Below are 72,089 nucleotides of genomic sequence, written 5' to 3'. Positions count from 1 at the left end.
GGGATTTTCAGTGATCTGAATAGATCAACAAATTCTTGCTTCAAAAGAGGTGGAGGAACTTTCACTGATATAAAGACAATCTCCAAATGGATAGCGGATAAGGATGAATTCAATATTTATTTGATATGATTACAATCAGTAGTCGCTGTATCATGTATAAAATGACTAAAAACATTGCAAAAATAAAAATGATAAAAATTGAACCATAACACAACGAGTTTCTGCCAAATAGGCCTTCATCAGCTATATAAACAAGTGTATCACTGAAAGTATTATTTGAATAATAAATCTTATTGTCTAAAGTTATTCAAAACTACCAGACCAAGTGTCATAGTAGATGAGTTTTAATAACTCTTCTCATCAAATCCCCTTCACAAACAGAAGCGCCATTGATTTTTCACCTTTCATTTTACTCATATGGAGCAACTTCTGGGCTAGGAAAGTTTGTTGCCATGGCCATCAGATGAGCTGTATGCCGCATGAGGGATCCCATGAGTTTGCCTAAACTACTACTAGTGTTTTGCCTAATCTGCACAACCTGCTCGGGTGAGCAAATGTATCTTTTACAGTGTCGATTACAATAGTTATTGCCAGTGGCGTAACTACATTTATAGGCCCCGATGCGAACTTTCAAATGAGGCCTCCCCCCATGCCAAATATTTTCCACCTAAATTTTCAAATTTCCCTATTCATTTTACACACTATAGCTTTGTTCTTTGTTGTAATGTTGTATAGCCTGACCTAATACTGCCCTATAATCACTGAGAAAAAATTCCCCCGTTTGCCCTCTATATTGTCGACACCCATCCCCACTCACCATACTGTGTCTGCACCCATTCCCCCATGCTGTTTCCTCATACATGCCCCCATACTGTTTCCTCGCACATGCCCCCATTCCCAAGTAGTTTCCTCATTAATTCCCACCATTCTCCTGTACTGTTTCCTCATACATGCGCCCCATTCTCCTGTACTGTTTCCTCATACATGCCCCCCATTCCCCTGTACTGTTCCCTCATACATGTCCTGCATCTCCCCCTTTGCTCCTCATTTTATGTCATCAAATCTCACCCCACACACATTAAATCCCCCATCCCCACTCCAAATCTCCCTAGACAACAAAGGGCAGGGTGCACCACAGTATATATTTCAAATGCAATTATAATAATCACAGGGTGCTACTAACACATAGAAAGGAGGAGCAATAACTGGAAGAAAGACTCCAAATCTCCCCACCCACATTAAATCCCCCATCTCCACTCCAAATCTCCACACACAACATCCCCATCCTCCTCCAAATCTCCCCACCCACATTAAGTCGAGCATCCCCCTCCAAATCTCCACACACACACACACACAAGGCAGGCCCCTAAGCACTCCAGGCCCCTTCACAGCTGTGACCCCCGCGACCTCGGTAGTTACACTCCTGCTGGCAGAATATACTGTGACTACAGCCATCTGGTGTTATATAGCAATGTGTATTTTTTAACACATCTGATGTCTATATCACAGATCATACACTAATCTGTATAGTGGACGTGATATATTATGTACACAGATATACACTGGACTGAACACACTTGGATTTGCCCACAGGACCTCACATATTATAAATGGAGCCATATGCTGAAGGTAGAAGTGTGATCAGTCAGTGTAGGATCCTGATCCTGTATAGTTATGTTGGAACGCCCGCCAGGGCCGTGGGGTACTCGGTACCAGGTCTGGTACTTAAAGGGACGTGTCACGGCGGCGACCCGGTTCGTGGCCCTGGGCGCCCAAGTAAAAGGGACAGTCTTTAAAGGGGTTTGTGAAATAATAAAAGTTTGTGACGCCACCTGTGGTACTTGGTCAGTGGTGGTTACCGATACTGCTTAAATGGGTCCCCTGGGGTGATGTTATGGCAGCTGGGATGGTATGGCTTCCCACAGGTGAAGTTGGGTCCCCAGCGCCATCGGTGTAGTAGGGACAGGTGGTAGCTGGTGTAGACAGAAACATAGGACACAAGTTGCAGTCTCTTTGCCTCTTTACTGTAGAGTTCAGGCAACCGCAGTCCAGGGTTCCGGATCACAGGTGCTGTTATGGTCCAGCCGACTTAGAAGTGGATCTGGAATCCCTCTAACCAGGTGGGGTTGGAAGCCTTCCTTCTAGCGCGGTGTTGTAGTCCCTTCCTGCCTTATGTCTCACACAAGGTCCTCACATTCTCTCTGTCCCCCTTTAAGTAGGACACTACCCGCATGACAGGTAACTCGAACCAGGACAGCATAGAGGGGGGCAGGACCTTTTGTCCCTCTGTTATTTGCACTTAATCCCCTTACACAAGCGAGTCCCCTGATGACTTGAGCTTGGAAGAAACGCGTCGGGACAACATAGGGAGAGTGCAGGGCATATGTTTACAGGGGTAGATGTGGACTGCCCTTGTAAGGGCGGGAGCCCGGGGGATAGTTTATTGTAGCCCCATAGGGATTGACATAGGGACTGTCATCTCTTCATGGTCCGGATGTCTGCTTGATTAAAAGAATATCCGGTGCTCCCTTGCCTGCCCACGGAATTGGTGAGACCATTCCTGTTTATTTATTAGTACAGTAAGCATATTTTACAGTACATGCTAATTACTGTCTATTGTGTCTATATGCGTCTGGTGGTATAGAGTCAGTTGCTGTCTTATAGATTGTTGAACAGCTTCTTTTGGATACTTTATCCCGGATTGATTCCACATATATTGCTGGAAACTTTTAATCCTGTATAGGACCTGTCATCTCTCTGTGTCCATTGTATATGGTGGTGACATGGTCCCGTATTATATGTTCACTTGGGTGACTGTTTTTAGCTACTTTTGAGTATTAAAAGTTATGTTTTATTTTCCACTTTGTGCTTTTTCTCTAACTCGGACCTTTTTACAGGATCTCTATCACGACCCGGGCTCTATCTGCTACTGTGTCTTCGGGTGTTAATGGTGGACAGGTGACATGCAATCTGTTGTCCGCTGGTTTCTGCCGTGGGGCATGAAGTTACCCCCACAACCTCGGTCTTCCGGCTCCCGGTATCTGTGCTTCAGCATGGAGGAAGCTCAGGCGCAGCTTCTCTCTCCAGCTGTTCACTCTCCTTTGTTCCTTCCTCCTTCACGCTCTCTACAAACTGTTCCATCCTTTCTTTCCTTTCCAGGAGCTGCAGCACCTCACGTGACTGCACGGCCCCTCTGTCTTCCTTCTCTTCTCTGTGACAGACTGACAGACTAACTCTCCCTCCAGCCAGAATATATATAGGGGAGCCACCCACAAGCTAGATCAGAGATCCCCCTTCTAGCCTGGGTGTAATGACCAGAGGTCCGAATAAGATCCAGTGAGTCACAAACCAAGACCAAGGCAGAAATCTCCAACGGTATTTACTCAAAAGCAAAATAATAAAGGTAATATGGAGAATATTAAGGCAGATGCACCCCAAAGATACACTAGCTCAGCAGCAGCTGAAATCACTGTGCCACTCCAAGGTCTCCTGAGAACTGTATACTACAACAGACTAGTAAGAAATTTACCTAACAGGGCAACTAAAAACAGGAAACAAGTGTAAATTGAATGTAGTGTTATCAAGGGAGCCCCTGGAACGGCACACTGAGTATAACTTACACAACTCTAATATAAGATACACCTCTAAAGTAACAATTAAACACTCAGAGCAGAGATACCCGGGTATCTATAACTATGGTACCGTATCCTGAGATGGATTTCCTCTCAGGCAGGAATCCGCACAGGCTGCAGCCAGTCCATATCTTCAGCGCCAATAAATTACAGCAAGCTCCTCTTGTCTTGTCGGCCGATGCCGAGCCCAAACGCTGGGGACTTAGTTAGTGGTCTCACGATGTTGTCTCTTCTTCTGTAGCTCCTAGGAATGCTTCCACGACAACCCGTCCGTCTCTGTATCAGCAGTCTGCCCAGACTTGTTTCTCCACTCAATGCACAGGGAATCCACAGACTTCCAAATACGTACTGGGTTTTTAGTAAAGTCTCAGTCTTTTCTTAGATAAAGGGTTAGCTCTTCTCCAGGAAACGGTAGCAACAAAAGTCTCTCAAAACCTTATTTTCCTCCAAACACACTCGCAGTAAATCCACACACAGTCTCTTTTTAAGATATCACAGCAGCTTCTGCCTTTTATTCCCACCTTTTTCTCTCAGCTTCCTTGTTTCACTTTACACACAAAACACCAGACCCCACCCCCCAGCACACATTGTCTCCGGGAGTTTTGCAGGGTCTGTCCTCTGCTGCAGCAGGCAAAAACCACAGGGTCCTAGTGCCCTCTCAGTGGGACTACAGTTCACTCTCTTACATGGGGTAAGAACATGTTGCATGTTTGTGAATACCTGCTAAAGGGATCCTTCTTCGCTTCCAAGCATGACCACACTCTTTCCCCAAGAAGAAAGCAATGCCACTGTAACAGCACTGGGGTGTTACAATGTCTGTGGGTCTCTCTGCTGGTACTCAGTGTGAATTATTGAACAAGACTGCACTTTCTGCACGGACAGGACGACCCTAATCTGCATCAAAGTTCAGACTGCAATAACTCACACTGAGCACAAGCCAACCAGACAATATACAATTCTGTGTGAGATGAGCAGCGTCCTGCTGCCTCCTTTCACTGCAGACCTCCTGAGTCGTGACCTTACACTTTTCTGCTGAGGTCTCTGATCATCAGGCTCCTCTCCGGCAGAATGAAGCCCACACAGAGTGCAGGGAGCATGTCTGCATCTCTGTCATGTGGCTGGGTAAGCAGCTGAACATATTGAAAGGTAACAGCGCGGTCCCCCGGCAGACCTGAGCAACTCCTTGTGAACTGGTCCGGGGGGCATTTGTCTCCCTGCCCCCCAGCTCAGCCCACCCCTGGCCTGGGCACACACGCCACCCACCGTGCGTCACTTGGGTGCGCTGTTGGCAGGAGGGAGTGCCAGTAGAACACCGGGCGAGAGGCAAGAATGCGTGCACCCATGATGAGTGGGGAATCGCCATGTTGTCAAAGGGCAATTTAGTGAAACTGAAAGCAGCTCACTCTTGTCTAACATTCACAGACAAGAGCCGGCTGCTTCTTTTCTGGACTGGGCGGGCCCCTAAGCACTCCGGGCCCCGTCGCAGCTGCGACCCCTGCGACCTCAATAGTTACACCTCTGGTTATTGGGCTTAGGTAGCTCTTTTCTTTGTTTTTCTTTGTTACAATTTTCCTTCCCAGGATATTTTATCAACATGTATGGAAGCTGTGATGGACATCATACTACAGTTGAAACCAGAAGTTTACATAAGCTACCGTATTTCCCGACGTATAAGATGACTTTTTGACCCCTAAAAATTGTCCCAAAAGTCGGGAGTCGTCTTATACGCCGGGTATGGCGTGTGCAGGGAGCGATCCTGCATTTCGGCATGTGGTTCCCAGGGTCTGGAGGAGAGGAGACTCTCCTTCAGGCCCTGGGATCCATATTCATGTAAAAAATAAAGAATAAAAATAAAAAAACATGGATATACTCACCCTCGGACGGGCCCTGGATCACAGCGCTGCAAGCGTCTCCCTCTGTTCCTTAGAATGCGGTGAGTGAAGGACCTTCAGTGATGTCGCGGTCACACTAAAAAAGCCGGATTACTCACCGGTAATACTCTTTTAGTGAGTCCACGACAGCACCCTACAGGAGAGAGAGGGATCCGCCCCACAGGAACAGGAAACCTACAGAAAGATAAAAGGGGGCGGTCCGCCTTTCCTCCTCAGTTTTGATTTCAGAGTACCCGGAGGACCGCCAGTATTAGGCAAATATAATTTATTTAATCTTCAAACTTATTTGCTCATGTATGATTAAGAGAATTTTACTCAATAGTAAGTACTATATTAACTTAGGGAGGGATGTAATAGGGTGCTGTCGTGGACTCACTAAAAGAGTATTACCGGTGAGTAATCCGGCTTTTTACCCCTCGCCACGACAGCACCCTACAGGAGATCTTTCAGAGACCATCACCTAGGGGGGGACCACCGTGCTGAGGACAGTCCTGCCAAAGTCTAGGTCAGAAGTTGACGATAGGTCAAGCCTATAGTGGTTATAGAAAGTAGAAGGATCTGACCAAGTTGCCGCCTTACATATGGTTTCTATTGGGACGTCTCCTCTTTCGGCCCAGGAGGATGCCATAGCTCTGGTAGAGTGTGCCGTTATGCCTTCCGGAGGGTTTTCTTTCCTCGCGGAGTAAGCCAATGTGATAGACTCCCTGATCCACCGGGATAAGGTGCTTTTTGTGACTGCATGACCCTTCTTGTGACCCTGAAAGGATATAAACAGAGCCCTACACTGTCGCCAGCTACTGGTCCTTTCAATGTATTTTAAAACTACTCTTTTAACATCTAGAGTGTGATATTTACATTCCTCAGGAGTGGAAGGGTTACTGAAAAAGGTGGGTAGGACTACTTCTTGTGACCTATGGAATTTCTTCGCTACCTTGGGAAGATAGGAAGGGTCTAATTTAAGAATCAACTTATCCTGAAAAGTTAGCAGGAAAGGTGGATCTATAGAAAGAGCTTGGATGTCACTGATTCTCCTAGCTGAAGTCAGTGCTACCAAGAGGACAGTTTTAAGTGATAAATATTTAATGGATACTGAATCTATTGGTTCAAATGGAGAGTCTGTTAGGGCTTGTAGAACTAAATTTAGATCCCAGGGTGGAATTCTAGGTATATTAACAGGATTTATCCTTTCACAAGCCGTGATAAATCGGGATACCCATCTATTTCCTGCAATATTATGGCCATAGAGGGCTCCCAGTGCTGATACGTGAACTTTTAACGTATTTACAGCTAAACCTAGTTCCCTCCCTTTTTGAAGGAATTCCAATATAGATTGTACCGGAATTTCTGATGTGTTGGGAGATTTATGGAACTGTAGGAATTTTTTCCAGGTTTTTGTATAAATTTTTGTAGTAGAGCGTTTTCTACTTTGGGGAGTGTGTCAATTAGTCCCTCGGAAAATCCCCTTAATTTTAGCATCTGCCTCTCAAATTCCAGGCCGTCAGATGGAGATTGTCCACCTGGGGGTGGAGAAACGGACCCTGGAAGAGAAGGTTGGGTGTCGAGGGGAGGACCCAAGGGTCCGAAACCGACATGGCTTGTAGGCATGAGAACCATGGCCTTTTGGGCCAGAATGGTGCTATTAGTACAACTCTCGCTCCATCCTCCCTGATCTTCCGAATGACCTGTGGTAACAATATTATCGGAGGGAAGGCGTACGCTAGACTGTATTGCCAAGGGGTTTGGAAAGCGTCTAGAATGTCCGGATGATCTGCTAACGATAGGGATGCAAATTTCTGGACTTGCCTGTTTTGTCTCGTGGCGAAGAGATCTATTTGCGGACAACCCCATAGGGATACTATCCGTTGGAAGATATTATGGTTTAGGCACCACTCTCCCTGCCTTAGGGTATGTCGACTTAAGAAGTCTGCCTGCTGGTTGTTTTTCCCCCTTATGTGAACTGCAGTGAGGGATAATAGATGTTTTTCTGCCAAGTCCAGAATTTTCCCAGTGGAAGACATCAGAGTGTCTGATTGAGTACCTCCTTGTCTGTTTATATAAGCCACTGTGGTGGTGTTGTCGGAAAGGATTCGAACGTCTTTTCCCCGGAGCTGTGGGAGAAAATGACATAAAGCGTATCTTACTGCATTTAGTTCTTTCAGATTAGATGAGTTGTGGCATTCTTCAGTGTCCCATAACCCCTGGCAAAAATCATTTCCCATATGAGCGCCCCATCCATGAGGACTGGCGTCAGTGGTTATAATATGAGATGGTGTTATTACCCATGGAACACCACTCATCAAATGGTTAGAATCCAGCCACCACGTTAAGGAACATAAAACTTCCTGGGACAACGTTATCTTTGCATTTAAGCTAAGTAGCCGTCTTTCCTCTTGGAGGATTTGGTGCTGCAGTGTCCGGGTATGGTATTGTGCCCACTGGGCTGCAGGTATACAGGAAATAAGAGATCCCAGTAATGACATGGCTTTTCTTAGGGTCATGTGAGGATTATTTATTGCTGTTGTGACTTTATGTCTGATGAGTGAGATTTTTACCTGAGGGAGCAGACATTTTTGAGTTATGGAGTCTAGATGGAACCCCAGAAACGCTTGAAGTGATAGCGGAGTCAGTCTGGATTTGTCGATATTGATTATCCAACCTAGATCCTGTAGAGATGAAACTGCATGAGCTAAACGGTCAGCACACTGAGAAGCTGAATTTCCGATGACTAAAAAGTCATCTAAGTAGGGCACAATTAATGTCTCTTTTTGGCGAAGATTAGCCATCACCTCTAGAATCACTTTGGTGAAAATCCTTGGCGCTGTAGAAAGGCCGAAGGGCATGGCTGCATACTGGAAATGACAAATCTTGCCTTTGATTGCCACCGCTACCCTGAAGAACTTCTGGTATCTGTCATGAATAGGAAGATGGTAATAAGCATCTTTTAGATCAATGCCCCCCATCATACAGTTTGGAAAAAGTAACTTTATGGTGGATTTTATAGGCTCCATTTTAAATGGATCATTTTTAATAAATGAATTAAGCTTTTTGAGGTTTAGGATTGTTCTGAATGAACCATCGGGTTTGGAAATTAAGAATAGAGGAGAATAGAATCCTCTAGTCTCCTGTCCTTCCGGAACTTGGACTAAAACCCCTTTTGATAATAGGGTTTGGATTTCACTCTCCAGGGCCTCCTGTTGTATAGGCGAGCTGAGAGATGTTATAATGTATGATTCGTGGGGAAAGCGAGAGAATTGTAATTTTATTCCATCTCTGATTATATTTAAAATCCACGAACTAGATGTAATATTTTCCCACTGGGGAGTAAAAATTTTAATCTGCCCCCTACTGGAATGGTTATATCCTCAGAATTTGCTGTCTTTTGGGGGGTTGGGTCTTCTGAACATGGTACCTCTTTGTTTATCTTCCTTAGGGAACCATGTTGACGACCTGTCCGCCTGCCTTCTCTTCCCGAATGGCCTTCTCTTAAAGGCTCTCCTATAAAAGGGAATAGAGGTATCAGGAAAAGCCTTTTTCCTGTCTTTTGCCTTCTTGAGTATGTCATCTAAGGTTTTTCCAAAGAGGAACTCACCCTCACATGGGATTGCGCATATCTTAGATTTGGATTGTGCGTCCCCTTTCCAGCTTTTCATCCATAATGCCCGTCTTGCATTGTTTACCAAACCTGCGGATCTAGCTGCTAGGCGGAGAGAATCTGCAGACGCGTCTGCCATAAAGGCTGCTGCCCCTCGTATTAAGGGAATAGCAGCTCGTAATTTTTCTCGTGACATCTTATTCTCAATGCTTTGGTCTAGCTGGTCAATCCAGATGAGCATTGACCTGGCGGTACAAGTGCTTGCTATTGCTGGCTTAAATATGACTGTAGTTGCCTCCCAGGATCTTTTAAGGGACGACTCGGCTTTGCGATCTAGAGGGTCTGAGAGTAACCCCGCGTCTTCAACAGGCAATGTGGACGGTTTAGAGGTAGAGGCAACAGCTGCGTCAACCTTAGGGATCTTGGTCCACGTAAGTAACTCATCATCACTAAACGGGTATTTCCGTTTTGATGCTGAGGGCAAAAAACTTCTCTGATCTTGTCTCTCCCATTCTCTTTTTATTAATGCCTTCACTGTTGGAATAACTGGAAAGCATTTCCTTTTCCTCTCCGCCAAACCCGCAAACATTATATCTTGCGTGGTTTGTGCGCCCTTTGTTTCCTCACACCCCATAGTGTCTCTTATTGATTTCACTAGATTATCCACACTATCTAAGGGGAAACATGAACGTCCCTCAATTTCTGAAGATGATGATGATGATGATGATGATGATGCAGAGGCTATAGAGATATCTGAGAGTACGGCTTGCTCACTATCAGAATCTGATAAAGGTGTTGGCTTTTTGGATTTACTTTTTTGTGGTTTATCCTGTGACATAGCCTTTAACTCCTCTCTTATAATAGCGCGTAAGTCCGTAATAGACACCGCTGCTCCTTGTGTGGTTTCTGCTATACAATCCTTGCAGAGTTTTTTGGGGTATTAGTCTGGTAGGGGCTGGCTACATAAGGCGCATTCTTTATGTTTGGTTTTCTGTCGTTTTTTAGCCTGGTCCAAATAAGACATAGCGAGAGGAGGAGAAAGAGAGAGAAATGAGGGGAGACGGCGTCAGCTTAATAGGCAGAGTTATAAACTCACCCAGTGAAGCTTTCTATTACCGGATCAGACGGCCGAGATCCTTTGGATTTATCCACTGTGTCGCTCTTCCGACCGGCATCTGATGATCCTCTGCTGGAGCGGTCCTTGGAGGGAACGGAGTCTCCTGCTGCAGGATCCATGGCACCTGGAGATGACATCTTACATCGCAGGTAACAGTGGTTAGCCGGTTTAAATAGAGCGCCATTTTTTTTTTTTAAGCGGTACTGCGCATGCGCGAACTCGCGCTACCCCCACCGCTGATCTCGGCCTGCTTACCCCGGAAGTTTAGCATCTACTTCCGGGGTGAACTTACTAATGGCGGTCAGCGTGCGCGGAGCGGCCTCTAGTCCCTGGATCGCCATGCAGGAAGCTCCTCCCACTCACCCCTTCTGCCGGGCGAGGAACTCCCACGCTGAAGCCGCCGCATAACGCAGATGCCGGGCGGCTTTCTCCGGACCCGGCCATCTGTATGCCTCCCAGACGAGGAGGGAGCCGTCTAGCGGAACTCCCCCGACGCTGCTTCCAGGCTGCAGCCCCTGCCGTTCCGAAGAGACTGCACAGGCGGCGTGCATGCCCAGGTACTTCCGTAGCTTCTTAGAGTCCTGTCGTTCCCGCAGGAACAGGAAACCTAAACTGAGGAGGAAAGGCGGACCGCCCCCTTTTATCTTTCTGTAGGTTTCCTGTTCCTGTGGGGCGGATCCCTCTCTCTCCTGTAGGGTGCTGGCGTGGCGAGGGGTAAAAGTTAAATTTTAGCTTCATCAGACCACAGGACATTTCCAAAAATTAAGATGTTTGTTCCTGTGCGCATTTGCAAACATTAATCTGGCTTTTTTTTTTTCTTTAGGAGTAATGGCTTCGTCCTGGCAGAGTGGTCTTTTAGCCCATGTTAATACAGTACTCGTTTCTCTGTGGATATTGACACAATCTTACCAGCTTCTATCATCATCTTCACAAGACCTTTTGTTTTTGTCCTTGGGTTGATATGCACTTGTCAGGCTAAAGAACGTTCATCTCTGGGACACAGAACCCATCTTCTTTCTGAGCGATATGATGGCTAGACATTACCATCTTTTTTGTACCTGCATATAATTGTTTGTACCTGTGTATAATTGTTTGTACAGATGAACGAGGCACCTTCAGGATCTTCAAATTGTACCCAATGATGTGCCAGACTTGTGTAAGTTCACAATTCTCTTTTTGATATCTTGACAAATTTCTTTAGACTTTCCCATGATGCTACACAGAAAAGCAGTGTTTAAGGTGTGCATTAAAATGCATCCACAGGTATGTCTCTAAATAACTCAGATGTTGCCAAAAAAAAACTTAGCAGAAGCTTCCAAACACATGACATCATCATATGGGCAGTCCAGAATTGTTTAAAGGCATAGTAATCTTAGTATATGTAAACTTTTGACTTTGCAGTAAGTTATTAAAAGTGACTTAAAACATTCTCTCTCTCATTATTCTGGCATTTGGCAGATATTACTAATTATGGAAATCCTAATTGACCTAAAATGGGAAAAGTTTATTCTGATTTCATGTCAGATATTAAGAAAAACATGCATGTATCTTTTTATATAGTGTATGTAAACTTCTTGTTTCAACTGTATGTGGGGGACTATAATGATCATCACACTGAATGGGAAACTATGGGGTACATCATACTATATGGGTGGATGTGGTGGCCATCATACTATGTGGGGTGTTGTGGACATCATGCTGTATGGGAGGCTGTGGGATATCATACTGTGTGGGGGATATAATACTGTTTGGGGGGCTGTGGTGATCATCATACTTTATGGAGGTCTGTGGAGAACATCATATTGTGTGGAGGGCTGTGGTGACAATCGTATTGTGTGGGGAATCTGATAGACATCATACTGTATGGGGGGCTGTGGGAGATATCATACTATATGGGAGGCAGTGGTGAATATCATACTGTTTGGGGAGGCTGAGGTAGACATCATATTGTCTGGGGGCTGTGGTGACCATGCTGTATGGGACGCTATAGTGGATATCATACTGTGTGCGGTGGCTGTGGTGAACATTATACATGTGGGGTCTGTGGTTATCATCATACTTACTGATTGATTAGGAAGAATATCATCCTATTTGGATGGATGTGGTGACCATTATATAGTATGGGGGGCTATGGGAGACATCAAACTATGTGGGGGGCTGTGGTGGACATCATATTGTCTGGGGGCTGTGGTGACCATGCTGTATGGGACGCTATAGTGGATATCATACTGTGTGCGGTGGCTGTGGTGAACATTATACATGTGGGGTCTGTGGTTATTATCATACTTACTGATTGATTAGGAAGAATATCATCCGATTTGGATGGATGTGGTGACCATTATATAGTATGGGGGGCTATGGGAGACATCAAACTATGTGGGGGGCTGTGGTGGACATCATATTGTGTTGGAGCTGTGGTGACCATATAGTATAGAATGTTATGGTAATCACCAAACTGTATTGGGGTCCATGGTAAACATTATACATGTATGGCTGTGAAGAAGGACATCATACTATATGGGTGGATGTGATGCCCATAATACTGTGACATCATGATGTGTAGGGGGTTAAGGTGACCATACTGTATGAGGACTGTGATGAACAAAATGCTGTGTGGGGACTTCCGGGAGGCGGAGCCTGATGATGGCCGCTTCTTAATAGAGCTCCTGGACCGAGGGCGCATAATAAGCATATTAACGCCATTTAATACCACGCAAAGGCCAGGATAAGGGCCGGACAAGGGTCAACAAGTATAGACCCAGCTCTCCAGACCCCCTTGGAGTCACAGGGCGCAGACAGCACCGCAAGCAGCGCCGCTCACAATCAACAGCCAGAGACCTGAAGCAGAGAAGGAGCCAGTGGGGGAAGGGCAAGCAGCGCGCCCCATCAGCAACCAGAGCGGACTCACAGGACAACTCCAGGAGGAGGGTCAGAAGCATCGGTGGAAGCCCGCGGTGTCCCTGGTCAGTGAGCGACAACAGCGGTGAAAAGGGGAGACAGCGCGGGAGGAGGAGGTGAACCGGCGTCATCTTGCCGTAAAGAGCGCCAGGCCCCACATTGCTGACTGTGCCACACCGGAGGCCGGGAGAGGGAGAGAGAGCCGAGCCACTGCTGCTGCCGCTGAATTAAGGTGAGCGGTGACAGGGAAAACCGCAGCACCCCTGGCCCCAGGAGTAATTAGAAACGGCTGACAAAAGAAGGTGTGGGAGCAGGAGTAGGCCCGGCGCCTTCCTGCTGGAAAGCACGCCCCATACCGCAGGCTACACTACGCCAAAGACCCGTAGCAGGAGATAGAGCGGGTCGGCAACTGCAACAGGAGGAAGGTGAGCAGGGTCGGAGAGGGATAGTGGCGTCCCTGGCCCCAGGCGCTAATAGCGACGATAGAGGGGGAAGGTGAGGGAGGAGACCGCGAGCTGTCGTCATCTTGCAGAGAAGCGCGCCAGGCACCAGTAATTCTCTGCTGGGCAGACTGTATAGCTACACAATCCCAGAACTACACCGGCTCTAATCACAGCCACATACTGGCTGAAGTTTATTTGTAATATCTTTGAAAAGGGTACTATAAACCCCTCTGGCACAATAACTGTGAGAGACTGAGGAGAAAGCCCACCCAGCGTGGAAGATGGCAACTAAGCTGTGGTAATTTATAAGACTTCCCAATCTATCTCCAGATGTAACTGAGGCACATAGCGATATCACTGACAACTTTACTTACTACTTCAGGCATCTATCTCATCATGGACAATTTCGTGGGTAAAGGTGCCAAGTCTGGCAGACGTTCCACACGTAATCAGGCAGGTACATCTTCCACGTCACAAAACGCTGATGCTAACACAGAGAACCCACAGTCAATTGCAACTGCTATCATAGAACGGTTGATGCCTGAGATTGAAAAGCTGCTAGACGGTTGTCTAACTTCCTTGGACACAATTGTCTCACAAGTCAATACTCAGGGAGCGCGCATAGCAGAAGCGGAACAAAAAATCTCAGACCTGGAGGACTCTGCCAAGGCCCTCAAAGACAAACTAGATGGCAAAGAAAAGGACATGTCAGACCTTCTGGACAAAGTAGATGACCTTGAAAACAGGTCTCGACGCAATAACTTGAGACTTATAGGCCTTCCAGAATCTGTCCCTCCCTCGGAGTTGGTCAAAATAACATCAGAATGGCTACCAAAATCCCTTGGGGTACTACCAACATCAGGTGTAATGGCCATTGAGAGAACACACAGGTTGGGACCCCCGAGGGGAGGGGAGGGTGACAGACCAAGACCAGTCATCTTTAAAGTCCTGGATTTTCAAGATAAAGTCCGCATTTTGTCAGCGTACAGAAAACAACGCTCCCTGTTGTATGAGAACCACAAACTACTCCTGTTCCAGGATTATGCGGCTGCCCTGGCTGCCAGACGCAAAGCCTTCAACCCTGCTTGCAAACTCTTGGTTGATAAAAGTATTCGCTTTAGCCTGCAATATCCTTCAATTTAACACAGACAAATATACAAAATATTCATATATTGGATCATGCCCCAGTAACGTTTCAATCTAAACTAACATCCCCAATCCACCAAGAAAGGAAGTGGCGTTTCCCTTCATACCTCTACCAATCGGATGACTTTAAAAAACATTTGCAGATGTCATGGGAGGTTTATAAAAATGACAACCGCGTTCACTATGACGACGCACATTTGTTTTGGATGGCCTCTAAGGCCGTGCTGAGGGGCCAAATTATCTCCTATGTCAGCTACAAGAGAAAAGATATAATGAAAAGAGTGGTGGAAACACAAAATTCAGTAACCCAAGCCTACAAGGATTTTAAACTAAACAACACTCCACTGACAAGGGAAAAGTTTTTAAGGGCTAAAGAGGAGGCGGACACTCTGGCTCATGAGATGGCCATGTTCAATTTGGACTACCAAAAACACAAATATTTTAAATGGGGCAACAAGCTGGGGAAGGTGCTGGCATCCCTTACGCGGCCATACAGGAAAGCAACAAGAATACATAAAATACAACAACGCAACGGTCACATTCTAACAAATAACGAACAAATAGTAAATGAAATTAGATCATTTTTTAGTGAGCTGTATAGATCGGAATCGGGAGGAGGAGGGGGGAGCGGGGAGTTCCTCAGAGATCACCTTGCACCTGCACTCACGGAGGAGGAGAGGGAGGCCATTAATTCCCCCATAACACCCTCGGAAATTTTACAGGTCATAAATAAACTTAAATTGTAGAAGGCACCAGGCCCAGACGGCTTCAGCAACGAGCACTATAAGATTCTAGGGACATGCCTGGCCTCTCACCTGTGTGAGTTATATAACAACATAGTTAAATATGGCCACCTTACTGATCGGTTTAATGAGGCGGTGGTTATTGTTCTTCCAAAACCAGGTAAAGATCATTTGCAAGTTGAGGGCTATAGACCCATCTCATTACTTAATTCGGACTTTAAAATTTTTACAAAAATTCTGGCTGACAGATTACAAAGAATAATCCCAAATTTAATTTCGCCACAGCAAACTTGATTTATACATGGGAAATCCATTACGTACAACATCAGGACAGCTCTGGGTGCCATATCCTATAGTAGAGCGCATAAACATATGAAAACTATCGTGGTTAGCCTTGACGCTGATAAAGCGTTCGATAGGGTGGTGTGGGATTACCTATATGAGCTGCTATCATTTAGAGAATTTGGCCCGTGGTTCTGTGAAGCCGTCAAATCAATTTATAAACAACCGATGTCTAGGATGTCTGTAAATAATATATTATCCAGGCCCATTGAGATCCAGCGGGGGACGCGTCAGGGTTGCCCTTTGTCTCCCCTCTTGTTTAATTTAGCATTGGATCCATTCCTGAGGACACTGCAGAACGAGGCGACATTTGAAGGGGTGAGGGTGGGAGCTGCATCTATAAAGATCTCAGCTTTTGCTGATGATGTTCTTTTATTCATTGCCAACCCAGCCCAGGCAATCCCGGCCATTATGAATATTCTAGAGAAATTTGGCAAATGCTCCAGATTTAAGGTTAACTATAGTAAATCTGAGGCCTTGGCGGTTTTCAGGTCTGGGAGGTAGGGTGATCCCTCGTTCCCATTTCATTGGAGCCAGGAATCTATCAAATATCTGTGGATACGGTTGCCTGCGGACCCATCCATTCTATATAGAGCCAACTATAAACCACTAATCTCCTCCATAATTAATCTCCTCCATTCGTCGAAACATTTCACATTGTCATTCTCCGGGAGATACCATTTAATTAAAATGATAGTGTTTCCTAAACTGCTATATGCCTTTCAGATGTTGCCCCTTCTCTTGTCTAGAACAGATCTTGGTTTGTTGAATTCAAACTTTCGTAAATTTATTTGGGGGGTTGGAGGCAGAACACGCATAAGTCTTGCATGATTGCAGGCGACAAGAGTGGAGGGCGGAGTCAACTTCCCTGACTTGGGAAGAAATAACTTGGCGGCTAATTTTAGATACGCCATTGACTGGATAAGGGGTATCTCTCATTTCGGTAATGTCGGCCTGGAACAACAATTCTACCCACATATCTCGTTGTCGGCTTTATTACACTTGAATGGGGAGGACCTTCCAACGGGGATACAGGAACAGCCGTCACTATGGCAAACAATACTGACCTGGCGACGCTGTAGAAAGATTTGCAAACTAAAGACTGGTCTATCCCCGTATCAGCCTTTTCTGGGTAACCCTGGATTCTTGAGGGGCTCTGCACCATCTTTTTATAAACTTTTGGCCTCCCAGGGCTGTAGGCAGGTAATTGATCTATTAGATCTTAACTTCTCGGTGTTATCCTTTGAAACAGCGTCACAGTGCTTCTCACTTTTTAGTAATAGTCCTTTCCTATTTCTTCAGGCGCGTAGCTTAGTACAGAAGTGTCAGTCGATGGGGGAGGTAGTGGAGGGGAGGATTAACCTGGATGGGTTTATTAGAAATGCAAGATCCCAACCGGCTTCTATAAGCAGCATTTACTCGATACGCAAAAAATGGTCTTGGGAAGGGAAAACCATGGGAATGGCGAGGTGGCTGAGGGACCTGCCATGCCTCAGGGTGGAGGACCTCCTCGACGCTACCACAGCACAAAGAAAAATTCTGCCATATAGCAGCTACACCGACATGGCACTCTTAATATTACACAGAGCCTACATTACGCCTTGCCTGCAATCTAGGATGTCTCCTTCCACCATTTACCTGTGTTCTAAATGCAAATCTCGCAACACTGACATATACCACCACTTATGGAGTTGCCCGAAAATTCAGGGGTTATGGGGTGAAGTTCATGATGAACTGCAGAGATTATGCGGAGTCAACTTCACGCTTACACCACAATGGGCTATTTTTAATATTCTAGACGAGGCATTTCACAAACAGCCCAGACACATCAAAGCAACACTCACGATATGGGCTTCAGCAACCAGGAAAAGCATATTGCATCATTGGTTGAATCCAATAGTCCCATCGCTCTCTTTTATCTGCACTAAGATTCAATTCATATTCAGAATGGAGTGGAAGGGCGCACTGACTAACAGGGAGAAGTTGTCGGGTAGATTTTTATCCACGTGGGCTACTTTCATTCCGTCTCTTCCTCTGGAGACTAGGGAGAGGCTGAGAACACAATTTGAAAACACCCAATGGTATTTACTACAGCGGATAGGTGGCAACACACCAATTCCATAATACACCTAGTAGGTTTTGCGCATGCAGAGAAAGGGTTTTTTGGGTTGGGGTGGGATTTGGGTTACAAATTCAATTTGTTATTGTTATTTCCATTGTCTTGTTTATATTGGAAATGTTTGGTTTGTATTGGAAATGTCAAAATCTAATAAACAGATTTACAAAAAATAAATAAAATGCTGTGTGGGGGGCTGTGGGATATCATACTGTGTGTGGGATATCATACTGTGTGTGGGGCTATTGTCAATAAACTGTATGGTGGACTGTGGTGACCATCATATTGTATGGTGGGTCTGTGGTGGACATTTTACATATAGGGACTGTGTTGATCATGAAACTGTATTGACGAATGTGGTAGAAATCATACTTTGAAACCATAATATTATATGTGGGGGCAATCATACTGTATGTGTAGAGGTGACCATTATACTGTATAGGAAGTTGTGAGCATAATACTTTATTGGTGGAGGAATTTGAGGACATCAGTGTGTGGGGGCTTTTTTGGGTCATTATAGAGGTAAACGCAGAGAGCTGCACGTTAGGAGATCCTCCGTGCTCTCCACATAGCAGAAGATTCCAATGCCATAAATAGCCAAATAGTAAATGTTTTTTTACTTGCTCTAGAGAACCATTTTACTTTATAGTATTTTATTATTCTGCAACTTCTTTTTTTCAGATTTTTTTTCTATGAGAATGAGGAGAAAAGAACTCAGGCAAAGCCTACATGTGAATTTGCTTTCGACTACACCTATTGCAAAGTAGTGGGGAAATTTGCGAGAAATGTGTACACATCCAGTTGTAGTGTACTTTAGTTGTATTTTGGGAGGAGATTCTGTACATCAATATGCACAGCATTACATACCAGAACAACCTAGGCTGCAAGGATATTCAGTTACTCATCAGTAAACCTTTCTAGATAAGGTGCTCCAGTGCTCCTGGCAGAACTTCAGTGACAGTTCACGTTACGTTAGATTCTGCCACCATCTTACCTTAAAGCCTGTAGAGGTAGGTGACACAATATAAAATAATATACATAACACCGCAATGGCATTGAGTGATTCCGTTTCTATAGATTGAATTATTAGGCTTTGGTTACACTGCGGTCACTCTGGAATCTGTCAGTTGTCTAAGCAGATTTATCAGGAAAAATGCATGCAGCACTGTTCTTCCCGTCGAAATGATGGGACACAGCCTCTTTGGTCTTCACAAAGAAGTCTCAGCAGAAAAATTAATGCAACTTTTTATTATTCAAAATACACAACAATGCGCACAATAAGGGAAGTCACTTGGCATTATTACTCGGACAAGAATTGCAATGCAATGCTCGGACTGGCCGTTGGCTTTCCCAACCCGAATGTGCCAGCTGCATAGAAATACATGAACCTGTCACACTCAGGTATGGAGAGCAGTTGGTCAGTCCCAGTATGGCGTTGCTATCATTGTCCGAGTTGTGTGACTCTTCCCTAATTAGTAGTGTTGGAATTACAACGCTTTTCTTGTTTCTAAAAAAAAAAACAAGTAGTAGTGACGGCGTGACACGGATAGAGCACTAGGATCAGGGCACACCTCCACTCTAGCATCCACCCATAATTTGTCACTATGCACCCTTAAATGTCAAGTATGTGGAAAGTGATTCGAGATGCTGGTCAAACTCAAAGGTCTGGTAGTCGTCTCCATTACAAGTTAGATATATGCGGAAGAGCTATTTAAAGCAAACTTAGAAAAGAAAATGAAACGTTTTGGGTCACTGCAAAATGCACAATAGTTTTTCAACATTAGTTTTAAATGTAGTACAGAGAACAATGCACTTTATATAGATCTTGTATCGATCTGGTTCACTTAGTTTTCTTTGTGAGGTCTTGCCTAAAATCACAATGTTTGATGAGCATAGCATTCCGCTTGGCTTTCAGGTATCCACCAGAACTTGCTTGATCACGGCACTGTGTTTGATTAGCGATGCATGTCCTGATCATTTATGGCTATTCCTATTCAAAGCACAGTGCGCTAGTTTGAGCAAGAAAGAAAAGGAAAGGATTTACCAGATTAAGAGGGTAAAAAAATGTCATTTTTTCCCCAAATGAATGGGGCAAGGTGGCTCAGTAGTTGGAACTATTGCATTGCAGTGCCTGGAGAGTCTAGATTGTCATCATTTAATGGTCCCAGTTGGGTCACAATGTCAGTAAAGTGCTGCGTGCTCTATAGTTGTAGTTCAAAATTATTCCATCGCCATCACAAATGAGATTAGCAAACTTTACAAATTTCCTGCTCTGTGCAATAAACCAAACACAGATAAACTAAATAACTCGGCACAACTAATATTTCAAGTGGTTCCTCAAATTTCAATACCAAATGTCACTTTTACTAATTACTGCAGTCTCAGCGTTATTCAACACCTTCTTTATAAGGGCAGAGACAGACTGCCGTATTTCTCGTGCGAGAATCGCAACGTAAACCTCGTACTGGCTGTCGGCTCTCCTGACCTTGACAGGTGCAGAAATACATCATACTGTCTTTGTCACATCAGGAGAGGTGCCAGGCCAGTCGTTACAGTGCGATGAGATTCTTGCACGAGAAATACGGCAGTCTGACTCTGCCCTAAGCATCTTAGTACTTATTGCATGTGCCTTCTCAGATCCCAGCCAATATTTTCTTTAGGGTTCAAATCAGGCAACTGTGATGGCCCCTTCAGAGCTTTTCAGGACTTCTGCTGAAAATAAGACTTGGTGGACTTTGAGGTATGCTTGGGATCAGGGCTGAATCTGATGTGAATATTGTAATGGCGATCATCCCCACATTTCAACATGAACATGCAGTGAATAAATGCAACTGTTATTGCTTTTTGTATTTTGTTCTTATGGTACTCATTGTAAGGTAAAAATGACCCACGAGCATGATTCTCCAGGTCAATGTGCTTACACCAATATCAAACTTTTTTTGGGAAAAAAAAAAGTTTTGGTTTGTGATGCCATTTTTTTGAGACTCATAATTTTATTTTTCCATCCACAGAGCTATGGAAGAGCTTGTTTTTGACATGGTTCATTGGTGGGTTTTAATTATGTCAATTTGAGCTACACGTTTTATCGGAGGTACCAGAAAAATTATTGACTTGGAGTTTTTTTCTCTTTACCATTCAAGTTCATGGATTTTAGATTTTTACAAATGTGCAAATAACAGATTTTTTTTATGTCTTTATTACTAACGAAGGGGGAGAAATGGGGATACTTATTTATTTTTATTTTTTAGGCCCATTGGACAAACTTCTATGAAGCTAAACCTTTGGCACATCATAGTCTAGATGTTAGCATTGGCGGCCTTCACATATAAAGATTTAATACTCCTAACAAATACAGATTGTTCTTACACTTAACTTGTCAGACGGCACAATACTTAAAATAGCCACATAGGACATCATCTGACAAGATATATATTTCTACATGTGAATAGGATCAGAACTAAGAATGGTACATGAATGCAGAACCATCATCAGTGTATGAATGCACAACCAGAACCATCAACAGTACATGAATACAATACTAGAACCACCATCAGTACAGGAATACAAAACCAAGCTTAGTACAGTGATCAACTGCAATTTCAAGTTAGCCCCCGCTATATACACTTGTATAGCATGAACCTACAACTACCATTATGTCCTTAACAATGGGAAGGACATGCTGAGTATTACCCGCAATCATCAGAATGCGGACCATACAGGAGCCATAGTACTGATTAGCCACAGTCAGTATCACAAATAAAAATTTACACCCAGATGCCTTATAGGTGACAACATCTGTGATTGGAGTCATTCTCATTCTTTTTGTCTCTATCTGGTCCAGATACCATTACCTTTCTTACCTGGCCTTCTGCAGCACATCCCAACATGGTGCTGTTGAAAATACTGTCATTATAATGCCCCGAATAAAAATGTGTGCCCATACTGCGCTGCTGAACAAATATCGCTATTCACCCTGCTCCTTGCACAAAATATACCCTCACATTGCCTCTACACCAACTGCCACACCACACTCTCCTAGAAAATATTGCCTACACGACAGGCTTTCCACCTTTATGAATTTAAACCTCTAGTCTACACCATACACACTACATATTACACATTGCTCCTCCCTTATGTACTGTAACTGCCACACTCTCCACTCCTATGAACTAAGGCGTCCACCCATTCCCACTTCACGCTGTTGCTAGCTCCCACACTGTCCTCCTCCCTCTTCATAATATGCTGTCACATTGTCCTCCCTCATGCTGTATATTTCTCCACTGTCCTCCTCCCTCTCCATAATATGTTGTCACATGGTCCTCCCTCATGCTGTATATTTCTCCACACTGTCCTCCTCCCGCTCCATAATATGCTGTCACATTGTCCTCCCTCATGCTGTATATTTCTCCACACTGTCCTCCTCCCTCTCTATAATATGCTGTCACATTGTCCTCCCTCATGCTGTATATTTCTCCACACTGTCCTCCCGTTCCATAATATGCTGTCACATTGTCCTCCCTCATGCTGTATATTTCTCCACACTGTCCTCCTCCCTCTCCATAATGTGCTGTCACATTGTCCTCCCTCATGCTGTATATTTCTCCACACTGTCCTCCTCCCTCTCCATAGTGTGCTGTCACATTGTCCTCCCTCATGCTGTATATTTCTCCACACTGTCCTCCTCCCTCTCCATAATATGCTGTCACATTGTCCTCCCTCATGCTGTATATTTCTCCACACTGTCCTCCTCCCGTTCCATAATATGCTGTCACATTGTCCTCCCTCATGCTGTATATTTCTCCACACTGTCCTCCTCCCGCTCCATAATATGCTGTCACATTGTCCTCCCTCATGCTGTATATTTCTCCACACTGTCCTCCTCCCTCTCCATAATGTGCTGTCACATTGTCCTCCCTCATGCTGTATATTTCTCCACACTGTCCTCCTCCCTCTCCATAGTGTGCTGTCACATTGTCCTCCCTCATGCTGTATATTTCTCCACACTGTCCTCCTCCCTCTCCATAATATGCTGTCACATTGTCCTCCCTCATGCTGTATATTTCTCCACACTGTCCTCCTCCCTCTCCATAATATGCTGTCACATTGTCCTCCCTCATGCTGTATATTTCTCCACACTGTCCTCCTCCCTCTCCATAATATGCTGTCACATTGTCCTCCCTCATGCTGTATATTTCTCCACACTGTCCTCCTCCCTCTCCATAATATGCTGTCACATTGTCCTCCCTCATGCTGTATATTTCTCCACACTGTCTCGCCTCATGCCAGAAACAGCCCTGCTTGTCGAAGTTGGAAAGTCCAATGACACAAACTTCTTCAAAGAACGTATGACATTTTCTCCTAGTATTTTCTGATATTCCATCGTACCCTACAGACTTCCAATGCCAGAGGAAGGAGAGCAGCCACAACGCACCACTGAATCGCCTCCCTGCTCACTGTAGGCAAGTGTTCTTTTTAGTGTATGTTTCTTTCTTTCTTTCTTCTGAAGACATAATGCTGATTCATAGGGCCGAAAAGTTCCACATTTGTTTCATGGCTCCATAGAAATTAATACCAAAACTTCTGTGGCTTATTGATATGATTTTGAGCATACTGGAGCCTACTTTTCTTGTGGTTTGGTTTTCATATGCACCTTACTCTGAAAACTGAAACCTTAATGCCTACTGCCATCAAATCTTGTTGTAGGTGTTTTGCAGATACTCAAGTGTTTTAGCCACCTGTCTTATTAGGCATCAGTAGTGGACAACCCCTTTAACTGTGTGGACCAGTTCTTTATTTGACAGATTTCGATCATGCAATAAAATGTCAGTCAACCATACCCATAGCCAGTCCAGTTATTTGATGTTTTTTTTTTATCATGATTAGTTGTATCAGGTGCTTTAGACAACACCCGATTTACAAATATGTGCTCTTATGAGGGATTTCATGTTTCTCGCTGGGATTGTTTATGATGGCATGAAAATCATTGCTGCCAGCCATTTAACCAGGTAAGGAGCATATGGAAACCAATCGTCTGTTCCTACACAGCTGATTTCACAAGCCATGTGAAATTGTCGCTTGATTATGGGTTTGTCATGTCATCAATTTCTAAATGTAATTTATTTAAATTAACGTTCACCATCTGATCTGTGTTCTATGTTGTGAATAAAATATAGCTATAAGATTCCCATATCATTGCATTCTTGTTTTCCTTCCTTTTTCTAAACAGGAGTTGTCTGAAACACTGCCCCATTTCTAATTAAATATATTGTTTTTAATCTTATAGAAATGGCAATACTCGAGCCCTGGATCCCAAGAGATTTCCTCCCGAAGGGCTTTCCTCTTCCGAGAAATGAAAGATTATGCTTTGTAAATCAAAGGTTGGACATTTTTAGCATCTTTTTCATAGAAGTTGGTCAGATTATAAATTTCAGGCACTAAACGAAATTACAGGAATGTGATTTGCAATAAATATTTGGTATAAGGAACATTTTCGGTGCTTTTGTTTCACAATGATTGGGTTGTTTGATTTTGCTTTCCATCCACACCAGAAACAAAGCAGTGCCACCGCAGAGCGGACACCAGCTACATCGGCTTACAGATGGATAGGTTGGGTTCCACCAAGGTGGCCATAGTCTTCCTAGAAGAAAAATCGCCATGGAAAGCAGTTTGCTTTTTTTTATGTTTGACTAAGTGAAAAATACAATTTTAGGCCGGCGTCACACTCAGCGTATGCAAATACGGTCCATATATTACGGCCGTAATACGCTGAAAAGTCCCGAAAATAGTGGTCCGTAGCTCCTCCGTAGGCAGGGTGTGTCACCATTTTTTGCGCATGGCATCCTCCGTATGTAATCCGTATGGCAGCCGTACTGCGTGTTTTTATCGCAGGCTTGGCAAACCGACATACGCCTATACAAGGGATCCATGTGTTAAAAAAAAAAATAAAAACACATATATACATATATATATATATATATATATATATATATTATTCCTTCATACAGCGCAAGATAGCAAAAAGCCGGTAATTCAATTACCGGCTTTTGCTTTCTCCTTCCTAAACCCGACATGATATGAGACCTGGTTTACATACAGTTTACCATCTCATATCACCATTTTTTTTGCATAATCCACACTACTAATGTTAGTAGTGTGCATCTTCAAAATTTGGCCGTTCTAGCTCTTAAAATAAAGGGTTAAATGGCGGAAAAAATTGGTGTGGGCTCCCGCGCAATTTTCTCCGCCAGAGTAGTAAAGCCAGTGACTGAGGGCAGATATTAATAGCCTGGAGAGGGTCCATGGTTATTGCTTCCCCCCCCCCTGGCTAAAAACACCTGCCCCCAGCCACCCCAGAAAAGGCACATCTGGAAGATGCGCCTATTCTGGCACTTGGCCACTCTCTTCCCATTCCCATGTAGCGGTGGGATATGGGGTAATGAAGGGTTAATGCCACCTTGCTATTGTAAGGTGACATTAAGCCTAATTAATAATGGAGAGGCGTCAATTATGACACCTATCCATTATTAATCCAATTGAATGAAAGGGTTAAAAAAAAACACATTATTAAAAATTATTTTAATGAAATAAAAACAAAGGTTGTTGTAATATTTTATTTAACGCCCAATCCAATCACTGAAGACCCTCGTTCTGTAAAAGAAAAAACATAATAAACCAACAATATACTTACCTTCCGCAGATCTGTAAAGTCCAACGATGTAAATCCTTCTGAAGGGGTTAAAACATTTTGCAGCAAGGAGTTCCGCTAATGCAGGATGCTCCTTGCTGCAAAACCCCGGGGAATGAAGCTAAATATAGGTCAATGATCTATATTTAGCTTCATTTGCGGTGAGGCGCCCTCTGCTGGCTGTTCATAGATCGTGGGAACTTACCTAGAAAGCTCCCAGGCTCGAGTTCATATGAGAACAGCCAGCAGAGGCCTGGCTGGCTGTCAGTGTGATTTTACTGTACACCGCACTGAATTACCGGCTTTTCTCTGTAACAGCGCTGCGTATTTCTCGCAAGTCACACTGCTGGTCCGTGTGTAATCCGTATTCTTGGGGCTTCCATAGACTTTCATTGGCGTTTTATTTGCGCAATACGGTGACAAACGCAGCATACTGCGATTTTCTACGGCCGTAGAAAGCCGTATAATACTGATCAGTAAAATACGGCAGATAGGAGCAGGGGCATAGAGAATAATTGTGCCGTATTTTTTGCGAGTTTTACGGATGTAGTTTCTGCGCTCTTATGTCCGTAAAACTCGCAAGTGTGACGCCGGCCTCAGGATAAGCTGGCCCAGACACACCAAGCCTGGTGTTTTGTACACTTGTCTTGAGGACGTGTGCTCTGGAGTAGAAATTTAGAGCATCGAGTTTGTGGACACCATCTGCTCTTAGAAGTTACAGATCGGCCTTCCCTATTTTCAGTGTGCTGCTGTAAAATACAGAACGCCAGGAATATTTTAGTCCAGGCACCTAACAATGGAGGTGATGCTATAGAAAGAGCCTAGCTTCTGTCACTCCACTCCGTTATTTCCAGTATTCAGCATCGGAATAGAATTATTTTTTCAGAGATTGAAATGGCCCTCTAAGAGTTAAACAACAACAAAAAAAACAAAAAAAAAAAAACACACAAGTTCATCTGGTTCAGCCTATTGCAATATTGATAAGGAAGGTGAATACCCACATATAGAAAAAGTCTACCAAATTCAATATCTGGATCAACAACCCATCTCCAAGACATTTGATAACCGTCACTTTTAATATTGTTAAAAATCATTCAAACCATCCAGGCTGCTTTTAAATGGTTTTTCTAAATTCATCAATTCATGCAGTATGTTCCATGGACTCCCTGTCTATGCTGGTAGTAGAATCCCATGAACCCATGTTGTTTTTCCAATGTGGTAGATTGATGCCTATTGCACCACAATTACCATTTACATATTTAAAGAGACAATGCACAAACTGAAATATATAAAAAAAAGTGTACATTTGCTCACACAGAATAACAAATGATTTTAATAATCTTAAAAAGACTGTCCCAAAATACAGGGCTCTGAAAGGACCAGTTAGAATTGAACGGTGGCCACCTTTGTGTTGGTCCGCTGAATGCAGTGCTTGGCAATGGCTGGCAGTGTGATAAACAGTAAAGTGACGCGTATGCTCACCCACCGTTCCCTTCTGTCACATTACGGCCCAAAAGGACAGAACGCCTGCAATCAGAAGATTAGTAACTATCCTAGGTGGTAATGTGCAGACTGGGATAAAGCATTCAGCTTAAAGCAGTGCTGGAGTGGTGCCACTGCACTCAGTCTTATACTTACCAGTCGCTGTCTTCATCTTTTGCCAGTGTAGCACTGGTCAGTTTCCAACAGTCTGTGACCTGCTGGAGCAATCTAGAAGTCACTTCTCAATGTAAGTCTACAAGAGTCAGAACGGAGCTCTCATAGATTTACACAGAGCTTGTAACGGTTACCTCTGACTTCTGACAGTCAGGGGCTGTGGCCACAAGAGGGCGGTGTGGGACCAGAACGGTGCTGGGAAGAATGGAAGACAGCGGCTGGCAAGTATAATACCAGGGTCAAGGAACTTCGAGTAGTAGCGCTGTAATAAACCATGCTGGAGTAGCGCAGTAAATTATACAGAAAAATAACGTCCATGAAATCAGCAGAAATTTCACGCTTTTCTTCGGTATAAACAGTAGACAAGACAATGATGGATTAACACAGCAGCAGCTAAATAGAAACCAAACAAGATTATCTACCGACGTGCTGGTTTTTGGGGACATATGTTTTTTTTACTCATTTTATATTTTAACAGATAAAGTGTTTCACAGAAACCTGAGATTTTGCCCCTGTAGAGTAGAGGCAACGAGATAGCATACTACAGTCAAGGTTGTGATTCCAACCAAGTTCCATATGTAAAGTTCTTCCATTAAAAGTCCATGGAACTGGTGGCCAAGTAGTCCTTCCTTCCAATGGTGCTGACTTGTTTGGTCTGCATAGCCTCCAGTTTGGGACAGTCCGTAATACGATGACCCAAACCTCCACAAAATGCACAGCCGCGTTCACCTAGGAAAAGAGTAGGCACAATTACCACAGCACAGCTTACAGGGCACCTCACTGTCCTGACTGTGAAACTAGGACGGCCTATTATCTAGTCCTTGTATCTACAAGACAGGCCTTCAAAAGCTAAACACTTTCTGGGGTAGGCACCACCCTTTATCATAATAGGTTCCTAGCCTAAGATGAATCAGTTACAAACCTTCATCTTTAAAATTCAGTTCCTCTCATTTGTGTGAAAATCCCTAAAGAATGAGTTACAAGGAGACACAGCTAACCCATAAAATGACAGGAGAGGCTTTATTACTCACCTCCAATGTCCAGCATGGTCTCATCACTGGTGTTGAGTACCTGCAGGACAGGGGGCACTCGCTGCTTCGCCTCCATAAGTAGAGCTTTCAAGTCCATTAATACAGACTCATCTGTGGGAGAGGGAAGGTTAATTACAGAAATCAGGCAGCATGGCCATACACAAATGCCCACATATCATCTCTGCATGAACACTTACCACATGCCTTGTTGATGAAAGTGGTAGCGATTCCTGTGTTACCAGACCGCCCTGTACGTCCTATTCTGTGAACTAGATATGAAGAGATGTAGTTAGCTGAAGATGCCACATATACCACAGGGACAGACGATACAAGACCCCATACACATGACAAAGCATGCCTCTGTATCTTATCAGGATAGAAGATATGAGGGGTGCTATTCATATACATATATAACGGTGGGAACGTCACTCTGCCCAAAGCCTTTATAGACTGCGCAAGCGCGACGCACCGCGCTTGCGCAGTCTGGACAAGAGTGACGCAGCCGAACTTACTTATCCCCCCCCCCAATATACCGGCCATGGGGGCTCCACACACCCGTGTATCCCCCATAATATAGTGGCCATGGGGGCTCCGTGCTCTGCAGCTCCGGTCAGGGTAGATGTAGAGCCCAGCGGAGCTCCAGGACCTTTGATGATGTCACCAGCATGTGACCAGTGACGCGAGTGGGCGGAGTCAGCCCTCGCTGTGCTGGCTGCAGGGGTGCTGTATTCATTATAGCCAGCGCCGCACTCAGGCAGTAAGCACAGCCGCACTCGCGCAGCACAGCCGCACTCGCGCAGCACAGCCGCACTTGCGCAGCACAGCCGGAGAGAGAAAGATGGGAGCAACATATGTCAGAATGGAAACAGGAACAGGCAGAATGGGTGCAGCACATTACAATAGAATGGGGGCACAGGATGGGAGCAGAACATGACAGAATGGTTGCGCAGGATGGGAACACCACATGACAGGATGGGGGCAGGATGGGAGCAGCACGGGAGCAGCACAGGACAGAATGGTTGCGCAGGATGGGAACACCACATGACAGGATGGGGGCAGGATGGGAGCAGCACATGACAAGACGGGGGGCAGGATGGGAGCAGCACATGACAAGACGGGGGCAGGATGGGAGCAGCACATGACAAGACGGGGCGCAGGATGGGAGCACATGACAGGATGGGGATGCAGGTTGGAACAGCACATGACAAGATGGGGGCCCAGGATGGAGCAGCACATGACAGGATGGGGACGCAGGATGGAGCAGCACATGACCGGATGGGGACGCAGGATGGAGCAGCACATGACAGGATGGGGGAGCAAGATGGGAGCAGCACATACCAGGATGGAGACTATACCAATATAAATGCTCGCCACCCGGGCGTAGAACGGGTTCAATAGCTAGTTCATATATAATGTGGTCTGCAGTAAAGCAATAAAGCTCCTTGAAGTGCCTGCATCATCACCAGGTATTCAAACCTCACCATAGTTCTCAATTTCTTCAGGCATATCATAGTTAACAACATGCTGGATAGCTGGAAAGTCTAAACCTTTGGAAGCAACATCTGTAGCGACCAAGACATCTTTTTTTTCTTCCCTGAAAGCCTCAATAGCTTTGGTTCGCTCTTCCTGGTCTAAAAAAGAATAAAACACAGTTAACACATAAATAACTTTTCACTTCCTTTTGACAGCAAGCTGCTTAAACTCTCCTACAGGTAGGGTGTCCTCCTGCCAGAGACCGCTCCAGGGTCGCATTTTGGTATAGCATGCAGAAATAACCCACTTTAGGGCTCTCAGAGACCAGGGTCTACAAATGGTCCTTGTCATTGGAGAATTTGTCTCGACTCTCTACAGCCTTTCCCCAGATGTTTAGGGGGTATTCCGGCAGTCTGTAGTGTACAACATTGGATGGCAGTCTGTGATGCCCGCAACCCAGTATATACATTTAAACAACTGCACCACTGCTACCTGTCAGTTATCCCATCTTCTTGCAAGCATGTAATTTGTGAACTAATGTTGTAGGCTTTGTATGTTCTCGAAAGGATAACCGGCTCTACGTTTGTTGTCAATCTCTTCTCCATATCTACAAAGGTTACAATTCAGTTATAACTACAGCTTTCTGCATCTTTCTTTATAATCTGTAGACTTTAGATAACAAAAGATAATGATGTGTAGATTTTGGGAAGACTATCAGGAACAGCACAAGTTTGTAGCAAATAAGTCATGCCAGACTTAACTAATCTCCTCCTATGATGGAATCACTGACTGGGTGGATCAAAAGCATTTGATAAAAGATCTCATACTATCCTTATTGAAAAAATGACCAAGTATGGGATTGACACGGCTATGGGTTAGGCTATGAGTTATGGATTCATAACTGACTGAGTGATTGTCTTCAAATAGTGGGAATAAATGGTTACACGTCAAATTGAAAGAGTATTTCAAGTGGGGTATCATCAGGCTCTGTTCTGGGCTCAATGTTGTTCAGTGATCCAGATAAAGGAGCTGAAGGTAAATGGATCAAATTTGCAGACGATGCAAAGCTAGGAGGGATAGCTAACACTAGAGAAGGATAGACAGCAAGGATTCAGAAGGATCTAGATAAACTTGAACAATGGGCAGAGACTAATAGAATGACATTTAACAAGGAGAAATGCAAGATTCTACATCTGGGCAAGAAAAACGAAAATTTCATATATAGAATGGGAGAAATAGAACTAAGCAACAGCACGTGTGAAAAGACTTGGGTGTACTAATAGATCACAGACTGCACATGAGTCAACAGTGTGATGTAGCAGCAAAAAAGGCAAACAGTGATAGGATGTATTAAGAGAAGCATAGAGTCTAAATCACGTGAAGTAATTATCCCCCTTTGCTCCACCTTGGCCAGGTCTCGTCTGGACTACTGTGTCTAGTTCTGGGTACCACATTTATAAAAAAAAAAAAAAACAAAAAAAAAAAAAACAAAAAAAAAAAACACAAAAAAACCACACATTGAAAACTGGAGCAATTTCAAATAAGAGCGACCAGGATGGTGAGCCGACTGCAAAGTATGTCCCAAACGGAACGATTAAAGGATCTGGGAATGTTTAGCTTGCAAAAAAGGCGGCTAAGAGGAGACTTAATAGCTGTCTACAAATTTCTCAAGACATGTCACAGTGTAGAGGGATCATCATTCTAATTTGCACATGGAAAAATGAGAAGAAATGGAATGAAACTGAAAGGGGGAAGATACAGATTAGATATTAGAAAAATCTTTTTGACAGCGAGGGTGATCAATGAGTGTAGCAGGCTGCCACAAGAGGTGGAAAGTTCTACTTCAATGGAAGACTTCAAACAGAAACTGGACAGACATCTGTCTGAGATGGTTTAGTGAATCCTGCATTAAGAAGTGGGTTGGACATGATAACCCTGAAGGTCATATCTAACAAACATTCTATGATATATGCTTCTTAAAATGAGAGAACTAAGGCCTAGCTAATGACCAAAAAAGTTAAAGGGAACCTGTCACCCCCAAAATCGAAGGCGAGCTAAGCCCACCGGCATCAGGGGCTTATCTACAGCATTCTGTAATGCTGTAGATAAGCCCCAATGTATCCTGAAAGATGAAAAAAAGAGGTTAGATTATACTCACCCAGGGGCGTTCCCGGTTCTGTTCTGGTCCGCTGAGCGTTGCGGTCCGGGTCCTGGGCCTCCCATCTTCTTACAATGACGTCCTCTTCTTGTCTTCATGCCGTGGCTCCAGCGCAGGCGTAGTTTATCTCCCTGTTGAAGGCAGAGCAAAGTACTGCAGTGCGCAGGCGCCGGGCCTCTGACCTTTCCTGGTGCCTGCGCATTGCAGTACTTTGCTCGGCCCTCAATACGGGTAATTTAATCAAGATTACTACCCACAGTATAATCAAAATGATATAGACGCAAATCTAATTACAAGGGCTGTATAAAAAAAATATTTATATGTCTGCATTCATCCAGAAACACCCCCACACTAATCCATGGGCATCACCTGGTATTGCATATTAGCGCCACTGAGTTGCAATACAACTATTGGACTGATGTTCTGTTTTCGGAAAAATGCAGCCATGTTTTTCCAATCCTAAACAACTCATTTTAAATAAGGTACATCAAAAGATTTCACAAACCTTTGCCTCCATGTATGGCTACTGCCTCCACTCCCTTCAATAGAAGATACTCATGGATAGCATCTACATCAGCTTTCTTCTCTGCAAAGATCAGCACCTGGAACAAGATGTACAAATAGCATGACAAGAAAGGTTGGAGAAACAATCTATGACCGCATCAAACCATGTTATACTGATATTGTAGCCGTTGAAAGCCTTTCTATCTACTAAGTTGATAATCTGCAACTGCATTTGTTAAAAGATGCATAATATAAAGCACACCATCTCTAAAGACAATGGTTGACTGTCAAATTGATCATTCTAAAGACTTTATTGACTTCTAGTGTGGTAATAAAGTGCTATTTTAACAGATGAAAAAAAAAAAATGTTCATCACTTCTGATCAGGGATGCTGCTAGGCTCACGGCACCTGGTGCAAAAGCTTGTCCCCCTTACCCAGATCAACTTCTAAACTGGGACAGAAGTTGCTGCCCACCAATAACCGAATTACATTGCTGTTTTACTTAAAGGAGTTGGCCACTACTTGGGCAATGCCCTCAATCACTATGTTCCAAAACCTATACTCATCTCTGGTGTCGGCACCATTCCGGCAGTGTCTGCACTTGCTCTACTGGGGCTCATCTGACATTATTATGTCACCTGGTCCCTGCGGACAATTCTCCAAATGTCAGACACATTGGAAAGAGGAGACAGTGAAATGCCTTTGATTGGCTGCAGGGATCGAGTGACAACGTCACGCGAGCCCCAGGAGAGCCAGTGTCAAAGTCGCATGAATGGCAGCAGTGGTAAGAATAACTAATTATAGCAAACTGGGGAACTATGGTGATTGAAAAGGGGTTGTTCGAGTAGTGGACAACCCCTTTAAAAGGGATTTTCTCAGGAGAGACATTTATGGCATATCCATAAGATATCGTCTAGAACAATAGAAAATCCATAGAGTATGTGATAAATGTCCCTAGAGAGACATCATTTTTACAAGACCCATCGATTAGTGGTGTAAACAGCGAGAGGGGAGAGTTAGAAGACCTGGGGGCTGCACCATTCAGATTTCGGTTTCCTCCCTGTACTGCTGCACAGTCCTCAATGATCAAGCACAGTCCTCTCAATGATCAAGCAGAGTTTTTCATCAAAGCGCTCTGCTCAAACAATGCTGAGGAAGTGGATTTTCCCAATGCCAAAAACCAGTGGTGGTGAAGTAGGCAGGTTGGCCCCATCTTAGCTTCCTAGCTGCAGTTGAAGAGACCCCAATAAACACCACATCAATGACTAATGGATGTTTAATACAAATGATATTTGAGGTTGCCCTCTTTTCTCTCTCTAGCTGATGCTGTAATAATTTGTGTGCAGAGTTAGTGTACCAATTACAAGGAACCATGGATAGGTAGTGAGACACTCTCTCTGATACTTACAGAAGCCTGTACTTAAGGCAAGGCTCAAGAGACAAAAAGAGAAGGTGCAGGACGAAGTAATGATTATAGGCATCACACATCATACATCAATGTGTCCTTTAGAAAACCTTAAAGTGCTACTCACAGGAGGTGGCGTCTTCTGCAGACACTCCAGTAAGTAAACCATCTTGGCCTCCTCCTTGACATATTCAACTTCCTGAAAGGAGGGACAAACCAGAACATCAGTGGCAAAGATTTTCATGACACAACATTTTTAAAAAAAGAATATTACTAGAATAAACATTCCAGCAACAACGTCGGCCTCAAGCACACAGCAGCTCTATTTGCAAAAGTGCAGAGACGCGCTGATTCCCAGAAGTTCTGTACTCGGTCACAAGCTGCGGCACCTGGGGGCTCATTTACACGGATGTACAGCAGCCATATTTTACGGTCTGCTTACATCTGCAATTAATTGCCCAACAGCAGGGAATAACGAGGAATGTAAAAGCTGGCCAATATATGCTCGTGATTATGGTATATGGTGTGCATAAGTTCTAATAAGGAGATTTTCATCCCTAAACAATATTTACAGCATCTGTTTTGAAAAGAAACATGTTGCATAGTGTCATACTCAAAGAAAAAAAACAATAAAAAAATAATTTTGTAACTTCTGTATGCCGCCATGTGAAATCATACACAGTCTGACAAAATTGGTTTGGCTTCAAGGCCAAAAACCAGACCACTTCTTTCTAATACTGGGCAACCTAGTAACATACCGTAACTACAGTTTTGATTCTGCTACGAAATGTCGATGTATGTGTAAAAACAGAATAATAAAGGGAACATTAAGTACAATTTTGCATCAAAAGATACTATGTATTTCGTTGGATGTTGATTTTGCATCCCACTCAGTTAAGCAATCACTGGAGAAGGACATCATGGTTGGAAAAATAGAAGGAATAAGGCGAAGAGGAAGACCAGCAACTTAATGGTTTGATACTATCAAGACAATAGTGGAGAAGACCCTGGTGGATCTATCTAGACTTGCATCAATCCTCCTGAGTTCAACCATAAAGTTGCCATGACTCGAGATCAAGACAAAGACCGTTAATAATAATAATAGCCACAACAACAACTGCCAGCTTGACTATGTAGATGCCTTCATGGCACAGGGTAAGTGCGCACATTGTGTATCTATTGTGGATTTTCATAAAATCCACAGTATAATATGGCACCATTAGCAAGTCTCATTTATACCATTTAGAAACATTTTCATGTGATCTCCAGTCTGACAACCCTTCCAGTACTTGCACTCTCATGTAGACAAAGTCAGTCTCCAATTCTATGTTAACAGGAGCATCAAACCCTATGTGCTGCTCTCAGACCCCTTACTACCCAGTTGTGCCCTCCTTTTCTCTATGAAGGTTCCATATGGGTGAAATGCATAAATATGCCTAAAAGCGTTGTCTTTATTGTAACCAATCACAACCAACAAACATATCACATACCACTCAAAAGCTGGGACACACTTGTTCCTGCAATGGTTTATGTATTATTAGACTGTGCATATTTTAGATTCAGATTGAAGGCTGCAAAACCATAAAGCAATATATGAGGAATCAGAGTAAAGAAATGCTAATGAAACAAACCAGAGTATGTGCTAAACCGTCCTCACAGTACCCCCTTACTCTGATGACAGATTTACATCCCCCATGGCATTCTCTCAAGAAGCTTCACCAGGTAACCTGGAAAAGCATCCAGTGTGCAGGTATGCAGAAATCTATTTGTGGAATTACACCCTTTGGTTTGCGACCATCAGGTGTGTTTTCCAGAGGCAGCGTTGGTACACAGCTAAATACAGTGCTCAGCCCTATCACACAACTGATGTAAGCCAGAACATGGCAAAACCACTCAACTAAGAGAAATGAGAGTCCATCATTACCCAAAGACATGAAGGTCAGCCAATCCACATAATTGCTAAATCCTTGATATCTTCAAGTACAGTCAAAAAAACCATCAATCACTATGATTAACCTGGCTACCATGAGGCCCAGGAAAGGACTGCTCTGCTGCGGAGGATATCAGAGTTACCAGCACCCCAGAGAACAGCCATCATAAATTATGCCCAGACGTCAAACAGTAGACACAGCTTAACATCAACTGTATAAGAGAGAAGAAGGACTTTATGGGTAAATTGCATTCAATAACCGACTACTGAGGAACGCTGACAATAAGACACTTGTTTGGGTAAAGTAACACAAGGACTGGACATTAGATCAATGGAAATGTATTCTGATGAGTCAAAGTTTGAGATTTTTGATAACGGCAGCCATGTTTTTGTGAGAAGTAGGAAAGGTAACTGGATTGTTTGTTCATGTGTAATGCCCACTCCGAAGCATGGAGGGGACATGTGATGGTGTCTGGATGCTTTCCTGGTGAGTCACTTGGTAATGTAAGCCAAATTCAAGACAGATTAACCCCGCATGGCACTACAGCATTCTGCAATGACATGGTCCCACTAACTTAGAACTAGATGGGATGATTTAATTTGTGTTACAATAGGGCAAGGACCCAAACCACATCTACAGGCCAAGTACGGGCTATGTGACCAATAAGTAGACGAAGGGAGTGCTTTGCCAGATGACATGGTCTGCACAATCACCGGAGCTTTGATTTGGTCCGCACAGTGCAGGTAAAGCAGCCAACAAGCTCTCAGCACATCCAGAAATTACTTCAAGACTGTTGGAAAACCAACCCAGGTGACTCCCTGAAGAAGCTGCTTCAGAGAATGCCAAGGGTGTGTAAGGCTGCCAGCAGAGGAAAAAGGGGGTGCTTTGAGGAATTCATCTATGGTTTAATACTTATTCTGGTTTGTTTCACTTTACTTTCTTTGCTTACATGTGTTCTCTTGTGGTTTTGTTGCCTTCAGTCTGAATCTATAATGTGCACATTCCAATAAGAACAAGGAAAACTGTTGCATGAACAGATGTGTCCACACCTTTGACCAGTACGGTGTATTGCCAATAAAAACAACAATCCTGGAGCCTCCAGTCTTAACGTCAATTTCTGACATTCCTCTTTGAAATGTATGAGCAAATTGCAAACTGGGTCTTATTGTTCCTCTTGTTCAAGGGGTATGTCCAGTCTAACAGTAGAAGCAGTGTTTGGGCAGTGTCACAATGCGGTTGTCAGGACAGACACCACGCTCGTAGAGCTGGACATACACACGAGCTTGTTGCTGGAAAAACTTTCATTTGTCAGACACCATTCTCTAAAGGCTATCATATACATAGGTATACAGCAGACAGAAATGAGAAAGCTACTGCTAGATACCTCGGACAGCAACTAGTCACCCAAAGGATCTTTCTGGTGCCACCCCCATCATATCTGTGGGACGAGAAACAAAAAAGCCCCCAAACACATTGGGCCTTAACACCCAGATGTCAATGTATTCATATGCCAAGGACCCCTTCAAACACACACCTGACCGATGCAGGCATTCAACTGCATAGATACCATGTAAAATTACAAGTACTCGCAATTCTAGGATCCCAATTTACAATTGTGTGTCCCACTGACAAATGAAAAAAGTCAAGCTCAATATTCAAATATTCAATGCAAACACGCCCGGCAACGCCTATTAAGCAAGTACTTCAAGATCGCTCACCTGTATGACATCCAAACTGGCTGCGCCTGCTCGCCCAACATTGATAGTTATTGGCTTTACTAGAGCACTTTTAGCAAAGTTCTGGATCTTCTTGGGCATAGTGGCACTGAAAAGTAGAGTTTGTCGCTGACCCTAAAGAAATAAGCATCAATGAAGTACAGTTCTTAACAGAAAAATACATCTCATAAATGAAAGTATTAAAGTAAAAGACTATTAGAATATTCATCACGTTTTCTTAGAGAACCAGTGCCATTTATAAATTAATAATTACCAATTTATGCAAATGGATTCAGAAATCAATTAAAATGCGGCTCACTGGTCTAGGCTATCAATATGCTAATAAAAAACATTGAAAATTGGGTTACTGATATGCTTTGTGGCATTGCGCAAAATCTTTAACTTTATGAAAGTATAAAATATGCGGAAAGCAAAAATACATATTCAATCAGAAAAATGTACCTTAAAGTAAGAAAATATTGTCCTAATGTCTTCTTCAAAGCCCATGTCAATCATACGATCAGCCTCGTCCAAGGCAAGATACCTGCAGATATCCAGGCTCACCATCTTTTTCTGAAGCAGGTCCATGAGCCGCCCTGGAGTTGCCACCATCATGTGCACACCTCTGCAGGAAGAATAGGTTTTCTTTCATATGCATGTATAGTCACACACTATGTGCAAAGTACTACAATTTCTAAATATACAGTCATGGCCAAAAGTATCGTCACCCTTGAAACTGTTCCAGGAAATATTTAACCCCATATTTCTCCCAGAAAATTAATGCAATTACACGTTTTATTATACACTTTTATTTCCTTTGGGTGTATTGGAACAACACAAAAAAAACACAGATAAACATGGCAAATTGGAAATAATTTCACACAAAACCCCAAAAGTAGACAAGACAAAATTGTTGGCACCCTCAAAATAATATTTGGTTGCACACCATTTGGAATAAATAACTGTAATCAATGGCTTCCTATAACCATCAACAAGCTTCTTACACCTCTAAACTGGAATTTTGGACTATTCTCTTTTTTTGCAGACTGCTCCAGGTCTGTTATATTCGAAGGTGCCTTCTCCCAACAGCAATTTTAAGATCTCTCCACAGGTGTTAATGGGCTTTAGAGCCAAACTCATTGCTGGTCACTTCAGAACTCTCCAGTGCTTTGCTTCCATCCATTTCGGGGTGTTTCTTGAAGTATGTATGGGGTCATTATCCTGATTGACCCATGACCTAGGACGCAAACCCAGCTTTCTGACACTGGTAACTACGTTGCAACCCAAAATCCTTTGGTAATCTTTAATTACATTATGCCTTGCACACAGTCAGGGCACCCAGTGCCAGAGGCAGCAAAACAACCCCAAAACATCTTTGAACCTGCACCATATTTTGTATAAATCATTTTATTGGTCACAGCAATAAAGAATAAAGGTAAACAGTACAAACTGGTAAATCTGTGCAATGGTAGGCATTAATTACAGGTCGAACAAGAGGAGCATTGTTACATCAATTAAATCTTATAATCTAACTGTGTGGTTAATAAAGCTATTAGCAGTCCCGAGAATATGAGATAATAACAATATAAAACATCCGGGATAGTTGGTAACCATTGATATGTTCTTTTGTATTCATTCAGAATAATATATATATATATATATAAATAAATAATAATAATAATAATTTTATTTATATAGCGCCAACATATTCCGCAGCGCTTTACAAATTATAGAGGGGACTTGTACAGACAATAAACATTACATCATAACAGAAATACAGTTCAAAACAGATACCAGGAGGAGTGAGGGCCCTGCTCGCAAGCTTACAAACTATGGGGAAAAGGGGAGACACGAGAGGTGGATGGTAACAATTGCTTTAGTTATTCGGACCAGCTATAGTGTAAGGCTCAGGTGTTCATGTAAAGCTGCATGAACCAGTTACCTGCCTAAGTATGTAGCAGTACAGACACAGAGGGCTAATACTGCATAAAGTGTATGAGAACATGATGCGAGGAACCTTTTTTTTTTTTTTTTTTTTTTTATTATAAATAGGCCACACAGGGATCGTTAGGTTAATGCATTGAGGCGGTAGGCCAGTCTGAACAAATGAGTTTTTAGGGCACGCTTAAAACTGTGGGGATTGGGGATTAATCGTATTAACCTAGGTAGTGCATTCCAAAGAATCGGCGCAGCACGTGTAAAGTCTTGGAGACGGGAGTGGGAGGTTCTGATTATTGAGGATGCTAACCTGAGGTCATTAGCGGAGCGGAGGGCACGGGTAGGGTGGTAGACTGATACCAGGGAGGAGATGTAGGGTGGTGCTGAGCCATGGAGTGCTTTGTGGATGAGGGTAGTAGTTTTGTACTGGATTCTGGAGTGGATGGGTAGCCAGTGTAATGACTGGCACAGGGTAGAGGCATTGGTGTAACGGTTGGTGAGGAATATGATCCTGGCTGCAGCATTCAGGACAGATTGGAGCGGGGAGAGTTTTGCAAGAGGGAGACCGATTAGTAGAGAGTTACAATAGTCCAGACGAGAATGAATAAGTGAAACAGTCAGAGTTTTTGCAGAGTCGAAATTAAGAAAAGGGCGAATTCTAGAAATGTTTTTGAGATGCAGGTAAGAAGAGCGAGCCAGTGATCGGATGTAGGGGGTGAATGAAAGGTCAGAATCAAGGATGACCCCAAGGCAGCGGGCATGTTGCTTTGGAGTAATGGTGGAACCGCACACGGAGATGGCAATGTCAGGCAAAGGTAGGTTAGTAGAGGGAGAGAACACGAGGAGTTCAGTTTTTGACAGGTTTAGTTTCAGATAGAGGGAGGACATGATGTTAGAGACAGCGGTAAGACAATCACTGGTGTTTTCTAAAAAGGTCGGTGTGATATCGGGAGCAGAAGTGTATAATTGGGTGTCGTCAGCATAGAGATGGTACTGGAAACCAAATCTACTGATTGTTTGTCCAATAGGGGCAGTATACAACGAGAAGAGTAGGGGGCCTAGGACTGATCCTTGAGGAACCCCAACAGTAAGGGGAAGGTGAGAGGAGGAGGAACCAGCAAAACATACAGTGAAGGATCGGTCAGAGAGATAGGAGGAGAACCAGGAGAGAACGGTGTCCTTGAGGCCGATGGAGCGGAGCATAGTGAGGAGGAGCTGATGATCCACAGTGTCAAATGCTGCAGAGAGATCCAAGAGAATTAGCATGGAGTAGTGACCATTAGATTTAGCTGTTAGTAGGTCATTAGAGACTTTAATGAGGGCAGTTTCAGTAGAGTGTAAAGAGCGGAAGCCAGATTGAAGAGGGTCGAGAAGAGAGTTATCTGAGAGATAGCGGGTAAGACGGGAGTGGACCAGGCGTTCGAGGAGTTTAGAGATGAAGGGAAGATTAGAGACAGGTCTATAATTAGCGGCACAGTTTTGATCGAGGGATGGTTTTTTAAGTAATGGATGTATGATGGCATGCTTAAATGAGGAGGGAAAAATACCGGAAGTGAGGGAAAGGTTGAATATTTTTGTTAGGTGAGAGGTGATAGCCGGGGAAAGGGACTGGAGGAGATGTGACGGAATGGGGTCACTGGTGCAAGTGGTCGGGCGCGAAGATGCAAGGAGCCTGCTTACTTCTTCTTCTGTAACTGCTTCAAAGTCAGAGAGTGAACTAGATGCAGTGGGGGAGGGAGGACAGTGCATGGTATGAAGAGATTGGGAGATGATTTCCTGTCGAATGTGGTCAATTTTTTCTTTGAAGTAATTGGCCAGATCGTCAGCACGGAGATCCGTGGTTGGGGCCTGCTCTCTTGGGTTGAGTAGGGACTGGAACGTGTCAAAGAGACGTTTAGGGTTATTGGACAGGGAGGTGATGAGGGTGTTGAAGTAGGTTTGTTTGGAGAGGTGAAGGGCAGAATTGTATGTCTTTAGCATGAACTTATAATGGATGAAATCTTCGGGTAGATTAGATTTTCTCCACAGACGTTCTGCGCACCTGGAGCACCGCTGCAGGAAACGTGTTTGCAGCGTGTGCCACGGTTGTTGCCGTCTGTGCCGAGTTGTTTTATGTATAGGAGGAGCAGCTTCATCCAGAGCACTTTGCAGGGTTTCATTGTAATGCTTCAATGCAGAATCAGGACATGAGATGGAGGAAATAGGGGCCAATGAGGACTGCAAGTTCATCATAAGTTTCTGGGTGTTAATGGCCTGTATGTTTCTATAGGTGTGGAAAGTGGGGGTGACCTGAGCGGGATGGCAGTTCTTGATAGAGAATGAAAGAAGGTTGTGGTCAGAGAGCGGGAGAGGGGAGTTTGTGAAGTCATCCACTGAGCAAAGTCGGGAGAAGACCAAGTCAAGGGAGTTTCCATCTTCATGTGTTGGAGAGTTAGTATGCTGCGAGAGGCCAAAAGAGGAGGATAGAGATAAAAGGTGAGAAGCAGATGGGGAGAGGGGAGAGGCAATGGGGATGTTGAAATCACCCATGATAAGGGTGGGGGTGTCACAGGAGAGAAAGTGTGGAAGCCAGGTGGCAAAGTGATCCAGGAACTGATGAGAGGGGCCGGGAGGACGATACACCACCGCCACTCGCATGGAGAAGGGGACGTAGAGTCTGACCACATGGACCTCAAAGGAAGGGAAGACAAGTGAGGGTACTTGGGGGATAACTTGGAAAGTACATTTGGGTGAAAGGAGCAGACCAACGCCTCCACCTGCTCTGTTGTCTGATCTTGGGGTATGAGAAAAGTGTAGTCCACCATATGAAAGAGCAGCAGCAGCGGTGGTGTCTGACTGCTGGATCCAGGTTTCAGTAAGAGCCAGGAGATTAAGAGAATTAGAAAGGAAGAAGTCATGAATGAAGGAGAGTTTATTACACACAGAGCGAGAATTCCAAAGGGCACAATTGAAAGAGACAGCAGGCATGCAGGGAATATTAATAAGGTTAGAGGGGTTTCTGGGTGTAGCAATTGGGAGGTTTGACTGGCTATAATATGGGGGGCCGGGGTTTGGAGATATGTCTCCAGCGACTAGGATATAAAAATAAATATAAATATATATAATCAAACTGGATATGGGGAAGACAAACATAGAAAGTCAGAAGGGGGAAAGAAAGAAGGACAGGAAGAAGAAGAGAGGGATGGAAGAGGGTAGGGGGAATTCAGGGAAGGAGTGTGGCTGCCTCCGTACCCCAGCGGACAGAACGCATGCCAAGAAACGGCCCGGAAGTACACGAAAACAGGTTATACAATGTGTCAGGTTCTGGAAACCCAGAGGTCTAGTTCAGGAGTTTCCCTGATCCAAGGGGCCCATACATTGTAGGTTTTTTCTGCGTTACCTGGTGATTGGTTTATCAACTGCTCCATTCTATAGATGTTATTAAGTTCTGCCACAAATTCTGTACGGGAAGGAAATTTTTCTTGTTTCCAAAACCGAGGAATTAGATTTCTGACTGCAGTAAGAAAGTGTCTGAGGATACCCCTCTTGAATCTAGATATTGACAAGTCGCATAGAGACAACAATGCTATACTTGGTGAAGGTTGGATCTGTACGATAGACAGCTTATTATGAAGTTCAAAGACAGCCAACCACAAATCCTTTATGGGCGGGGCAGTCCCACCAGATATGCATGTAAGAGCCTATCTCTTTTAGACATCTCCAGCAGGTGTCAGGGGTCGTGGGGAATACCGCATGCACCATGGCGGGGCATCTATACCATCTTGCTAAAATCTTATAGCTCCTCTCCTGTGATACCGCGCATAATGACGATCTTGACGAGAAGAGAAGAATTTTTCCCCTGTCTTCAGATGACAAGGGCCTTCCCAGATCGCCCTCCCATTTCGAGAAAAACAATGGCCAACCCTGCAGTGGAGCCCTCCCCTCTTGAAAGATTTTATATAGCAGCGAGACAGTATGATCCGGGGGATTTGCTGATATGCAAAGCATCTCAAAGGAAGTTAGCGGCCTGCTGATATTGGTTTGTTTAGAGATTGAGTGGAAATAACTTTTTAGTTGTTCATAGAAGAACCAATCAACAGAGTGTGATTCTTCCTCTGGGAATAATTCCCTAAGGGACTTCATACCAGTTTCTTTTAAGTAGTCGTGAATGATGGGTTTGGAGTCTTTTCTCTTATGTAGAAATATCTCTCTATTCAGCCCCGCCGGAAAAGCAGAATTGTCATAAATTGGAATTAAGGGGCCCGGGAGAGTTGTAATCTGAAGGTCTTTGTTTCGGTTTTTAATAAGAAGCAGTATGTTTCGTGTGAGGAAGGGTAAGTAGGAGCCTGGTCCCAGCCCCCTGCCCCCTGTCCAAAGAACAACTTGGGAGTCACATCCATTAAGATCGTTTTCTAGGTTTACCCATTTTTTGTTGTTTTTACTGTGATAAAGGTCTAGGATACAAGTTCCCATTGATGCGTAGCTATAAATTGCGAGATCCGGGAGACCCAATCCACCTGTCAGTTTAGATCTACTTAATGTTGTGTATGAGATACGGGCCCGGTTATGAGACCAAATAAAACGAGTAATCATTTGTTTGAGGCGGGAAAAGAAAGAAGCTGGTAGGTATAGGGGGATTGTTTGGAAAAAATATAAGAGGCGAGGCAGGAGGTCCATCTTAACTGCATTGATCCTACCCAGCCAGGACAATTGGAGCTTGTGCCATTTCTCTAAATCTGAGTTTGTTTTCTGTAGGGTTGGTGCTAGGTTGGTTTCGAACAGCTTAGATGTTTTGCTTGTAATTTTAATACCTAAATAAGGGAATCAAAGCACCATTTAAATGGGAAGGTCTTCCTAAGATGATCTACCAAAGGGAGTTGGAGTGAAATGTTTAGTATTTCGGATTTATGAGAATTTATTTTAAAGTTGCTTAGGAACCTGCACCATATTTGATCATAGGCAATGTGTTCTTTTATTTGTAGACCTCATTCCATTTTCGGTAAACAGCAGAATGATGTGCTTTACCAAAAAGCTCTATTGGTCCACCAGACGCTTTTCCAGATGGTTTCTGGCTTACATACATTTTGGCAAACTGCAGTCTCTTATGTCTCTGTGTCTCAGTGAGATCCTCCTGGGTCTACTGCCATAGCGTTTCATTTAATTCAAATGTTGACGGATAGTTCGCGCCGACACTGAAGCACCCTGAGCCTGTAGGAAAGCTTGAATCTCTTTGGAACATGATTGGGACTGCTTATCCACCATCCGGACTATCCTGCGTTACAACCTATCATCAATTTTTCTCTGCCGTTCAACGTCCAGGGATATTAGCTACAGTGCCATGGGTTGTAAACGTCTTCATTATGTTGCGCAGCGTGGACAAAGGTCGAGATCTCTGCAGATGGACTTGTGACCTTGAGATTGTTTATATTTTTCAACAATTTTGGTTCTAAAGCCCTTGGAAAATTCTCTTCACCTCTTTTTGTTCTCCATAGTTCGTGTAGCAGACACACAGAAACAATGCAAGGTTTGAGTCAATTTCTCTCCTTTATCTGCTTCAGGTGTTATTTTCATATTGCCCACACCTGTTACTTGCCACAGGTGATTCTGAACGAACATCACATGCTTGAAACGGAGGAGGAGAGGCTAACCTGGAAGGAAGGGGGGATAGGAATTTTCCTCTCCTCTATGAAGAGAGTGGAACTTTAACCCCTCAGCGCCTCACCTTCCCACGTGAAGGTACCATGCTCTTCGGTTGGTGCTTCTTTGTTTACCAGTAATTAAGGAAAGGTGCCAATAAATCTGTCCATGCCATTTTTGGGGCTTTGTGTAAAATAATGTCCAATTTGAATATTTCCTCAGTTTCTTGTGTTTTTCCAATACGCACAAAGGAAATAAACAGGTGTATAACAAAACATGTGAAACTTCAATAATTCTCTGGGAGAAACATTTCATTTTCTGGAGCAAAATCAGGGTGCCAACACTTTTGGGCAATGACTGTTTAAAAAAAAATGCAGTTTAGTGATTATTAAACAGGGGGTACAAAAATGTTTTGAAATTCAATTACATTACAGAAAGAGGTCTACACAAAGTAGAGACTAATGACATACAAGCAGGACCAAACACCTCTGGTCAAAAACAATTAGACTGAAGGAAAGAAATGAATGAGAACTTCTGACTTCACAAGTGCAGACGTCTCACCCACGAGTCTGTAAGTAGAGTGAGTAGGCCATTAGTGGATTAAGTTTCATACTATGATGCAAAAACTAGACAAGTGATCTGCTGATATTTCACACAATAGGGGGTACAGGCCTCTGCATGTTATTATAGTAAAGTACTCATGATTAGGATGTATCTATGTAAAATACTAGTATTCCGTATAGTTAGGACAACCAATCTCTCCAAACAGATACGGCTTGAACAAAGCAAAGCTTGGCCTAGTGTACAGCCGCACCATTGGCACAGTCTCACACAAGCAGAACAGATCCATATAACGTTGACAATTAGGGTCAAAAGACCAGAGGATGAGCCATGAAATGCACATATATTGCACTTTAGTCAAACTGTCCTCAGACCAAGGAGAAGACTATGGAATAGAGAATTAGCCTAGATTTACCTGTTTTTACCTCTGGTGCTATTTTCATGACGTTCCAGCTTTCAGAAAGCCATTTTTATTAGCGATGAGTGCATCGTTTTGCAGTAACTAGGTCCGGCGGCCACATCAGTATCCTGAGGCCACGGATAAGAGCCCTGTAAACCGCCCTCCAGCTGCCAGAATATTTGTGCCGCCTCAGATTTGTAGATCTGGCGCACATCTGAAGGAACTGGACCTTGTGAACTCAAGGCCTTATTATAGGATATCCAAACAAATTAAAAATAATAATAATCTTTGCAGTTTTGTGAGATTTGAGGACAACTGTAAGCTACGTATTCTTTTGGTAAGTAAGGTATTTAATACTCCTGATGAACCTTACTTATAACAGAGGACATACAGCAAGTGGTTATAGTAATAAGCTCTAAAGTGTTTAGCAGGGATATCTAATGAAGTCAGGGTGGATAAAAATCAATGTTTTAAAAAAAAAAAAAAAAAAATCAGATTTTTTTTATTTAAATCGATTTGTTTTTATTTAAAATCGGATTTTTTTCAATAAACTGCTTTTTGAGGAAAATATTTTACCATCCAAAGGTTCCTCCATCATGAGATAAAGCTGAGTTGTTTAACTCAGTAGAATAAAGGCTGTATATGTATACGAGATTAGAAAAAGAGTTGATTGATGAAAAAATTGCCCAGTTTATTTATGCAACGAACTCTTCTTTCCGTCTGACTGAGAACCCACATTTCATTAATATGGTTCAGTCACTGAGACCAGGATACAGTCCACCCAGCAGAGCTGATGTTGCAGGGAAACTGCTGGATCAAGTGTATGACAGAGAAATGGAGCAATGTGCAACAGTTCTGGAGGGTAAAATTGTTAACCTAAGTATTGATGGGTGGAGTAATGTCCACAATGATCCTATTGTATGTGCTTGTATAACAACAGAAGAAGGTAAAGTCTTCCTTGCACAAACAACTGATAAGTCAGGAAATGCACACACAGCAGAATACTTACAAGAAGTGGCAGTAAAAGCTATAACGACATGTGAACAAAAATTCAAATGTCTAGTACGCAGTTTGGTCACGGACAATGCTGCAAACGTATCCAAGATGAGAAGAGATTTAGAAGAGCAGGGAGGGAATACAAAGCTGCTAATAACATATGGTTGCAGTGCTCATTTGCTGCACCTCTTAGCCTAAGACTTAAGTGTTCCAGAAATAAAGGCTAATGTCGTTGAAATTGCTAAATACTTCCGTAATAACCATTTTGCTGCAGCAGCTCTGAAAAGGATGGGTGGAACCAAGCTAACGCTCCCACAAGATGTTAAATGGAACTCTATGGTGGACTGTTTTGAGCAGTATATAAAAAACTGGCCTATTCTGATGACACTTTGTGAAGAAAATCGAGATAAAATAGATGGCACTGTCACGGCCAAAATCCTCAACATTGGGCTTAAGAGAAATGTTGAACATATGCTGAGCTTCCTGAAACCCATCTCTCAAGCTTTAAACAAAATACAGAAAAATAGCTGTTTTATTGCGGATGCTGTTGAAATTTGGAAGGAACTGAGTGAACACTTAAAAACAGAACTACACATGGACAGAATTAAATTAAAAGCAGTAAACAAACGAATGGGACAAGCACTGACTCCAGCTCATTTTTTGGCAAATATTGTCAATATCCAATATCAGGGTCAAAACCTAAGTGCTGAGGAAGAGGAGTTAGCTATGACATGGGTATCCAGCAATCATCCATCTTTAATGCCAACTATAATAAACTTCAGAGCTAAGGGGGAACCATTCAAGAAATATATGTTTGCTGAAGATATTTTAAGGAAGGTCACACCAGTAAACTGGTGGAAGTCACTTAAGCGCTTGGATTTAGAGACTGTTCAAGTAATGATTTCACTTTTAACAGCAGTAGCTTCTTCTGCAGGCGTTGAAAGAATATGCTCTTCCTTTGGACTCATTCTAAATTGAGAAATCGGTTGGGACCCAATAAAGCAGGAAAGCTTGTTTTTCTTTTCCAGATTACGAATAGGAACAAAGAAGAAGATGATGATGAAGCTGACGACAAGTGAGCTACAGAGGACAGCAGGGACAGTAGTATTTAAGTTTTTCATGTGTCGGCTGGGCTGACAGTCTGTTTCTTATAATATATATATATATTTTGTTTAGCCAAATTAGTTAACAAACATGGATGTTTGTTTAAGCAAATAACTTATGCTGTAATGTTATTTTTTCAGTTGAATAAATCTATTTAAATTGTTATTAAGGTCAGGATTATTTTTCTCCTTCCTAAGTACAACAGAACAGTGGTGTCCAAATATGAATGATTAACCCATTAAACTGGGGAGAAAAAAGTAATATAAAAAGTGATTCTAAAAATCTTCATCTACTTGCATGTTAAAGTAGCAAGAACTAGTTTAGGTAGAAACTTTGATTTAAATCAGTGATTTAAATCAAGCCTTACTGACTAGTGATTTAAATCGTGATTTAAATCAATTAGATTTAAATCAAATCCACCCTGAATGAAGTTAATGCATCTTATATGACATATCCAACAACTGCTGTCAGGACCGAATTAGATCTTAAACTGGTGAAATGCATTGATTACGATTGATTCTTCACTATAAAATCCCCTTGTTTTGGGTCCGCCATTGGCTAAATGTGAGCACTTTTGTTTTCGTATAGCTGTGCCCTGTCCCAGCATTCCTAAGGTGCACATGATTGATAGATGCATTGTTGCATTAACATACACTTAGAAAGTGCACAAAGAGCTTAAAAATTTTTCCATTCACATTTATGAGCAATTTATCATGACAATAGACCAAACTAAGACCAATTTGCATTGTAGTGGAGGCTTGTCCAGTGCATACACTAAGTCCAATTCATTTTTCCGAAAGGCAGGGATCCTGACAATAATGTTAAAGGGAATCTGTCAGTAGCTTATCTGCTCATGAAGCAAGTCCAGAAATACCTTTACCTAGACCACCCATTCCTATGTTACCAAAACATCTGCGTTTGAATCAATAAGCAAATTAAACTGCACCATGGAAGCACTTCTCAGGCCTCCGTCTCTCCAGCTCTATTCCCTGCCCAGCAAGCTCATGTCCTGCTTGAAGCCACGTAACAAAAGCTGTCACAGGAGAAGGCAGCACCCAGTGGGGTAACAAAGCTGGAGTGACATGCTTGGGAAGAGCTTCCATGCATCCAAAGCACTTTACCATCATTTGCTTACAATTCAAACACATTTCTTGCTAGCCAAGGAACGCACTGGCTAGCTAAGATTATGTCTGGACTTTCCTGTGCAAGAGCTACATGCGCATATAAATAGTTTAGGGGCTTAAATTGTGATCACAGCGTTGCTTTAAGGTTTAACCCCTTCAAGTCGCGGCCCTTTTTCATTTTTGCGTTTTCGTTTTTCACTTCCCTCCTTCCCTGAGCCATAACTTCTTTATTTTTCTGTCAATATGGTCATGTGAGGGCTTATTTTTTGCGGGACAAGTTGTACTTTTGAACGACACCATTGGTTTTACCATGTCTTTTACTAGAAAACGGGAAAAAAATTCCAAGTGCGGTGAAATTGCAAAACAAGTGCAATCCCACACTTGTTTTTTGTTTGGCTTTTTTGCTAGGTTCACTAAATGCTAAAACTGACCAGCCATTATGATTCTGTAGGTCATTACGAGTTCGTAGACATCTAACATGTCTAGTTTATTTTTTATCCAAGTGGAGAAAAAAAAATTCCAAACTTTGCTTAAAAAAAAAAAAAAAAAAGTGCCATTTTCCGATACCCGTAGCGTCTCCATTTTTCGTGATCAGGGGTCGGGTGAGGGCTTATTTTTTGCGTGCCGAGCTGATGTTTTTAATGATACAATTTTTGCGCAGATACGTTCTTTTGATCGCCCGTTATTGCATTTTAATGCAATGTCGCGGTGACCAAAAAAACGTAATTCTGGCGTTTCGGATTTTTTTCTCGCTACGCCGTTTAGCGATCAGGTTAATGCTTTTTTTTAATTGATAGATCGGGCGATTCTGAACGCGGCGATACCAAATATGTGTATGTTTGATTTTTTTTTTATTGTTTTATTTCGATTGGGGCAAAAGGGGGGTGATTTAAACTTTTATATTTTTTTCATATTTTTAAAAACATTTTTTTTTTTTACTTGTGCCATGCTTCAATAGCCTCCATGGGAGGCTAGAAGCTGGCATAGCCTGATCGACTCTGCTACATAGCAGCGATCATCAGATCGCTGCTATGCAGCAGAAATGCAGGTGTGCTGTGAGCGCCGACCACAGGGGGGCGCTCACAGCAGGCCTGCATCAGTAACCATAGAGGTCTCAAGAACCTCTATGGTTACCTTCCTGATGCATCGCCGAGCCCCGATCATGTGACGGGGTTGGCGATGACGTCATTTCCGGCCGCCCGGGGTAGTTAAATGCCGCTGTCTGTGTTTGACAGCAGCATTTAACAGGTTAATAGCGGCGGGTGAATAGCGATTTCACCCGCCGCTATTGCGCACACATGTCAGCTGTACAAAACAGCTGACATGTCGCGACTTTGATGCGGGCTCACCGCCGGAGCCCACATCAAAGGGGGTGACATGGTATGCGCAGTACTAGTACGGCGTATGTCGTGAAAAGGTTAAAGATAATCTGGTCATAATTTCTATGTATAGGCCACATAAGAAAGTGGAACTTACTGCTTTATGGTTTCCATCTGCTCCTTGACAGACATACCACCAATACACAGTGCTGTACGTAAGGTTGGAAAGTTGTCTTCTTGCAGCAATCGGCAGTAGTAATCAATTATGCTGTGTGTCTGACGGGCCAATTCTCTCTGTGAGTAAAATAGGAAACAGTGCTCAGTAAAATACCACTATAGGGGAAACCTATGAAAATATCTCCTAACCCGGCTATACGATCACACGCTGGGTCAGGCTCATTGTCACGATCTTGGTTTGGATCTGTGGCAGATCTGGTTTCCTTTAGATTAAAACGTTTTTTCCTTTCTGGTCATTGGGGGTTAATGCAGTTTTCTCCCCCCCGGTGGCCGCTGGTGATATTGCATTGCTGCTGGGTCAGCTGATGTTTGTTACCACTCCCACCTTCCTTTAAAAGGTCACCTGGTGCATCAGCTGACTGTTGGTTATACAGGTCCTTTGGATACCAACCTTTCTGGAATTGCTGCTTGCTAAGTGCTTTGGTTCTGCAGCTGAATCCTCATACCTGGTGCCTTACTCTGCTGCGCGGTGCATTGCAGCAGAGAAAGCTAAGTGTGCTGTTATTGTTTCTTTGTCCCTTTGTTGTGTAACTCTCCTTGTGTTGTATTAGTGCAGCGGTGGGACCAGTGCTCTCACCTGCCAGTTCCCTACATAGGGATTAGAGCAGGGTAAGTGAGGGACAAGGTACCCTGGTCGGCGACGGGTTGAAAGAACCCGTATAGGGACGGTAGTAAGATCAGGGCACAGCCTCAGGTGAGTGCAGGAGGTGCCCAGTCCCCACCGTTGTTAAAGTGTCCCCGGTGTAACCTTGTGTGTTCCGTCGTTTTGTGACCGACCGTCAGGTCGTGTTACACCAGGACAGTCACTTCGTGACACTCATGGACTGAAGTCACCATTGAGTATTCATCACGTCATAGATTTACATTGTACAGACTGACTTCTACTCTGGGCACAGTGCATTTCCTACACAGACACAAATCATCACATGGGGGAATCGATAATAACCCCTATTACCACGCATATTCCGCTAAGCTGCCAGACAACCCCGGTGTAAACGTAGAACAATATGCTCTGAGCGTTGCTAGTCTCCATGACACTGTGAAAAACTATAGGCTCTCTGAAAGCAAATTTCTATCGCCATTTGTAGGCATTATTTTTCCTCAATTTGACAAAATGAATACATTTCTATTCCTCAGCACCAACCACTAAGTACAATAATAGGAGCACATGCTGAGCACTAAAGATACATACTGACGGGCAAATAATAAGTCCGTATGGTCCCTCCCTCTTCGTGAATGGCAGCCTCTTTTCTTGCTCCAAGCAGAACATGATAACTGGTAATGTAAAAACCAGAGTTTTGCCGGATCCTGTGAATGCAATGCCAATCATATCCCTTCCGGAGAGGCTGTAAGAGAAAAAAAAAAAAGATCAGTGGTTTCTTACAAATGTTATACCACAGCAAAATTGGGAAATTAAGTATTAAACTGCAGTCCTCACATTGTGGGGATGCCTTGGATCTGGATAGGTGTAGGATGCAGAATTCCCTTCTTCTTCAGTCCACGCAGAATAGCTGTCATTAAATTCACAAACGGTAAATAGTTCGTTTACCAAACTTGTATAATTACTAGGTTACATAGAACATCTCTAGTTTTCCTGCTATACAACCAGCCTGACATTACCATTTTGTATACCAACACACATGCTGCAAAATACAGAAAGAGTAGGAAAGCTGGGAAGTGGCATAATGGAGAATGGAAACAATCCAATGTTGGTCACCTTTAATATATCACCCGCAAACAATCCAGTAGCGGTGCAATAGAGCCTGGTCTGTGCTCAGTGGACGTTATAAAGAGATGTGACCTGGCACATAGGAAGACGCAGGGTGATATGGCTGAGGGCAAGAGCTGTCCGTCATGGGTAAATTACCAATCTACATACTGGAATATAGACCATCATTCTGAACAAATCTAAACATTAGAGCTAAATGTTAACATACATATTATACAAGTGTCCGTAGCCTATACTCACCTGCGGGAAACTTCATCTCCTTGAAGCTCTTTATGGGAGGAGGAATGCCATCCCCTTCAACCAAGATGTGGTATTTTCTTCGGACACGCTCATGCCGAGCTTGGGACATCCCAAGAATATTTCGTGGTGCTCTCCAGCTTGCAAAAGAAAGACTATGGTCACCAGCTGCAGACTAAAAAATACAATTTATAGCTAGAAATTAGCTGCCGTAAGTATACCCCGAGGAATAAAGGATTGGCTGCAGCTTAGAGGGGCTGTTCCGTGGAAAACACATCCCCTATGCACAGGTGTAACATTAGAAATTGAGAAATACTCTAGGAAATTAACAACACAAATATTTGATTCAGTTTAGATTGAAAGCTGAAACAATACGGAGTTCAAGCCTGAATCCCCTTTACTTATGTTCCACTCTAGTTACTGTACATGAACTTCACACAGGCAGAGCCAAACAGCAGGAGGGGGTTAGCTGTGACCTCACAATAAGCAGTTTGGGTCAAAGTTTAGGAGTCCATTCATGTTCAGGCAATGCTGGAGCAGATATAGATCTAATCGCTACATCATTGCTATAGGGCGAGTGATGCAACCTTGGGGTGGCCAACAGCCTCAATGTACCAGACGTCCCACACCTATCTCACTAGTGATTTACAGCAATGGTCTGACTGGAGGGAGCAATGTCGGCAAAGGTCAGGCAAGCCAGTGCCATCATCAGTGAGGAAGGAGAAGAACCGAGAATGAGAGTTATTGAACGCTGGTCTGGGTGTGGGGGGCCTGCTGGAGGCAGTGGCTCCTAATTTATGAAGATGTGCGCCACACCAGAAATCTTACTCCAGTCAGGTACTAGAGTAAGATTTCTGGCCCAACTCACCATGAATTGGACAAGCTGTGATGTGCCACCTCTGGTGCATTTTGGCAGAGCTGGGAGAAACTGGCGTGAAAACACCAAAAGTCACAACTTGTTGGCGCAATACTGATTTGCACCTATATTTTGTAACTTTTCAAAGCTTTTACAACAGAATTCTGGAGTGAAAACTTTGATGAACAAGACCCATATGTTCATTTATGTTGTCAGTTTTAGCTGCCAGACTCCATTTCAAGACTTTTTTTTTTTTTTTTTTAAGTTTTTTTCTGACATTCACATTGGGGCAATGCACTTCAGAAATGTGGCCTTACCTGGTTTTTATCGGGTCATCATATGTAATACCTTTTGCCATTTCTTTCACAGACATCAAAGCTTTATGGAAAGAAAACAAAGAAATAATAATGAAGATAGGAAGATCTCATTATTTAATCCAGACGTTTTTGGGTTGTCATCAAGTAAATATAATTATCTATGATTAGTAACTCATTGACTAGATATGGAAAATGTTCAACACTATCAATTTTTTGCTATTATTTTTACTTATATACCAAATGGAAAAAAAAATTGTTTCGTTCTTTATGATGAAGGGATAAAAATATGCAACGAGGCCATGAATACACCCGCATATTAGAGGATTCAAGATTGTGCTCACCCCTTCCTTCTGTCACACTCTCCAAGATCTTCTCTTCTTCTTTCAGCTGCTTCTCCTTGGCAGATTCTTTTCTTGCTGTCAAATAAATATATGCATGAAAATAACATCCTATATAGTGATGATGTCTGAACTGCTGCGGAAATTATTCGGAGCAATACAAGCAAATAAAATAAATAACTCTGCATAATATGTAACAATATAATAATAATAAATATAATATGTAACTACCACCAGATATGCCTAATGAAAGATGACACTTTACAGCAGACCAGTCACCTGAATACTCTGCTATACGCAAGCTCAGATCTTTCTATTCGGTCAGATTGGCATAAAAATGTAGTCATAAGAAGAACCTCTCACCAGTGACTGATGGGCGGCCACTTTAATGAGAATGCATAGTAGGCTGTCAATCACTGTATGGAAGGTGGAGGCGTGGAGCAGTAGCCTTCTCCACATGGATACAACAGACTCCATAGCAGACCTAACTTATCCCTCTAATTTGTTGTCGTAAAGCAGAATATTCAGGTGCTCAAGTAGTTCCGCTACAGATATTCATTGGATAAAACGGCAAAAAATAAATATGTAATGGAGACAATAGTAAAGGTTGCGCGCACACACACACACACGCGCACGCACACGCACACACACACACACAGACCTTCTGCTTTCTCCTTTAAGTGTTGATGCTGGTCCAAAAGACTGACGTTAGATCGGGGGCCCAGAGGAATGTCATCTTCATCCGCCCGATGCTCACTGCCACTGTCCTTCTGTTCCTCTTCTATGACTCCTTTCTTCCGCATCTGCAGACGCTTCTGAAGCTGCAAGAAAAATGCTTTTAAAAGGCAAGGTTGGATTCACACGTGCTTCTTCATGGTCCAAGTCCATATCAGCCATAGGTCTCCTGACACAAATACTCGAACTCCCTCAATCATATGCCCTTAAGGCTATTGAGGTGAAGTCAGGAGACCACAAACCATGTACGTGTGAATCCCGCCTTACTTCTCAGCTTCATGATGTAGCCTTGCCTGGATGCAGCGTAACAATGTCATGTGGGCCATGGGAGACACAGGGCCGACATGGCCCCTTTGGGTTTTCCCACGAAAAAAAAAGTTCATTTTAATCAACATTTTAATTAATTGATCTTCAAATAATAATAAGTTCCACGATTTAATGCATTTTTTAAAAACAATTAATACAAAAAGAAAGACTGACCAGCTCACCCAGGCTCCTGGCATACAGACCTCAAGGGATCACTTGTGAACAGTAGATGAAGAAAAAAGCTAGCTTTGACAAAGAACGCAGTCTGTGCATTCAAAACGCGTTGCGGTGTCTATCTTCAGTATGGAATTCAATACATTTTGCAATCAACGAAGCTGGAACCTTTTCCTTCTGATTAAAACAACGTTCCTGTGCTGAGATAATCTTATAAATGTGTCCCTGGTGTGTAATGGCTGTGTCTGACCGTACAGGAACATTGTCATACCACAGCTCCTGGGCAGGAAGGAAGAGTAGACAGACAGGACAGCAGGGAATCACCGTTGATTCTTTCTGTGAGGTTAATCATTGCTTAAAAACAGTGACATGTTTTACCTCGCACACAGAATCAGCAGTGACCCCATGCTGTAATGTCTGTACACTTTTTTTTCCCCACCTGCCCAGGAGCTGTGCTATGATCAGACCATGTTCCTATACTGTCAGACACAGACATTACACAGTACACAGCAGGAACTCGGCGCAGGAACATTTTATTTATACACATCCAATTGTGAAAATTATTATTACTCCAAGATCTATTGATTAAAAAGTACTTTATTTGTGGGAAAACCCATTTAGCTGTTTAGATGCAATGGTCAACACTGAGCATGATATCCAGGGTAAACATGACATCTAAGGGGTTGTCCACATAGTAGACCTCGTCTTTTGAGACCAATATTATTGGAAGCATGATGCCCAAGCCTATTAGTAGTAGGGAACATACCTGAAATCCCCCTTTGCAGCCTTAAGGTACCGTCACACTTAGCGACGCTGCAGCGATACCGACAACGATCCGGATCGCTGCAGCGTCGCTGTTTGGTCGCTGGAGAGCTGTCACACAGACAGCTCTCCAGCGACCAACAATGCCGGTAACCAGGGTAAACATCGGGTAACTAAGCGCAGGGCCGCGCTTAGTAACCCGATGTTTACCCTGGTTACCATCCTAAAAGTAAAAAAAAACAAACACTACATACTTACCTACAGCCGTCTGTCCTCCAGCGCTGTGCTCTGCACTCCTCCTGTACTGTCTGTGAGCACAGCGGCCGGAAAGCAGAGCGGTGACGTCACCGCTCTGCTTTCCGGCTGACCGACGCTCACAGCCAGTACAGGAGGAGAGCAGAGCACAGCGCTGGAGGACAGACGGCTGTAGGTAAGTATGTAGTGTTTGTTTTTTTACTTTTAGGATGGTAACCAGGGTAAACATCGGGTTACTAAGCGCGGCCCTGCGCTCAGTTACCCGATGTTTACCCTGGTTACCAGTGAAGACATCGCTGAATCGGTGTCACACACGCCGATTCAGCGATGTCTACGGTGAGTCCAGCGACGAAATAAAGTTCTGGATTTTCTTCCCCGACCAGCGATCTCCCAGCAGGGGCCTGATCGCTGCTGCCTGTCACACTGGACAATATCGCTAGCGATGACGCTGCAACGTCACGGATCGCTAGCGATATCGTCTAGTGTGACGGTACCTTTAGGCTGGTTTCACACGTCCCGATATTTCCTGTACCAGAAAAACCGGTCCCGGAGAGATCAGTGTCTGTAATACTTGCGACACACGTGTGCTGCATCAGTACCACATGCACAGGTGCCAAGGAAGCAGCGATAGAGTAAGCGCTGTTCCCCGGCACCAGGTGCTGAAGACTGCTCTCATGATTCTCCCCTGCTCTGCCGGCGATCAGCGCAGATTATGGTGAGAATTTCTCAGGGTGATCTGCTGTGAACTCACTGAGCTTGAACCATGGTGACCTCATCACAAGCTTTTACCCACAGAACTGAGGTCACCGCAGTTCACCCTGGCTGGGAAAGCAGCTTCACTGACCAGCGGTAACCACGATGAGGTCACGGCTAGTCACTGACGCTGCGCTTGCAGCAACTCATTCACCAGTGCTTCTCAGCCTGGACGGTTGCATCTTGGCACCGTCCAGGTTGGCAACTATTTATACCCAGACAGGGATTACGGTGTGGGACAAAATGACGGAGAGGTGACGGATATGGTTGTTTTATTTTTGTTTTATTAAAGGAGACGAGGGATTCAGTGGACTGGTCGATAGGTGAGTATAACTGTGTTTGTTATTTTAAATAAAAAAGTAAAAGTGTGTTTTGTTTTATTGCAAATAAAGGACTTTATACTTCCAGTTTGTTTATTTAACATATAAGTATTGGATTAGTAATGGATGGGTGTCTGATAGATGACTCTCCATTACTAAGCCGAGGACTTGATGTCACCAAACAATATAAAGGTGACATCAACGCCACAAATATGAACCCCACTTGCCACCTCTACAGGGCAAGTGGGAAGAGCCAGAATTGGCGCCTCTAATAGATGTGCCTCTTTTGGGAGGCTGCTATTTTTAGGCTGGAGAGGGGGGTCAATATTCATGGCCCCTTACCAGCCTGAGAATACAAGCCCCCAGCTGTCTGCTTTAGCAAGGCTGGTTGTCAAAATGGGGGGACCCCCCACGCCTTTTTTTATTTAAATAAAAAAAAACACAGTTTGGGAACCCCTCTATTCTTGATAATCAGCCTTGCTGAAGCTGACAGCTGAGGGTTGCAGTCCCCAGTTGTGAGTTTGCCTGGCTGGTTATAGAAAATACAGGAGTACTGCTGCTTCTGCTTAGTGTACTGCTGCTTCTCAGGTGCCGGGATGTGTCACACCAATGTCATTAGTGTGAGGAATGTTCCGCAGTCCGCACTGCCGGTAAAATAACGGACACGTCTAGGCATGAGTCACACAGTCTGTGGAAGCACACGGACATGTGCACAGCAACAAAGATTTCAATGTGTCTATATGTGAAAACTGTCACCGCACATAGCGGACACACCGATGTGTGTAACCGGCCTAAGAGGGTTGTTCATTCTTTTTATTATTATTATTATTATTATACATTTTTATAGCGCCATTTATTCCATGGCGCTTTACATGTGAATACGGGGCAAATATAGACAAATACATTAAACATGAGCAGATAACAAGGCACACGAGTACATAAGGAGGGAGGACCCTGCCCGCGAGGGCTCACAGTCTGCAGGGGGTGGGTGAGGATACACTAGGAGAGGGAAGAGCTGGCTGTGCGGCTGTTCAGTAGGTTGAGGATCACTGCAGGCTGTAGGCTTGTCGGAAGAGATGAGTCTTCAGGTTCTTTTTGAAGGTTTCTATGGTAGGCGCAAGTCTGATGTGTTGGGGTAGAGAGTTCCAGAGTATGGGGGAAGCACGGGAGAAGTCTTGGATGCGGTTATGGGAAGAAGAGATGAGAGGGGAGTAGAGAAGGAGGTCTTGGGAGGACCGGAGGTCGCGTGTAGGTAGGTACCGGGAGACCATGTCACAGATGTATGGAGGAGACAGGTTGTGGATGGCTTTGTATGTCAGTGTGAGGGTTTTGAACTGGAGTCTCTGGGCGATAGGAAGCCAGTGAAGGGCTTGACACAGGGGAGAGGCTGGGGAATAGCGGGGGGACAGGTGGATTAGTCGGGCAGCAGAGTGTAGGATGGATTGGAGTGGTGCCAGAGTGCTAGAGGGGAGTCCAGAGAGTAGGAGGTTGCAGTAGTCGAGGCGGGAGATGATAAGGGCATGCACTAGCGTTTTTGCAGTGTTGCGGTCAAGGAAAGCACGGATCCAGGAAATATTTTTGAGTTTGAGACGACAGGAGGAGGCAAGGGCTTGGATATGTGGCTTGAAAGAGAGGGCAGAGTCGAGGATCACCCCGAGGCACCGGGCGTGTGGGACTGGGGATAGTGAGCAGCCATTGACATTGATGGATAGGTCTGGTGGAGGGGTAGAGTGAGATGGGGGAAAGATGATGAATTCTGTTTTGTCCATGTTCAGTTGTAGAAAGCGAGCAGAAAAGAAGGCTGAAATGGCAGACAGACAGTGCGGGATTTTGGTAAGCAAGGAGGAGAGGTCAGGTCCGGAGAGGTAGATCTGCGTGTCGTCAGCGTAGAGATGGTACTGCATACCGTGGGATTCTATGAGCTGTCCCAGGCCGAAAGTGTAGATGGAGAAGAGTAGGGGTCCTAGAACAGAGCCTTGAGGAACACCGACTGACAAGGGGCGAAGTGAGGAGGTGGTGTGGGGGAGGGAGACACTGAATGTTCGGTCTGTCAGATATGACGAGATCCAGGAAAGGGCCAAGTCTGTGATGCCAAGGGATGAGAGGATTTGTAGCAAAAGGGAGTGGTCTACAGTGTCAAAGGCAGAAGACAAGTCCAGGAGAAGGAGGACAGAGTAGTGTCGCTTGCTCCTGGCAGTTAGTAGGTCATTGGTGACTTTAGTTAGGGCAGTTTCAGTTGAGTGATGGGAACGGAAGCCTGATTGTAACCGATCAAAGAGGGAGCAGGAGGAGAAGTGGGAGGACAGTTCAAGATGGACGTGTTGCTCCAGCAATTTGGAGGCATAAGGGAGAAGAGATATCGGGCGATAGCTAGACACAGAGGATGGGTCGAGGGAGGGCTTTTTGAGGATGGGTGTGATCTTGGCATGCTTCAGATGAAAGATTCTTCAGATGAAAGTCTGCAGACTTCAGTATAACGGCAGTTTGTTAGGAGCCAGACACATAAGTGCCCCCACACTTGCCGATTTGCATACTTGGCTCACATCCCGACTAGACGTGCTCATCCTAACACATGCACTGGGCAAGGCTGGGCCCGTCTAGTCGGGATGTGAGCAGAGCATACACACATCACACATGGGGGGAATCGCCCACGGCAACTTGGAGGGGGGGGATCGCCCACGGCAACCTGGAGGGGGGGGGGATCGCCCACGGCAACCTGGAGGGGGGGGGGGATCGCCCACGGCAACCTGGAGGGGGGGGGGATCGCCCACGGCAACCTGGAGGGGGGGGGGGAAAATCGCCCACGGCAACCTGGAGGGGGGGGGATCGCCCACGGCAACCTGGAGGGGGGGGGGGGATCGCCCACGGCAACCTGGAGGGGGGGGGGATCGCCCACGGCAACCTGGAGGGGGGGGGGGATCGCCCACGGCAACCTGGAGGGGGGGGGGATCGCCCACGGCAACCTGGAGGGGGGGGGGATCGCCCACGGCAACCTGCAGAGGGGGGGGGGGTCGCCCACGGCAACCTGGAGAGGGGGGGGGGAATCGCCCACGGCAACCTGGAGAAGGGGGGGGGATCGCCCACGGCAACCTGGAGAGGGGGGGGGATCGCCCACGGCAACCTGGAGAGGGGGGGGATCGCCCACGGCAACCTGGAGAGGGGGGGGGGATCGCCCACGGCAACCTGGAGAGGGGGGGGGATCGCCCACGGCAACCTGGAGAGGGGTGGGGGGGATCGCCCACGGCAACCTGGAGAGGGGGAGGGGGGATCGCCCACGGCAACCTGGAGAGGGGGGGGGGGGATCGCCCACGGCAACCTGGAGAGGGGGGGGATCGCCCACGGCAACCTGGAGAGGGGGGGGATCGCCCACGGCAACCTGGAGGGGGGGGGGGATCGCCCACGGCAACCTGGAGGGGGGGGGGATCGCCCACGGCAACCTGGAGGGGGGGGGATCGCCCACGGCAACCTGGAGAGGGGGGGGATCGCCCACGGCAACCTGGAGAGGGGGGGGGATCGCCCACGGCAACCTGGAGGGGGGGGGGATCGCCCGCGGCAACATGGAGGGGGGGGGGATCGCCCACGGCAACACGGAGGGGGGGGGGTCGCCACGGCAACCTAGAGGATCCTGACCGCACACCACACACAGTCCTGAGCAGCCCCAATGACACAAACCACGGGGGGAACGGGGACGCTGCGTGCTGTCTCCGTACACTACCGCCATGGGAATCCGCTGCCTGTCACCACCAAACACAAGGCCTCTCACCAGCTGCTGCTTGCGCTGCTTCAGCGGTATATACGGCACGTAGTCGTCGTCTGACAGCGCGTCCTCCTCATGGTCCGCGGCCCTCTGCAACGGCACAAGCTCGTTATCACTCAACTGTAACAGGGGCTCCCGGCAGGAGCGCTCCGCGGCGGGACACTCACCTTCCTGGCCTCACCACCCTCCATCACAGCTGGCACTCTCACACGCAGCACAGCCGGTAACACTACCGGACACTAGGAATGGGCGAGACTATCGGCCACAGGGCCTTTCCTATTGGCCCAGAGGACGGGGATGTGCCGACCACGCGCCGGTGACGTCACTGGCAGCTTCCAATCCACTGCCTTTAGAACAGCAGATGCTAAACTGTATGGGCGCCTGGTCGGTATGACGTCATTTCCGTCACGTGTTGGTCATCCATCCAGGTGGGAGCATTGTGAAGAGTGTTCCATCGGCAGTGACAAACTGCAGGCGAGAAGGGGCGAAGGGCAGCGCCATGTCTGTGGTGGGATGTGTGGGTGTACGTCCTGGGAGTTGGGGGAGGTCTTATGGCATTTGGTGGGTGCATAATGTTGGAAGGAATGTCTGTGGTGGGAGCCGGGGTGAAACTGCTACTGCGCATGCGCTGGCATCTCCCCGCGGTCATGACAACTGGAGGAAGTCTTTTCTGCCACTGACCACCCCCCCTTGTTACGGCACCTGTGATGACGCACTTCCGGGTTTCCGTGCAAGCACGTTAAAGGGAACCTGTCACCCCAAAATGGAAGGTGAGCGAATGCCCCCGTCACACATAGCGAGATCGCTGCTGAGTCACAAGTTTTGTGACGCAACAGCGACCTCAGTAGCGATCTCGCTATGTGTGACACGTAGCAGCGACCTGGCCCCTGCTGTGAGATCGCTGGTCGTGTCGGAATGGCCTGGCCGTTTTTTTGATCGTTGAGGTCCCGCTGGGTAGCACACATCGCTGTGTTTGACACCTTACCAACGACCTCGCTGACAGGACGTCCCATTGAATCATCATGAAATAGCATCGTTGTACAGGTCGCTACAGTTCACCGCATCGCTGCTGCGTCGTCGTTGGGGAGATCGCACTGTGTGACATCTCACCAGCGACCACATAGCGACGCAGCAACGATCCCTGACAGGTCGTATCGTTGTCGGAATCGCTCAAGCGTCGCTATGTGTGACGCGGCCTTAAGCCCATCAGCATCAGGCTCTTATCTACAGTATTCTGGAATGCTGTATATAAGCCCCGATGTATCCTGAAAGATAAGAAAAAGATTTTAGATTATACTCACCCCATACCTCCCAACTTATGAAGATGGGAAAGAGGGACAAAGTTTGCGGCGCGCAACGCTGCAAATTTTCGGCCACGCCCCTGACCACACCCATTCATAATTAGTTACACCCATATCCACGTCCCAACCACACCCATTTAGCACTGCTGATCACACGGTTTCATATACAATAATAATAAACAAAAAAAATGGCCACACAGTGCTCCATACTGTATAACGGCCACACATGATGCTCCATATTGTATAATGGCCACACATGATGCTCCATATTGTATAATGGCCACACATGATGCTCCATATTGTATAATGGCCATACATGATGCTTCATACTGTATAACGGCCACACATGATGCTCCATATTGTATAACGGCCACACATGATGCTTCATACTGTATAACGGCCACACATGATGCTCCATATTGTATAACGGCCACACATGATGCTTCATACTGTATAACGGCCACACATGATGCTCCATACTGTATAACGGCCACACATGATGCTCCATACTGTATAACGGCCACACATGATGCTCCATATTGTATAATGGCCACACATGATGCTTCATACTGTATAACGGCCACACATGATGCTCCATATTGTATAATGGCCACACATGATGCTCAATACTGTATAATGGCCCCACATAATTCTTCATACTGTATAATGACCGCATATGATTCCATACTGTATAATGGCTCCACATGATGCTCCATACTGTATAATGACCGCACATGATGCTCCATACTGTATAATGGCCCCACATGATGCTCCATACTGTATAATGACCGCACATGATGCTCCATACTGTATAATGACCGCACATGATGCTCCATACTGTAGCACTTCGTACCATATAATGGCGACACATAGCACTTCGCACCATATAATGGCGACACATAGCACTTCGTACCATATAATGGCGACACATAGCACTTCGTACCATATAATGGCGACACATAGCACTTCGTACCATATAATGGCGACACATAGCACTTCGTACCATATAATGGCGACACATAGCACTTCGTACCATATAATGGCGACACATAGCACTTCGTACCATATAATGGCGACACATAGCACTTCGTACCATATAATGGCGACACATAGCACTTCGTACCATATAATGGCGACACATAGCACTTCGTACCATATAATGGCGACACATAGCACCTCGCACGCACACGGCTCCGCTCCGTACGCCTCGCACGCACACGGCTCCGCTCCGTACACCTCGCACGCACACGGCTCCGCTCCGTACACCTCGCACACACACGGCTCAGCTCCGTACACCTCGCACACACACGGCTCCGCTCCGTACACCTCACACACACGGCTCCGCTCCGTACACCTCGCACACACACGGCTCCGCTCCGTACACCTCGCACACCCACGGCTCCGCTCCGTACACCTCGCACGCACACGGCTCCGCTCCGTACACCTCGCACGCACACGGCTCCGCTCCGTACACCTCGCACACACACGGCTTCGCTCCGTACACCTCACACACACGGCTCCGCTCCGTACACCTCTCACACACGGCTCCGCACACCTCGCACACACACGGCTCCGCTCCGTACACCTCACACACACACGGCTCCGCTCCGTACACCTTTCACACACACACGGCTCCGCTCCCGTACACCTCGCACACACACACAGCTCCGCTCCGTACACCTCGCACACACACAGAGCTCCGCTCCGTACACCTCGCACACACACGGCTCCGCTCCGTACACCTCACACACACGGCTCCGCTCCGTACACCTCACACAAACACGGCTCCGCTCCGTACACCTCACACAAACACGGCTCCGCTCCGTACACCTCACACTGTACACCTCCTGACCCCACACAAGGCAGCATACTTACCTCATCCTGCGTCTGCAGCACCATGTGGTAGAAAGTTGGCAATCAGCACAGGCAGCGAGTCCTGCAATCCACATACCATATCAGAAATAAACGGTGTTATTGGAGCAAACATCACAGGACAGACAGGGATATTTCTTACATTGTTATATTTTATTTATTTATACAAAATTCATTTTTTCCCTGGTTTGTAAAACTAAGGCCAGGTTCATATTTGCGTTTTGCAGCCCTTCTTATCAGCACAGCTGCGCATGCGTCCTGCGTACCTATCTTTAACATTGGGAACGCAGGGACATGCGTTTGCAGATGCGTCCTCGTGCCTCGTTTTGACGTGCCGCCGAACGCAACATGTTATGAAGGGAAAAAGTACGCAGCCCTACCCAGGGCTGCCGAACGCAAGTGTGAACTTAGCCTTACATTTTTAGTGTGGCTTTTTGTATTATAAATAATTACACTCAGTACTGATTGTTCAGTGTTGCCAGAATGTGACGTCTCCCGTCTGTGACCAGTCTTGTCCGCAGCAGCGACATTGTGAGGAGTGGGCGGAGCTTCACATTGATAATAATAATAATAATAATAATTTTTATTTATATAGCGCCAACATATTCCGCAGCGCTTTACAAATTATAGAGGGGACTTGCACAGACAATAGACATTACAGCATAACAGAAATACAGTTCAAAACAGATACCAGGAGGAATGAGGGCCCTGCTCGCAAGCTTACAAACTATGAGGAAAAGGGGAGACACGAGAGGTGGAATACCAGAAAGCTGGCGCACAGCCGTGAAAATCAATATAAATAGGGGTTGCAAGCAGCAGCATAATAGCATAGACAAGAAAAAAGAGAAAAAGGACGCTGCTACAAATTGCACACCACCCAGTATATAAATATACAGAAAAAACACTTTATTGGCATAAACAATAAAAACAATTAAAAACACTACGCCACTGTAAACCACCTGGATACATATTTGTACATGCATATATACAAACAATGACTGAACAGCTTATCAATGTGTCCTAAGACAAATATAAAGACATATATATGGTAATAACGTCCTACCTAACGGCTCATGGGGGATCTAAAACATATACATAATGACCCCCAAAAACCAAGAGGGAAAATGGGCCAAGTGACCACAAAAAACTCCCATATATAGTGGGGAATAAGCCTAAGGCCGGTTTCACACGTCCAGATAATTCCAGTACCGTACAAAAAGGGTACTGGAGTTATCCGTGTCCGTGTGCACACGTGGCACATCAGTGTGGCACACGTGTGCTGCCCGTGTGCCCACTGGGTACCACACATACCGTGCCGGAGACAGCGCTAAAGTTTAGCGCTGTCCCCGGCATCGTGCTGAAGCCCCATTCATATGTTCCCTGCAGCAGCGTTTGCTGCAGGGAAGATATGAATATTAGTGTTTAAAATGCAGATCCAGGTCCCCCCCCCTCCCACCCCCTGTGCGGTCACGTGGGGCCGCTCATTTACAGTACTGAATATGCGGCTCCACCCCTTTGGGAGGTGGAGCCGCATATTCATGATTGTAATCGGCAGCCCCACGTGACCGCATACAGGAGACGATGCGGCCAGGGATCCGGAAGCTAGGTGAATATTTTAATCACAGCGGGGGGAGCGCACAGGGGGTGGGAGGGGGGGGGACCTGGATCTGCATTTTAAACACTAATATTCATATCTTCCCTGCAGCAAACGCTGCTGCAGGGAACATATGAATCGCGGCTTCAGCACTAGTGGGGGGCAGCGCTTAATGTAGCTCTGTCTCCTGCACGGCACACGGACTGCACACGGACAATGTCCGTGTGCGGTACGTGTTTTACATGGACCCATTGACTTTAATGGGTCAGTGTAATCCGTGCGCTCCCACGAACACTGACATGTCTCCGTGTTTAAAATAAATGAAATGTGGATTACATCTGCGCTGCTGCGACAAATAATAGATCCAGATATACTGTTAGGGTGTTCGGGTGGTTTATTCAACGCGTTTCGAAGCTCAAAGGCTTCTTCTTCAGGAAGTTTCCACACAAAGATATCATATATATTGTACTGTGTACTACCAGGTGAGCAGTTCTCTCACAATTGATTAAGAACAATCCTGGGGATAAGACCCTATTTGCGCTTTTTTTGTCTCCTATCTTTCAATACTAATGTCTCCGTGTTTGGCACACGGAGACACGGTCTGCAAAAAATCAATGACATCTGAAAAGATGCATTGATTTTTATGTGTGTACGTGTGTCAGTGGCTCCGGTACGTGAGGAAACTGTCACCTCACGTACCGGAGCCACTGACGTGTGAAACTGGCCTAAGTCATAGGGGCAAGATATCCCCAATAAGGACGCATCCCAACCTATGAATCGATAAGCTGAAGCATCCAGGGGGCCAGTGGACCATAGCCCCATGCGTATCGCCTTCTCAATGAGGCTTCGTCAGGGGAAGTATATGGTCAGATAGTGCCCAACTGCTTATATAGACCCATAATAATTGCTTCAAACACCTACCGGTGTGTGTAGGATCCTGGCATGGGAGCAAAGCAGTGTGTCGCCCCCAAACCGGAAATAACCTGCCTCAGAGTACTAAGAAGATCCAGCATGTAACGCGCCTGCGCCCCTCCAGGAGGGTGATAGCATATGCGCATGCGTGGACCCATCCAGGGGCACGGAGCAAGAAGCCATACTGCGCCTGCGCCCAACAAGGAGGATAATCGCAAGTACGCATGCGTGGACCCAAACGGGGACATGGAGCCAGAAGCCGTACTGCGCCTGTGTGGACGCCGGCGCTACTATAAAGATACAAGCAGCTGCACCAAGGCTGCATATAGTACACACGTGCGCAGACGGACCCGAAAACAATAACGGGCCGAACTGCGCCTGTGTGGATATCAGTGCCACTACCCAGCAGCCGCTTCAACAGCCGTGTGCCGCTAAAAGTACAGCTGGGCATAAAAGCCCAGTCAGTGTCACCAAATACAGTGGCAAAAGAAGCACACACAAGAGAAGGCCAGCGTGCGTCCGCGACTGTGCCTAGGGGACATAATTAACCATGCACCCATATACCTAGATCAAAAACGGGGGGGAGGGGGGTACCCCACTGTGCACGCCCGGGAACTAATCCCGAGCAAGCACAGAGCGGGGGCCCATATAAGGGGAGAACTTAATAAAGAGGCTCATATAAAAAGAGAGCAGGAGAGGGAAAAGAAGGTTCAAACAAGATAGCAGGAACATAATAGCAAAGACATGGTCAGGGAATAGACCCTGGGTGTACACAATAGTACAATCCCCAAATATAAACAGATCCCTATAGATCGAAAAGATGTAATGGAGGGAAAATGTGTTAAAAGGGCCAATGTATTAATGCATTAATACCAGGGGAAATAAGGTATGTAGAGAAACCAACCAAGGATATGTATGTATGTAATATATCAAATATATCAAACCCCATACACATGAATCCACATACACAATACATTCAAACCACATATACCCCACTAACACATAAATACAGCATCCACATCACAAGGATTCATACAACACATACAAAACATCTGAACCCATATACAAAGCACATACCAACCACACACACCCCCCATACCACATATATACCATACACGCAGAGGGTTTCTTATATCTCTCATATCACCCCCATGGAGAAAAGGGGGGGAGGAAGGGGGGCCCAACTACTCAACAACCACCACAGAAATCAATAATAATATAAACAACCAATATTATAAATCAACATTTATTGTATTATAGTATATATCATAAATATGAATAAATAGCTTGACACATATTGCCCCATGACCAACAATCTCATCTCCTTTTAAGTGGAGATATAACACATATAGGAAAGGTACCTATCAAATTTTATAAAAGGGGACCCAAACCACCCATAAACCTAGAGCCAATAGAAATAAACCCATAATATAAAGGTGCATAATTATCCTATCAACCAGAAGGGTCCAACTTATAAAGACCAAAATAGGTCCATAAAGCACCCACAAAGATAATATATAATTAGGTCCAACTTACCCTACGACCGCCGTCACACGTCCAGGGAGCAAAACACCCCCATATACCCTACCTGCCCCCATGAGCCAACCAAATTTTCAATACAGCCCCTATAGACCAATTGCGAAAGTAGTACCGGAGAATCCACACAGTGGCCCAAGGCCAGCGAGACGAAAAATACACATCTGACATATATCAAAATTAATAATAAGAGACGGTAGATCCCTGAATAGTCTTGAATAGTCCTTAATCCAAAAACTCTTCCTCCCATAGATGAAAGTCCCGGCGAAGTGCCCATCCATAATGCTTGCTTCATATTCAGAACAGAGTCCCATTGTATTAGTCAGTAGTTGCTTTAACTTCGCAAAAAGGAACACATTCCAATGGTCCATATATATGTAGATTAGCCAAGGAATCCGGTGAATAATAACTCCTCATTTAGACCTGTGGGAGCAACAGATCCTAAGTTAAAAATCCACCGTGACTCTACTTGAAGTAAACGTTTCTTAAGGGAGCCCCCCTCTCTGACATAGAGATTTTTTCCAGTCCAACCACCCGTGTATTCAATGTGCTGCCAGAATGATGTGTTAAAAAGTGGGCCGCTACCGGGGTCAGAGTCCTTCCCCTCTCAATGTCACTTCTTGCCAGGTTTATTGTTGAGAAGTGTTTTTGAGTCCTCCGTCGTAATTCTTGAGAGGTCTGACCCACATAGACCATCTTGCATGGACAGATGAGGACATAAATGACACATCTAGTCCTACAGTTGATATATCCTCCAAGTCTATACATTGAACCATCAATGGGGTTTTGAAAAAATTCTCTGGTAGGACCCATGTGGGGACAGATGTTACAGTCCCCACAGGGAAAAGACCCCCTAAGCCTCACCCCACGATTCAAACGGGTAGTCTGTCTCCTGTAATGGCTTTGGACCAAGAGGTTTTTGGGGGTCATTATGTATATGTTTTAGATCCCCCATGAGCCGTTAGGTAGGACGTTATTACCATATATATGTCTTTATATTTGTCTTAGGACACATTGATAAGCTGTACAGTTATTGTTTGTATATATGCATGTACATTATGTATCCAGGTGGTTTACAGTGGCGTAGTGTTTTTAATTGTTTTTATTGTTTATGCCAATAAAGTGTTTTTTCTGTATGTTTATATACTGGGTGGTGTGCAATTTATAGCAGCGTCCTTTTTCTCTTTTTTCTTGTCGGAGCTTCACATTGAGACGCGTAAAAGAGTGCAACCATCATTCATCATAAAAGAGCACAACCGACAGTCATCAAAAAAGATTGCAACCAGCAGTCATCAAAAAAGAGCGGAACAGTCAATCACCATAAAAGTGCAACCAACAGTCATCAAAAAAGAGCACAACCGTCAATCATCATAAAAAAGCGCAACCGACAGTCAAAAAAATGCCGCAACCGTCAATCATCATAAAAGAGCCCTGTCAGGAATATTATATTTGATTCTAGATTATTACACACACTTAGCTCTGCTACATCCATGAGGTCTGTGTACAGATACACGCTGTGGGCCAGGGGTGGATTAAGGGTAGCCAGGGACCCGGGCTGTTCAGACACTGTGCCCCCTTACCCCCCGGTCATGTGACGGGGGTCATGATATACCTGAACCAGATTATTCCAGAAAAATGGCCGGGCCCTACTCTACTGTAACCTATTAAATATTTGTTAAAATATGCAATACAATTTAGGCATATTTTGATTTATTTTTCAATTTTTAAAATGACCAATATCACATACAAGGAACAAATACCACCGCACCATGACCAGACCACAAATTACCACCACTTGGTGACCAAATAGCACATACAAGGGACAAATACCACAACACCATTTCCAGACCACATATTACCACCACATAGTGACTGAATACTACAATACTGATCAGTAATAATAAAACAAAACAATACTATCACCATAAGTGCCAGTATTCACAGGAGATCTGTACCTAGTATGCAGTGTCTGTGTAGAGGTTATACAGTGATCACCGGTGACATTATACACAGGACCTCTGTATATAGTATACAGTGTATAGTGTCAGTGTATAGGTAACACACTGACTCACCAGTGACGTCTCCAGTAGGGTTGAGCGAAACGGGTCGGTCATTTTCAGAAGTCGCCGACTTTTGGCAAAGTCGGGTTTCATGAAACCCGACCCGATCCCTGTGTGGGGTCGGCCATGCGGTACGCGACTTTCGTGCCAAAGTCGCGTTTCAATGACGCGAAAAGCGCCATTTCTCAGCCAATGAAGGTGGACGCAGAGTGTGGGCAGCATGATGACATAGGTCTCAGTCCCCACCATCTTAGAGAAGGGCATTACAGTGATTGGCTTGCTTTCTGCGGCGTCACAGGGGCTATAAAGAGGCATTCCCGCCGATCGCCATCTTACTGCTGCTGATCTGAGCATAGGGAGAGGTTGCTGCCGCTTCGTCAGAAGCAGGGATAGCGTTAGGCAGGGAATATAAACCCACAAACCACTTGTGCTGTAGCGATTTCTACTGTCCAACACCACCTTTTCTTAGCAGGGACAGTGGAGGCTACATTTTTTTTTCCTCAGCGCTGTAGCTCATTGGGCTGCCCTAGAAGGCTCCCAGATAGCTGCATTGCTGTTTGTACACCGCTGTGCAAACCAACTGCTTTTTTCAAAGCACAAATCCTTCCATTCTGCACAGCTTTCTTGTTTGTTTGTCCACACTTTTGACTTTTTTTGTGCAGCAGTCCACTCCTTGTTATTGCTGCCTGCCATACATTGCTGAGATTACTGCAGGGAGATAGTAATTGTAGTACAGTCCCTTTTTTTTTTGTTTCGTTATATCTCTTCAAGCCACTTTCTGCCACAGAAAATATACTCTAATACAGTAGCCCAGATTTATTCACTAGTCTCCCTGAAGAAGAAAAGGGTGCAGATTAAAATTGGCAAATCTGTATCAGTGGCAGTCCTGTGTGTGGCATCTGTGTCTCATTTTCTGGCACAGAAAACATACAGTCTAACAGTGGGCCTGATTTCTTGCCAATTCTCCCATAAATAAAAATAGTGGGAGATTAAGATTGGCATTTCTGCTTCAGTGCCACTCCTGTGTGTGCCACCTGTCTCAAATTGTGTGCCACATTAAACCTAGTGTGTAATACAGGGCCAGATTTCTTTTAAATTCTCCCTGAAAAAAAAAATAGTGCGACATTAAGATTGGCATTTCTGCTTCAGTGCCACCTGTCTCAAATTGTGTGCCACATTAAACCTAGTGTGTAATACTGGGCCAGATTTCTTTTAAAGGGAACCTGTCACCCCGAAAATCGCGGGTGAGGTAAGCCCACCGGCATCAGGGGCTTATTTACAGCATTCTGTAATGCTGTAGATAAGCCCCCGATGTTACCTGAAAGAGGAGAAAAAGACGTTATATTATACTCACCCAGGGGCGTTCCCGCTGCTGGTCAGGTCGGATGGGTGTCTCCGGTCCACTGCGGCGCCTCCCATCTTCATTACAAGACGTCCTCTTCTGATCTTCAGCCATGGCTCCGGCGCAGGCGTACTTTGCTCTGCCTTGTTGAGGGCAGAC

At 44.8% G+C, this 72,089-nt stretch overlaps 1 protein-coding gene across 1 annotated transcript; it reads right to left on the bottom strand.

Annotated features, from left to right (window-relative positions):
• Positions 1 to 26,653: 26,653 nt before the first annotated feature.
• DDX41 (DEAD-box helicase 41) lies at positions 26,654 to 61,640 on the bottom strand. Its single transcript, XM_069763959.1, has 17 exons — positions 61,481 to 61,640; positions 61,320 to 61,403; positions 54,913 to 55,072; positions 54,255 to 54,329; positions 53,914 to 53,974; positions 52,744 to 52,880; positions 52,213 to 52,285; positions 51,967 to 52,120; positions 50,695 to 50,831; positions 37,942 to 38,104; positions 37,483 to 37,614; positions 33,961 to 34,032; positions 32,429 to 32,525; positions 29,774 to 29,923; positions 28,490 to 28,561; positions 28,293 to 28,403; positions 26,654 to 27,990 (listed from the first exon to the last, which is right to left on the bottom strand). The coding sequence occupies exons 1-17, from the start codon at positions 61,502 to 61,504 to the stop codon at positions 27,854 to 27,856; spliced, it is 1,839 nt and encodes a 612-aa protein (XP_069620060.1). The 5' UTR covers positions 61,505 to 61,640; the 3' UTR covers positions 26,654 to 27,853.
• Between the last annotated feature and the right edge of the window lie 10,449 nt (positions 61,641 to 72,089).

The sequence above is a fragment of the Ranitomeya imitator genome, chromosome 4, assembly GCF_032444005.1.
Source record: "Ranitomeya imitator isolate aRanImi1 chromosome 4, aRanImi1.pri, whole genome shotgun sequence".
NCBI classification, from domain to species: domain Eukaryota; kingdom Metazoa; phylum Chordata; class Amphibia; order Anura; family Dendrobatidae; genus Ranitomeya; species Ranitomeya imitator.
The sequence above is the reverse complement of the archived record's forward strand: the minus strand, read 5'-3'. Positions and strand labels throughout refer to the sequence as shown.

What these genes read in the sequence shown, in the direction of transcription:
- DDX41 (XM_069763959.1), bottom strand. Translation starts at nt 61,504, where the DNA reads ATGGAGGGTGGTGAGGCCAGGAAG. An exon ending in TTTCATCAACAAGGCATGTG is followed by an intron (nt 28,404 to 28,489) that starts GTAAGTGTTCAT and finishes CCTCTCCCACAG; the next exon opens with ATGAGTCTGTATTAATGGAC. An exon ending in GACCATGCTGGACATTGGAG is followed by an intron (nt 27,991 to 28,292) that starts GTGAGTAATAAA and finishes CTCTTTTCCTAG; the next exon opens with GTGAACGCGGCTGTGCATTT.